This window comes from Quercus lobata, chromosome 6, assembly GCF_001633185.2.
Source record: "Quercus lobata isolate SW786 chromosome 6, ValleyOak3.0 Primary Assembly, whole genome shotgun sequence".
Taxonomy (NCBI): domain Eukaryota; kingdom Viridiplantae; phylum Streptophyta; class Magnoliopsida; order Fagales; family Fagaceae; genus Quercus; species Quercus lobata.
The window spans coordinates 36198962-36271050 of record NC_044909.1 but is presented as its reverse complement, the minus strand read 5'-3'; the positions used below and the strand labels follow the sequence as shown (position 1 = coordinate 36271050).

The window sequence follows — 72089 nt, the reverse complement described above, 5'->3', positions numbered from 1 at the left end:
ACTTCTCTTTACTATAGTAGATTGCTTTTCGGGAAGGTTTACCCCTAGGTTTTTACTGTGAAACTAGTTTGTTTCATTGGTTTTCCTAGGTCATCATATCTTGTTTTATTTATTTTTCCGCTGCATGATTTTGACATGATATTGATGTTTGTTTTTTTTAACAAGGTTTATTCATAATTAATCTAATTAACAACTTGGGTTTAAAACTTGTTAATTATATCAACCGGGGTCTAAATTTCCTAACAAATAACAAGAACAAAAAGATAGATTGATTTAAACTAAATCTTCCCCGGCACAGTCCGAGGAGATTCGTTCTTATATGTTTCTCACAAGTTTGATTACAAAGTTGGTTCCTGATTGCTACAATATTTCTCTCTTGATTTCTCGATCCCTTCTCCATAGACTGTCTCTTCTATTATATAGTTCTCCTTAGGCAATCTTGGCCTTTCACTTGTAAATCATCCAAGCCACCACTTGAGTGCTTGTCCCATTAGACACTCTCTCAATCTCTCTATGCATTGGGGTATCCAATGCAATATTGTTTAGGGGTCTTCTTCACATTAATGCAGCCAGAAAGTTAGCTGCAGAGTATTCAATGCGGTGGTAGCAGCTTTCTCCTTAGATATTTTAGGACTCCTCCTTGTCCTATGTTCCCGTAGTGGTTATCCGTATCACCAAATGTTCCACGGACGTTCCCCTAGACAGCAAACCACCCCTACGGACCTTGGCCTTAGTTAGCCAAGGAGGCATTCATCCTCGGCACAATCCCTTGGGCCGTTATGATCAAAACCGACTTCTTCATTTGCTAACATGGGCTCTCTTGACAATGTTCACCCTCCTCGAACGCCTTCCAGTCCTCGGCTTGGACTTTAGGCCCATTATATACATAAATAATGAGCTCATGGGCCTAATACCCCTACAAAATTATAATTAGGTTCTTTTTGGTAACAATATTTGATGTAATTTTCAGTAATATTACACTATTTAATATTTTTTATTTGAGATGCAAATTTTGATATACCCTTTGTTAGATTTTATCTTCTCTTTTAGGCTACGTGCTTGCAAAATTTCTAGCTGATCAAAGTTCAATAACAATATCATCTATCAATTGTTTAAATTTCTAGCTTTAATTTTTCTTATTTTAAATCAATCATATATATAGTAATCTCAAATTGAATAACCTAAGGTTTTGCGAAGTGGCACATTCCTTAAGAATTTTATCATTTAGGCTTCTACCTCAATAAAGTTTGCATTTATGTCAACATATTAGTTCATTAAATTTACCGATAACATGAATTCATATATTAATTAACTATTGGTGTTCAATTATTATTTATGTAAAAATAAATAAATTATATGGTTATTTTATATATATATAATGAACTATTTTTACTTGGAATAATTATTATCCAAATAATAATAATAATAATAATAATAATAGATTTAGAATATGAAATTTTTTTCTCATATTTAGTAAATTTGTTAGAATTTGAAAAAAAAAAACCATTAAAAGAAAAAATAAAATTTAATAACATGTTGAATCAAGAGTATTAAAAATGGTTATGCATTTTAAATAAATAATTATGAGTTTACTAAAGTAATATGTTCAAATGATTCTAAAAAAAAGTAATATGTTCAAATTTTTAATTATATTCATCTTAACTGTGAATTCACAAAGGTGCTACCATGTAGCACATTTTTTTAGGAAAAAAATAGAAAATTCTTAGCATTTGGCCTTCCACCTTATCAGACATTTACATTTGAGTATATGAATTTATTTTTATAGATTAATTATTTATAGGTGATGGAAAATAATAAAGCTACTACAATTTTTACTATAATATGTTTACAAAATGATTTAGTACACTTAAACAATCTAATAAATGAATATTTGAATTATTTTTTTGTGATTGGTGATACATCAATTTGTAACTCTTATGTTGCATAGACGCATCACTCACAGCTTATCGTTATATATTGTAAGGTTGAATTTATTCAACCATCTAATTGGCTTTATTCCGTGCCAAATTTGCTTGTAATTCAGCATTTAGTAACCCTGTATTTAGGTGAGTTTGATGTAAGGGTAGTGAGTGAGATAGAGTGAAGATTGCTCAAGAGTGTGCAAGAAAACAGAGACTCACGGCTGGGCCTCGCGGGTGACTCGCGGCTTCAAGCCACCAGACGCAGCACACGTGCCAAGCATGCTGGAAGGTGAACAGTCATGCAAGCTGGAGCACTACAGGACAAAACAGGACAGCTGGCCATACGGTTATCTCGCGACTGGATTTCGCGACTTAGTCAAGCCGCGAGGTCAAGCCGCGAGCCACCCCTGTTCTGTAAAACCTGACGTTTCACATTCCACCCCTTTTACCCACGATTGTGAGAGAGCTTCCAGAGAGAATTTTGAGAGAGAAACCCTAAAGAAAAACAAGATTGATTCACCCACAATCTATACATTAGAGTCTCTTCAAATTCCTCAACTCTCTTCCTCTCCATTGTCAAATCCTTGAGAGGCATTATACCAAACCTGATTCTCACCATTATCATTACTGTGAAGGAGCTGTTTGGATTTCTGGGAAGCAGTTAGGAAGGAACCAATCTTCATTGGTTGATGCTACGGTCTAGTAGCGGAATCCGGGAAGCTAGAAAAGAAAAAGGTTCGGCGCAACCTCGTTGGAGCAAGAAGCTTGGAGGGCTTAGGTGCACTAGGTAGATTAGACTTGGAGGGTCTATTGCTGTCCATGTATCCCAACTGTATTTTCTAGTGGATTGTTTACCGTTTGGAGGGCGGCGGAGAGGTTTTACGCCGAGGGCTTCGGTTTCCTCTTCGATAACACATCGTGTGTTGTCTTTGTATTTGCATCTTCCTTCCTCTCTATCTTTGCCTTTTTATTATCTGCTGTGGATTGTGTTTTGTTTTGGCTTAGATAGTTTTTACCAATTCCATATTATAGCGTATGTTAAGTTTCCGCACACTAGTTGTTTGACATATTGCTTGAATTGGTTAAGTTGTAATTTGGGGGTCTAAACGTTCAAAGGTATTTATACACGTTTTTGAACTTTCATACATTAATTATATATGTTTGAGGAATTTATATGGTCCTCTCTCTCTCTCTCTCTCTCGTATAACTTTTTGTTAATATTACATCACTCAATAACTTTTAATTGATTTAATATATTCAAAAAGTTGAAATTGGATTACATATATTTTCATTTTCCTTAACATAAATGTCAAAATTCATAACAATAAAATGTTATTAACTATTTGATTAGTATTTTTTATCATTTAAAAATACAATTAGATACTTCAAATTAAACAGTGATATAAAAAAAAACAATTTACATATTTTTAACTCATTTCATGTCATAATATATATATATATATAAGCAAGAACCAAGTCTATATTATAGCCTGAATTCGTGTTCTTAATTATAATAATCATAATAAGTAATAACTACATTTCCTTTCTTTATAATGATGTGTAATGTAAGGACCTTGTCTGAACTTTTAGCCCAACAGATGTATGGACTTAAGCCCAAAAAGCCCAAAACAATAAATTTGTAGAGAATGGGTTGGAAAACTGGATTTTAGTGAATTAAGTAACTGGCCTATAGAGTTAAATGACATAAAAAGAAAGATAATAGATGTTCACTAAAGAAAAATGTCCCTGGCCAAGTCCGAGGGGACTGATTCTTTAAATATTATTCTCAAAGCTTTGCTACAAGTCTGGTTCTAGATTGCTACAATGTTTCTTCCCTCTTTCTTCTCTCCTTTTTCTTCCGTCCCCTTAGAAGGAGGGTCTCTCCCATTATATAGCCCCCTTTGAGTCATCTTGATCCCACACTTGTTGATCATTTGAGCCCTTACTTGAGTATCTGTCCCATCAGACACCCACTTTGGCTTTCTGTGAGTTGCAGTTGCCAAGGCAGTATTGTTCAGGGGTCTTCTCCACATAAATGCGGTCAGAAAAGTAGCTGTCATGCATTCAATGCGGTGGTAACAATTTTCCCTTAGATGTTTTTTAGGGTTTCCTTCTCTCTTGCTCGTTTCTGGGATACATCCTTGTCATTGACGCATCCTGAGAGGTCGCCTTGATCATTAGGTCTGGCGTTTGACCTATTCTTAGCTGGTCCGAGGAGACACTCCTCCTCGGACAACCTTCCTGTCCATGTTCTGTTCGTAAAGTCTAACTCAAACCAATTTGTACTGCTTGCTTATCTTCGGATTACTTACCTCCTCGAACAGGGCCCAAGGCCCAGTATGTGATTTGGGCTTTTAACCCCACATGTAATATAATTGAAATTAATTCCCTAAATAGTATAATATGTAATGAGTATCATTAGTGAGTTATAGAAATAATTTTTAATAAAATTTTCAAAATAAATGTCTAGGGTATATGTGCATCATATATGACATCGGCTAGTCTATATATATAAATAGTATAATATGTAATGAGTATCATTAGTGAGTTATAGAAATAATTTTTAATAAAATTTTCAAAATAAATGTCTAGGGTATATGTGCATCATATATGACATCAGCTAGTCTATATATATATATATATATATATATATATATATATATTAATAGGCAAAACTTAGAAAAAGTTCAATTAGAATCCAATTTTGTGTTACGTGTCTAAATTTAAATTTATGTGATGACCACTTTATAATTAATTATCCACTTAAGTTTGTGTCATATATCCACTTAAATTTTTTTAATTTTTGTGTCAAATGAATTAATGAGTGCAAAATACTAAGAATCTAATATTAATGAACTATAAAATTACAAATTAAAAAAAAAAAAAAATCACATATACTCAATAAAAATCACCACATTCTATCTTATTAAAAATTAGAAGAAAAAAATTATCATAAGTAGTATTAAATTTGGGTAAGAATTTTAATATGTGATTAATTATGTTTACTTTAAAAAAGTATATAATTTTGCTAATTATTTATATTTTTATGATAAAAATTGTGTTTAATTTAAATGTATATATATGTATGCATGTGTTACATGCTATTTTTTTATTATAATAATTTGACTAATTATTTATATTTTTATAATAAAAATTGTGTTAATTTTAAATGCATTCACGCATTTGCATGGGTTACATACTGGTTATACATAAAATATAAGTTTTTTAATAAAATAATAAATAGCATCCGATTGGTATGAAATTTAACATTAAGAGCACAAAGAACATATATCCTAATTGATAAATTTTTAAAACTTTTATTATTATTACCGTTTACTGTTTAGTTTGGGGGAATTTGCAGAGTAACGGTGTGAGGGGGTTGTATGTAGTAAGTTAGGCAACATTTGAAAGATTTAAGAAAACTAGTATCTCGAGTTTTAGAAACTCGAGATCCAATTAAAAAACGAGTTTTAGAAACTCGCTTTGCACTAGCTGTGAATTGCTAACTGGGCTTGAAGTGCCACATAGATCTCGAGTCTATAAGACTCGAGTTCTAAAAAACAAAAACCGAGTCTTACAAACTCGATTTTTGTCGGACTTGAAGAAACACAAAACCTGAAGAACGCAGCAAGAACAGAGCAAGAACAGAGACGAAGAGACCTGAAGAACGTAGCGATCTGACGACGAAGAACAAGAACCCACGGAAGAACAGGATGAAGAAGAACACAACGGAGTTTCGCCACCACTGCCTCCGTCGCTCCTAGGACGGAAGAACACAATGAAGAAGAACACAACAGAGCTTCACCGCCACTGCCTCTGTCGTTTCTGATTTGGGATTTCTGATTTGTTGTTCAGATTTGTTGACCCTTCGTATTTCTTCTGATTTGTTGGTTATTCCTTTGTGTTCCAGAGTGTTCCTCGTGTTTTTGTGTGTTTCTGTTCTGGTGTTCTTCACGTTTCTGTTTTGAGGTGTGAAATCTCTTTATGGAACTTAAGTCTTTAAAACTCGAGTTCCACACAACAAATCGAGTTTTAAAAACTCGAGTTCTACGTGGACTTTTCCTCCACCTCAGCTACCATCACATGCAAATCGAGACTTAAAAACTCGAGTTTTATATTGGAACTCTAGTTTTAGACACTTGAAATATTAGTTTTCAATATTCTTTTACAACTTGACAACTAACTAAATTTTTTAATATTTATTGTTATTTAGAAAAAAAATTCCTTTAGTTTCTCAAAAAACTCGTTCAAGTGATTATGCCACGTAGGTGGTCCTCTCTCTGTCCTTCGCCTACTATATATAAACTTGATTCTTGTACCCCCGTCTTTGAAAGTTTAAACTCTGAAGTGCACATAGCCTTCTCAGTCCCACTTCATTTCTCTAGGCTCTGAAATTTTCAACACCTGAAGCCACCAAGGCCAAATCATTGTTTCTCACATAATGTTTCTCACTTTTGAAGTTATCCTAAGATCATTGTTTTAGTGTTTCTTTTTCTGTTTGTGAGTTTTATGATCTCAAAACCATGATTATCAATGATGCAATGGTGGTTAATGATGTGTTACAGTCCTGCTTGAGAGCTTCGCTAATTAGTGGCTCAGATGGTGAGGGAGGGAAGATGATATGGAAATAAAAAAATGAATGGAAGATCAATTTCTCAGGCGAAAAACCCACCATATCACAATATTAATTACCCAGCTCACATGAAGAATCTATCCACACAGGTAAACTATACTGTAATTATGCATCATCATTCATCATGGTGATCATTTTTTTCTGTTAATGGGGTTTTTTTTTTTGTCCAGTTACATGTTAGATTTTTTTTTTTTGTCCAGTTTCTTACATGTTGAATTCAATAAATCAAGACTAGCTAATTAGTCTCCTTGTTCACAGCCGGCCCAAAGTTTTTTGTCTTTTTTAGTCTTTCCACTACTTTTTGTTTTTGGTTATCATTAATTAAAATATATTCTCAGGATCTTGAACAACTAGCTGCAGAGCTTAGAGCAGATATAGTATACACAGTATCAAAGATAGGTGGGCATCTTAGTTCAAGCTTAGGAGTGGTGGAGTTATCAGTGGATCTGCATCATGTGTTTAACACCCCCAAAGACAAAATCATATGGGATGTGGGGCATCAGGTAAGCAATTTATTTCCTTAAAAAAGTTGATTTGCTCGAGTCAGAACAATTTTTTAGAAAATAGTGTTTCAATGTGCTGAGCCAAAGGTTCTAAAAAGTAAGTCTTGCAGACATACCCACATAAAATTCTTACAGGAAGGAGGTCAAGGATGCACACCATAAGGAAAACTTCTGGGCTTTCAGGGTTTCCTAAAAGGGACGAGAGCATTTATGATGCTTTTGGTGCAGGGCATAGTTCTACAAGCATATCTGCTGGCCTTGGTGTGTAGGATCTCACGTTTCTTTTTTCTTTTTTCACTCCTTTTCTCTATTATATAAATGTAAATTTGAGATACATAAAAGAAAATTTCTAAGTTCAATGATCATCTTCTTGTAATAAAAAATAAAAATGGCAGTCATGGCAGTTGCGAGGGATCTTTTAGGGAAGAAGAACAATGTCGTTTCAGTGATTGGAGATGGAGCCATGACTGCAGGGCAAGCATATGAGGCCATGAACAATGCAGGATATCTTGATTCTAACCTGATCGTTGTACTGAATGACAACAAGCAAGTCTCTTTACCCACAGCTACTCTTGATGGCCCTGCAACTCCAGTGGAAACCCTCAGCAGCGCTTTAGCGAAGCTCCAAGCAAGCACCAACTTCCGCAAACTTCGTGAAGCAGCAAAAGTAAACCTCTAAGCTTAAACATGTTGCCTTCCTATTCCAATTCCTTACATCTCCCTTAAAATATGTGAAAAGATAATCACTAGTATTTTATATGTTAAAAGAGCATCACAAAGCAAATTGGAGGGCAAGCACATCAAGTAGCTGCGAAGGTAGATGAATATGCAAGGGGTATGATTAGTGCCTCTGGGTCTACTCCCTTCGAGGAAATTGGACTATATTACATTGGTCCTGTGGACGGTCATAATGTTGAAGATTTAGTCACCATTTTTCAAAAAATAAAAGAAATGCCTACACCAGGGCCAGTTTTGATCCACATGGTGACAGAGAAAGGGAAGGGCTATCCACCAGCTGACGCAGCACCTGATAAAATGCATGGTGAGACTGAAATTTTATAATCCATCGCCTTGTTTATTTGAGTTCTTAAGAAGGTTCTTATTCTGTTATGCTTACAGGGGTTGTCAAGTTTGATCCCAAAATAGGCCAGCAATTTAAAACCAAATCCACAACACTTACATATATTTAGTACTTTGCTGAATCTCTAATTAAAGAAGCTGAAGCAGACAACAAGATTGTAGCCATCCATGCAGCAATGGGTGGTGGGACTGGTCTCAATTATTTCCAGAAGAAGTTTCCAAATCGCTGCTTTGATGTGGGGATCGCTGAGCAACATGCTGTGACATTTGCAGCTGGTTTGGCCACAGGGGCCTCAAGCCATTCTGTGCTATCTACTCGTCATTCCTGCAGCGCGGGTATGACCAGGTGAGGTGATAATATAACAGTAGACAAAATTGACAAGGATTGGTTTTCTTTTTAAATTTTTATTGTGTTTTCAGACTTTCATTGCAAAATTTCAAACTAATATTTTACAATGGGAATGAAGGTGGTACATGATGTAGATCTTCAAAAACTACCAGTCCGCTTCACAATGGATTGAGCTGGTTTGGTTGGTGCAGATGGAGCCACCCATTGTGGAGCATTTGATATTACATACATGGCTTGCTTGCCTAACATGGTGGTCATGGCTCCGTCTGATGAAGCTGAACTGATGCACATGGTTGCCACAGTGGCAGTCACAGATGACAGACCCAGCTGCTTTAGGTTTCCAAGAGGCTATGGTATTGGAGCAGTTCTTCCGTTTAATAACAAGGGAACACCTCTTGAGGTTAGCTTAATTAACCATTTAACATATAAAAGAGAGCTTACTTAAAAAACAAATAAATTAACCGTTTTTAATTTTACAAATATTGAATAGATTGGAAAGGGCAGAATACTGTTGGAAGGATGCAGAATTGCTCTTTTGGGATATGGTTCTATGGTTCAACAATGCCTGCAAGCAGCAAATATTCTGAAAAGTAGAGACATATCTGTGACAGTGGCTGATGCAAGATTTTGTAAACCTTTGGACACAGATCTCATCAAGCAATTGGCTAATGAACATGAAATTCTAATTACAGTGCAAGAGGGTTCAATTGGAGGTTTTGGATCTCATGTATTGCACTACCTAAGCTTAACCGGTATTCTAGATGGACCCCTCAAGGTAATTTCCTTCGATGTTAGATACTTCAAACTCCCTATCAAGGTTTTGGGAGTAAGGCTTTGTTGTTACTGTTGTTTTATTTTTATTTTTTTTCTAGTTCTAATTTTTTTAGAGCTTTCTTTGCAGTTGAGAGCAATGGTGCTTCCTGATAGATATATTGACCATGGATCACCACAAGATCAGATTGAGGAAGTTGGGCTCTCCGCAAGGAATATCTCAGCAACAATCTTATCTCTCTTGGGAAGGCCAAAAGAAGCACTTCACTTAAAGTGACGCATGGAATGAAGCTCCTGTCTTGAGAGTTGTAAAAATTTTCAAACCCCCCGCTCTCTCTCCGAGAGAGAGAGAGAGAGAGAGAGAGAGTTAAAAGTTATTGAGATCATTAGAAGGAATGATTTTAGGTCTCTCGGTGGAGGAGCTTGTGAAAATCCAACTCAGTGAAACTCGTTTAGGTCATAATGTACATTTTTTTTTCTGTTTCTGTTTGTTATTTAACAGATGGAACATATGAAGTTACATAAAGATCATTTACAATCACACAATTAACTGTAGTCTAGATTAAACATAATTTTGGGTCCTAAACTGTTTCCAATACGGAGAAACACATCCATGTACACCAATCATTGGCCAGTAGCTTACAATGTTCCTGAGAATCAATTAATAAGTTCCAAAGTGAACTACTTGGTGGATCGGCAAACCATCCAAATTGTAGGCATATCTACAGACTAAATAGTAGAAATGGCTACATGTCAACAGTAGGGCCAGGATTGAGAAAGTGATGAGGACATCATTAATCAATTCATCACTGATCTACATAGATAAACATAAAATTTCTAGAATGAGGAATCCCTTCACGTCACCAACAACCATCTCATCATAAATTAGTGGATGACTTCTGTGCGAGGATGACTTTGTCCATTCAAAGGTCTAATTGTATATTTGTTTTTGGTTCATAAACTTAAAGTATTTAGCTTGTAATGAGGTTACTAATTTGTTTTTCGGTTTACTTTTCAAAGAATATGATTTTAACATTCGGGGCTATCAATGAATTAAACTTCATATGGGCAAAATGTGACTTTTTGAACCATAAGTTGGCAAATTAAATGCAGCCAAAAGCACATATGGGTGAGGTGTATTTATCAATTTCAAAGTTTTCGCTGTAGTTGAGCGCTTTGTGATTGATGCATTGACCATGGTTTACCCCAACATCAGATTGAAGAGGGTCTCTCTAGTGCTATTCAACTAGAGGAGAGCGGGGGGAGGGGAGGGGGCAAGAGATTCCAACATCTTTCACTCTTTAGTGCATGCATAAGCAGCACTTTTCCCACAAGTTTGATCCATCTTCAGAATGTTGTTTCAGCATTCTGAGGGCAGCAGAAACGAGCTACCGTTTTAAGCAGATATTGAAATACAAAGGTGAACCAAGCCCAAATTCCAAAACTCTGAGATCTTCAGTACTTACAATTCTGCAGCATGTTACTGAATATAGGTATCTACGATGAATCCAAATTTCACATATGGCTTCATTTATTTTGTTCTTTAATTATAAATGCATAAATAATTCAGAGAACCTAATTGTAAGAATAAATAAATAAGGATCCAATGAAATGTTGCTTGGTTATAATTGGAATACAGGCATAATGTATGATTCTATGAATTCCTATTTTCTATACTTTAGACAAAGTATAAAACATGAAATTGCTCAAATTCATATGAAATGCAAGAAGGGAGGACATGCTCAGCACTGCCTCCTTTTCTTCTATAAGTTTCTGTTTGTTTCAGTTATGGCCAAAGGAGCATGTTGTACGTAATTATTGATAAGTAATAAGAGCATATCATACTTAAGACTGCCATAAGTTTATCTTGTTTCCGTTAATTTAATGAGCAGCTTCAATCAAGTATGAAAAACCTTTCAAATTTAGGTTCTTACCTGTCTCAGTTCTGAGAAACGGATTCATGTGGATCATCATTAGCCAGCAGCTTTCTACACTCTGTTCATGGATCAATAATATTTGGAGATTTAACGGGAGAATTGACATGTCATGGTGGAGCCTAGAATCAATAATGGGATTCACAAATACTCTCCACAGGAACATGTCCATCTTAAAAATGATATCACCTCTCAGCATCTCTAGCAATTATCTCTTCCGATTACTTTGGAGGAAAATCTAATCCCATTGTGAGCATATTCACAAACTCAATGATTCTTAAGGATTATAATACAAAGTCTTCTCACTGGTCCTCCATAGGGCAAAGGCTATCATAATAAAGTAACACCCTCCTCCTCCTCCTCATCCAAGTCCTGCAATACAAATCTTGTATCAGGAACATAGTCTTGATTTTTTTCTTTTTTTTTTTTTTCTTTTTTCTGTCGCATATCTGTTTAATCTTTGGTGGGATCAATCTTCCACTTTGGAAGTATGAATATCCTTAATAATATCAGCGGAACTCATTACATAATCCTTCCTCAACTTCATTTCCATTGCATTTTTCACCTCAATATAGTGGCTTCAATTACCACTCGAAGCATAAAGATTCGACAGCAGCGCATTATAACTGTCATCCCCCAGAGAGAGTCAGCACTCTATTCACAACTCTTTCTGCCATCTCCACCTCCCCATGAATCTCACACTCAACTAATGTTGCTCTTCACAGTACCACATCCTGATTTCTTACAATGTTCTACTCAAATTTCAGCCACTTCAAGCCTCCCAGAGCATCCCATCAACCTCCAAACACATTCAAAATCTCCAAACCCAAAATTGACTGACAATCCATGAGCTCTCTGGCCTTCACATACAAGACCCAGATCAGAAAAGGCCTCCAAAACCATGATCTCATAAAGCCCAATAGCTTCTTTACTCTTCCTATGGCTAACACAAGAAGAACCATTGAATTCCAAGTAACTATATCTCTATTGGGAAAATCATCAAACATTCTACGAGCATCCTCTACTCTACCGCACTTTAAACGTACTCGTCCATGTGGGTCTGCGATATTCCCCAGTCTCTTAACGACTTTCCCTTGATAGTTGATACATAGTTGAATCAAAGAAGAGTAAAGCCTCAGCAAGGTTAATTTGTGCTGTACAAGGACTCCAAAGGAGTTTTGAACTAGACACGTACAAGGACTCCCCATGCATCTTTATCTAATGAAATTGCAACGTACAAATACTCTGTTTTATAAAAACGCCTACTAGAATCATGTGATTTTTTTAGTTCAAATCTTCTATAAATATATAGCAACAACAACAACAACAACAACTGATTTATAGTTTTTACTAAAATTATGGATGATTTTGGATTATGAAAATGGATTTAAATCTTTCTATTATCTCCAAGCTTTTTTTTTTTTTGAGAAACTATTATCTCCAAACTAAATTATAAAAAATGTAATCCTTTTTTTAATGAAATTTAAGTCTTCCGATTAAAATTTTTTATTTAAAAAAAAAACTAAACAAAACCTATTTTCATGATTTTAGGAAAATATACAATTTTCTAAATAGCATCATCTAATAATTATTATTTTAATAAAAACAATTCGCATCTCATAAATTACTGATTTAGATCAGGTTATATTTGGTATAACTTTTAATTATTGTTACACTACTTAATAACTTTTTATTTGATCAATATTTTAAAATTCCTACGGTTGAATTACACATTTTTTTTTATATTTTTAATACGCATGTCAAATTTCTTATCAATTGAATGTTATTTATTATCCAACCCATTAATTCATATTTTGTATATAATTTTAAAGTTGAAGAAAATTGAATTTTGAAAATTTTATGGATGAGATGGTTATTAATCTCTAATAATTGGGCCCTTTTCAGGTCTAGTTTCTCCAAAAAAAAAAAAAAAATCTCTAATGATCTTGAAAACTTGCAAACATATAGGGCAAAAGGTTATAACATAATCCAATGATGGATTTGTCTAAAAACACATTCAATAAAAAAAATTATTGAGTAATATGACATTGAAAAAAGTGACATTAATTGTAACTTGAACATAGCCCATAAATTATTAAGTTACTATAATTCAAATACTAGGTTAAACCTCTGTAATGTGTAAAGGGGGTAAAGGACAAATAAATGTCATACAAAAGGAATAAAAAGAGAAAAGCTATTCAATGAAAGGCAAGTCGATTAAAAAAAAATTAAAGGTATATGTCTCTAATGGGAATTGCCTAAGAGCATTCGCAACTTGTTTCTACAAAATATCATATTTTACTATCTCAAAACCTATTTTATTTATTATACCATATCATTTTACAACACATCCAACATCTCAACTTTTATTTTCCTATACAACATATTAAAATAATATATCTACACAATAAAATATATTATCCAAAACCATCTTTCTCCTCTCTCTCTCTCTCATTTCTGTCTCTCTGCCTCTCCCCGGCCCCCCCCCCCCTCCCCCTCTCTCTCACCACTATGAACAAACCCAAAACCCAACACAACCACCCTTCAAACCCAACCACCCCACCACCTGCCAATCATCAACAACACCACCACTTGCCACCACCATCATCAACACCACCACCTACCACCATCATATTCAACAATACAACCACCACCTAAACTCACCACCCCACCACTGCTACACCACCTAAATCAACCCAACAAATCACAACAAACCCAAACCAAAATTACCCAAAAAAACTCAGTAAAATCACAACAAATCTATACCAAAATCACCCAAATCAATTAGAAAATTACTCACATAACCCACTGCCACCACCACCAATCCAAACACAACACAACCCATTGCCACCAAGCCAAACACCTACCACACTAGGACCAAAATTACAACCCCTACCACATGGGATCAAAACCCATCCAAGAATCAAACCCATAGAAAAAAAAATTACAATAGATCAAACCCACTATAATCTCCACCACCAATCTCCATTGCAAATCCACTACCACCAAGTCAAACACCTACCACATGGGACCAACGAAGCCACACACAACACCCAAACCCAAAAGAACCACCATCAAATAATCAAGAGAAACCCACCAATCTCCACACCACAACCCTACTTGACCCACAACTCCACACTCACCACCTGACCCACGACCCACATAGCCCACTGATCCAAACCCACGCCACCATGATCTTCGATCTCCGCCAATCCATGCTGATCCAAAATCCAACCTTCACCTCCAATCTCCATCACGTTGTGACCATGCCATGACCACTTTGAATCCAACCCAACTCTGGTGCAAGCTTTGAACAAGAAAGAGAGAGATGTGAGAAAGGGAGTGAGGAGGGAGGAGCTCTATGAGAGAGAGAGGAAATGAGAGACAGAAGTGAGAGAAAACAAAAGGTCAAAAGTAATAATATATATATTACAATTGTGCTATAGTGCCATCATACATTTAGGATGGCACTATAGCATATTTGCAATTGCAAGATTTTACAAGACCGGGTCATGGGCTATTTTTGTGCCTTAATGCTAAAATATACCAACATATGACATATAGAAGACCGAATGTGAATGCTCTAAGCTTAAATCCTAGAAATGCCTTTGTCATGCACCCTTTACCTATACCTTTCATATTTCAATCAACATGACTTCATCACCCTTCCTTTTTGGATGTGGTGAAGAGGCCTAGTCATTGGGCTCTCCTTTGCCCCAAGTTAGCGAACATTGTTGTTTGTTACAAAAGCCTAGCACAAAGTTTTTGGTATACTTTTTGTTTATAAAAGGAGACTTCTTGTGAGGTTCAATGATGCACAGAAAACCCAAAAGATCATGGACATTCTTTCCTTGTTCACCTTGAACAACTTTCAGAAGAGTACTCCTCAATTCTTCTTCAGGAATAGAAGTTGGCTTTTTGAAAGCTAGTATTCCTTAATCTGGGCAACATTGCATAGATGTAGATTTTTTTTTTTTTTTTTTTTTTTTTAAATCAAGCGGGTAACAAAATATTCAAACATAAGTTCTCACAGGAAAAACCAGTGCCACTAAACCATTAGACTGACAACATTAGATGTAAGATTCAATTGACAAGGTGGGGGGAAATGACAAAAAAGTTGGAGAAGGCCCTTACTTCTGGTCTCTATTTTAGATGATTGGTCCATAATAATAATAGAGTTCATAATAGAAAAATAAATAAATAAATAAATAAAAAATCAATAACCTAAACTCAAATTTTAGGGGCCGTTTGGTATATGAGTTTAAAGACATGTTTTCAGTTTTTAAACAACATTACATGCATTTTTACACATTTTTTCACACACACATATTTCCCAAAAATACAAATAACGTTACTAGAACAACCCTTGACCTTTCTTAAACAACCAGAACTGGAGTTCAACTCTTGTATCTTTTATGAATGAAAATATTGGAAAAATTACCATTTTACTCCTTAACGTTTCAAATGTTTTATTTTAATACATAACATTTTGGTATTGTGTCAAAATAGTTAATGCTGTTAAATTATGGAAGAAAAATCCTAACATAGCTAACAGTGATATAAAAAATTATTTTTAATGCCATCTTAGCTGCCATGTGGTTGCCACATGTTCTTTTAAAAAAAAAAAAAAAAAAGAGTTGGGCCAAATTCTGAAACCTCTTCTTTTCTCAACCCAATCAAATTCTAAGCCATCGCTGATTATTCACATATGGTTTGGTATCAACTTATAAACTCAGTTTTTAGTTTTTAACTTTTATGTACAGCTTTTTAAAAACTCATTTAAAAAAAAAATTAAAATACAAGTATATTTTAGCACATTTTCAACAGAAAGTTTTTAACATCTTTTAATTCAAACTCTTCTGAATGTTACAAATTCTTTTCAACAACTGAACATCAGGTTCTAATCCAATTGAGCAAAGTTCAAATATTAAACATAATGCAAAAAGCAGCATAAATACACACACTCAAAGAAAACTTATACCTTCTTGTAAGCCCAAAACTAGAACTCGTTTTGCAACTCCCTATGAAAAAGGTTTAGCAACATCAACCAATAACTTAGAATTTGAAAGTCGGAAAACTATTAGGAGTAGTAAAGTCATCAAATTCAACAGAAGCAATCCAGTAAAGAACAACATTGATTTAGAGGATTATTCCTAAAACATGCTAATTGAACTTTCCTTCATGGTCTGTTTGGATTGAGGGAGAGGGAGGGGGAGTAGAGTAGAGTAGAGTAGAGCAGATTTAGCACAAGATTAACTTATTTTTAGTCAACACTACTCTACTCTCCTTCACTCCCCCTCTTCCCCCCTTCCATCCAAACAGGCCATTAGCGACCAAATCAACGAGGGTTCTCAACTAAACCTATAGTATCCAAAACCCAAAAATCAAGTCAAACTCAAAAATTCAAATCCAAATCAAACCCAAGCATCCAATCAAACCCTCACCCAAAATTTTCCAAAACCCCTCTAAACAAAAGCCCAAATACATCATCATCGAAAACCCAAGAGAGATGAGAGAAGAGAAGTAGCCACTGGAGTGGCAGCTTGTTGTGATGGAACTCAGTGACTGTTCATGGAGGTTGGCCATGGCCATGATTTACCATGACTGGGACTAGAGAGAGCCTGCCTAATTCACCATGGCTTGAAGTTCAAGTGTGTATGAGGAAAGAAGGTGGCTTGCACGTGAGGGTTTTATTTTTTTATTTTTAAGTTTAATCGATGTGGCATTACACGTGGCATCTTAGGTGGCATAAAAATAATTTTTTACTTTAGCCATTAACCACATCATCATTTACTATCCATCACTAAATAGTAGGAATTATTTTGACACAATACCAAAAGATTAAGAACTAAACTAACACGTACATTTGAAACATTAGGAACAAAATTATGTTAGGGACCAAAATGGTAATTTATCCTAAATTATTTCATCTGATAATGAAGTAATCAGTGAGTTAAACTTTACCCATAATCAGCGAGTTAAACCTTACCCATACACTGGTAAATCATGTAAATGAGGCTTATCTCTTACAACATTGTATATAAGCAGTCAAAGGGTAAAATAACTCTAGTAAGCAGACGAATATAGCCCAAAAAGTAAAAAACCGGAAAAATCAAACAAAAATAAACACTTGGTTTAATATAATCATAAAAGTACATATATGCGATGGTGAGTCTGATTACACGTTAGGATGCCCTCATCTAGGTCAGTATTAAACCTTGTTAGTAAACCTTTTGCTAAGAGTGATCAGTTCAATTCACAAGTTAAAAAAGTATATATATATATATATTTAAAAAAAAAACTGGTGTATTTTGTTTTTAGCCTTTAAGTAAAATCTATAAGGAGGTATCTCCTGTACCCGCTCCTTAGAGTAGGCAGAGGAGATAATTACTGGAAATCTACACACAAGTATGTTAAACACACAGGGACTCACTCCTCCTAAATGACAGTTAACGTGAGCAGCAAAGTCTAACCGTCTGCCATTAACTCGATGATCAAATGTGATGAGACTAATGCTATGGTGTTCTCCCTGCACTTTTGATGAAGGCTTGAAGCAAGCTCTGGGCCATAAGGGTTTTATCAGGTGTCCCTGATATAACAACCCTCCCTTTCCTTCGCCAGGACGAGGATCATGCACTTCAACTTTTGCACCTGAAATCTGATTCAGATTACCAAATGATAATTGATACCATGAACAAATTTGATAACTTCAGGAGGGGTAGGGGGAAAAATAGAAACTGTAGAATTGCATGAAGTCAAAGATTTAACAAACTGCAAGGATTAGTACAGTGTGTATAAAATGCTTTTATGTTTGTATGTGGATACATATATGCATGTCTATGCCTGTATGCATGCAGACTCAATTTTTCTTTTCCCCCTTTGTCTTATCGACTTATTCACGGTACCAAAAATGAAGATGAGGCAGTCTATTTGAATCAAGAATTTAGAGCATCTGCAACTTGTCTTCATACCAAAATGCTGTTATGTTTATAACTTAAAAATGTTCTTCCACTGTTTTAAAAACTGTATTATGATATCAATCTTTCCATAAACTCTTTTATGGCCTGTTTGGATGGAAGGGAGAAAGGGGGGAGTGAAGGGGAGTAGAGTAGTGTTGACTAAAAATAAGTTAATTTTGTGCTAAATCTACTCTACTCTACTCCCCCTCCCTCTCCTTCAATCCAAATGGACCATTAAGTTTTCAATAAATTTCCTTAATCTACATTATCTCTTGAAATCACAAAATTTTACCCTACAATCACTACATTGATTAGACGTTAACAGCACCATAAATTGAGAATAAGGTGAGAAGAAGCAGGCGAAAATGGTTTGCTCATAGATTTAACAATCACCACTCTGAAGTGGTTGTTCACAAATCATAATACAGTGTTTATAATAACACTAGAAAAAAGAATAAAAAAACTACACAGGATTAACAACTAAGCATTGGTCTAAATGTAATATTTAAATCACCTGTAAGAGGCAAAATTTTAAGCCAATTATAAAATGCCACATCAAAGTTTAGTGGCAAATTCTAAATTAATGTCATTAAATTAGATGATGACATGTGTCATCCAAATTGGCATCACATTGACATATCAAAATTTGCAACGTGTCATTTGGCCCACAAGATAAAGATAAATTTCCTATTCAAAATTTATAGGTAATTATCTTTATTAAAATAAGTAAATAAATAAAATAAAGATAAATTTTCTATTCAAAATTGGTAGATAATTATCTTTATTAAATAAATTAAATAGAGATAATTATTTATCTTTGTTGAATATTATCTTTATCAAAATATGATATTTATCAAAATAGATAAATAGAGATAATTATGTCTAAGAAGAATTTGGACCAATCAAAAGTCTGCTACATACTTTCAAACATATCAATTCATAGTGGAGCTTATCCTCTTAAATTACTATAAATAGAGGACATCCCCTCTCATTTTCGACAGGAAGATTTCAAGGGGTCCAAGCTCTGGAGAAATTCTGTCTCAAGAATCTTTGAAGAACTTGAAGAACAACAAATCTCTATCAAGCTCAAGGCTAGAGATTCGTTGAGAAGACCGTTCAATCCATCTTCCAACCAAATTCAAGGAGATCTATTGTTCGAGTTCTTTGAAGTTCTATTGGAATTAAGCTAAAAAGCCTCCATAAACCTCAACAAACCCAAATCTTTAAAACTCAACGGATCACGCCTCTAAAGCCCTGAAGAACTTCAACCCTAGAGCCTTCACATTTGAAGACTTGAAGAACAATAAATCTCTAATAAGCTCGAAGCTAGAGATTTATTGTGAAGACCGATCAATCCATCTTCCAATTAAAGTCAAGAAGATTCTTGTTCGAGTTAAGTTCAAAGAAGATAGAATTAGAGGGTATTCTTTTGTAAAAGAATTGAAATAGAAATTGTACTCATCATTCATCAATACAAATTTATATTTGCAAACCATATTTCTTTTCAATTGTTTGATTTTCTACAATTGAGAAAAATTTGTGTTTACATCACCATCCAAATTTAAAACCAGCACAGAGATAGTAAACCTTATTTAACTGTTTAGGATAAGCTACTTGTCCTAAACATTATTAAACTTCCAACTTTGTTTCGCATGCTAATTTAAGATAATTTTCATATAGCTTTTTTCAAAGAAGAGAAGAAAGTTTTCTGGCCACCAATTGACCAAACCATGCTATTCTATTCACAAGATGACAAGGCACAAAACAGTATACAACACAGTCACAGTGATAATTCCTTTTATCAGTGTAGTTAATTACCTGTATTATGCGAACCAAATTGCTCCCATCTTCACCGTAAACAGAGCTAAAGGCACGTTCCGAAATCAAAATCTCCACACTTGTATTTGCCACAGTAGTAAGATTGTGTCCACTGCATGAAGGGGGGAGAAAGCACATGTTTGAGAGGGCAGATATTTGCAGCTAAATAGGTCTTGAAGAATGTTCAATCTTTTTATTTTATATCAAAGGTGATTAATTTAATTGATTGCACCAAATACATCGCTGTTAAAATGAAAAGGATTTGCATATAAGGATGTCAGGTTAAGCATCTGATGGATTTTGGATCAACCCATTGCATTTTACCCAGAGGAAAAGGTATCAAGCTCGGACTTCAAATATTTGGATGGCGATACAGAATACTGAGGACTACGGACTACCGCTGTGGCACCAAAATTCATGGTTTAATCTTAAATGATTAAGTCCTCCATAAATCCTTAAGCACCAAACCCAATTTAAGAATCCTTCAAGAATCTATCAAGAAACCTAATTTAGTGCTAAATTTCTAAAGATCCTGCATCAATATCATAACAGAACTAGTAATAGCCCATGCAAATGCAGGGATTAAAAAAAAATCATATTTAAACCATGGTATTCAGACCCAGACTGTTCAAAGAACCAGAGAAGGGAGAGGTTCAAGGTTTTTAAGGTCGGATCGAGACTCAACCGAGGTCGAACCGTGATGACGACAAAATTAATTTAATATTTATTAAAATACAAATAAATGTATTAAATGTGTAAAAACATGAAAATTTACCCTTAAAAAAAATTATGCAATTAAAAAAACTTTCAAATCTATTTTCGTTATTTTTATAAAGTGAATAGAAAATAATAAATATAAACAGGCTTTAAAAAATTGTATTTATTAATCTTTCAAATAAAAAATGCATTTTAATTTAAAACAAAATCATTTTTAACATAAATTTACAATTTTCATATTCATATTTATTGATGTGAAAGAATAATTCTAGAACAAAAAAAAAATTAGAAAATATTATTAAGTAAATAGTGATAAAATTAAATCCAAAACTATTAATCTTGTCAAATTAAAATAAATAAAATATAAATGTAAAGAAGGACACAAGGAAGTCTACCAGTCTAGTGGGTACCTGGGTCTGACCATCCGGTCCGGTCTGGATTTAACAACCTTGATTTAAACTAATGAAAATTCAATACTATAATTATAATTGACCAATAAAATAGAAAGTAAAAGTGTAAAACTGAAATAACACAAATTACTTTTGGATTACGTAGCGCAAGTACATTGTGTAAGATCAAGTTTTCATTTTTTGTTTTTTCGATAGGTAAGAATAACATTATTGAAAAGAGGCTACTTCATGAAAACAGACACAAAGTAGCGTAAATTAAGATCAAGTTTTTATCAGAGCCAATATTTACAACAGACTATTAAAATAACTGAAAACAAATAATAAAACTCCTTTTAATTTTTTGAAATTGGTAATTGATTTTAAACCATATCAGTGTTTTATATTTTTTTTTAACACTGGTAATAATAATTCACTTAGAATAAACCATATTAATAACTTTTATGTACTTAGATTGCAATAAATGGAAAAGGCATATTCTATGATGCGTGATACTTATGTTGAACCAAACATTACGAGCCTGACATGTAAAAAAGACAACATTTTTTTTATTAAAATAAAAATTATGATAGATTATTAAAAATAATACAAAATAAATAATAAAATTTCTTTTAAATTTTAATTAACGTCAAATTTTAAACTTGTTGAAACTTTGGCAATAGAATCTCACTTTGAGCAAACTATATTAGTATTTTTATAGTGCATTTTGGCTAGGTATAATATGTTGGTCCACTCAGTGCAGATGCATGTGAGATCCAAATTTTATTATTAAAATAAATAATTTTTTTCAATTTTCTACAAACTTTTAGAATCCAAAAGCTTTCGATTAAATAGGACTAAAATAGAGTACATGAAAGGTAAGTTTAATAAATAAATAAAAAATAGATAAAGTGGTTATAAGAATCAAAGAGATACCAAAAACTAAGAGCTTTTGATATCTTGAATCAAAAATTTGCAAAGTGGAGAGATTCATAAAATAAAAGTAGGGTGGATGAAGTAGAGAAACGCATCAGGAATACTGTGTGATCGTAAATATACCTATTAAGTTAAAGGAAAAGATTTATATGACTGCTTTATGACCAATTATGCTCAATGAGTGTAGTTGAAATGAAAATGTTAAGATAGAAAAGTAGAAATATACAAAAAAACATTATTCAAAATGAGGAAATTCACTTAAAGACAGAAGCATCCCTCTATTGATGAAAATGTGAGGGATAAATGGCTTGAGATGGTTTGTTCATGTTCTGAGGAGAGAGATTAATGCATTAGTGAATTGATTCGGATTGACAAAAAAAAATAATAATAATAACAACATTAATAGAAGTAGTAAGAAAGGACAAGTCTATTTAAGAAGTAGCCGAGAGTGTGATTTCAAATAGAATAGAAAGGCGAAAAATAATACATGTGGCCAACCCAGACTAATTTTTTAAGGATCCATTGCCGACCCCAAAAATTTAAAACTAAGATTTTGTTGTTGTTTTTATTTTGGTAAAAAAATTTGAATATACTCACTCATTAAAAAGTGTTAAATATTGTTTTTGTCCCTAAACTTAAAAAAAAAAAAATTAAATAAAATATTTGTTGCTTCAAAACCTTTTAAAGGGTTTTTTTTTTTTTTTTTTTTTAGGTGAAAAATAAGAATTATATAGTTTAGGGATGGAAAAATATATATTTTTTAAAGCTTAAGTACAAAATGTGTAAAGTTTTTAATAGCTTAGGGACAAAAAAAAGCTTTTATATTTTACAGACCAAAAAACAATTTTCATGCAAATTTTAGGGACGAAAACAACATTTTTAGCTAAAAACAGCCTTTTTATTATAAGGAAAAAATCATTTTTTTTTTAAAAAAAAGGGAGAAGGCGAATAGTTGTCACAATCACAGTGAAATAGTCTGTTCTCCTTTATTAGAACAATGAATGTTCAATTCCATTGACCCCCAATTGTTGTAATTATCAAATTTAATCAAAAAACTAAATTGCTAATTATTACATAATCCCACACTCTCATAATGTGTACTAGAGGTCTTATAATTTCACATAGAATTTTCTTTTTCTTTCAAGTTATGTGTTTATAAAAGTTTTAGTGACATCTTATGCAAATTTCTGTTACTTTTAGTTAATAGTGACTTAATGAGAGCACAAATTAGAACAATTTTAAAAGGTTCATATTTTTACTTGATACTTTTTAAAATTTAGGTTTGAATTTAAAACTACTTCAAATTACATAAGAATTATATAATTTACCCGTCTTTAACAAAGAGTAGCCATTTGCCGTAGAGAAGGTAGTCACTTCACACAACTATGGTTTCTAAGAGTCCAACTCTCTTTATATTGCATATAATATGATGTGTATGCAATGATATCTCACCACTCCCTTACTTCAGAAAAAATAAAAAGAAAATATCGATAGTCTGTCACGAAATACTGACCTCCCAAGCTGTAAATCCTCACCAAATGTTCTCAAGCCACTTCCACTATCTGAGATTGCTGTTGTTTGTCCTCTTCCCAAGGTCTGCAATTATATCCACCATCAACATTAAGGACCTTGGAGCGACCTACATATTTTTGAAGAATTTGGAGAAAGAGATGACAACTACAAAACAAAAAAGGTGGGGGAGTTTGACCTTTGGGAATGGCAACCTTGATGGAGAAAGAGCACCTATGTTGTGAGGAACAGGATCATTTCTCAGAGGGTCCACGATCAATCTCATATACGGGTACTTCGCTCTTACTGCCTTGCGCACCTCACCCAGCAAAAGATTATCCCTTAGACTACAAGTGACTTGAAACAGAGCATCCTGTACACTTCTATATTCACCTGTAATCTGCACAAATTACAGGTTTTCTTTTCAGCATTAATTAGGCTAGCAGGTGGCACCATAAGTTTGCTATGAGTTAAATTTAGAAATAAGAACATATAGTCCTCCTTAAATGCTTGACAAGTCGCCTACAAGACATAATGTTCCATTCTTTATGGCAATTAGAGTCAAAGTTTTGTTGCATAACATCTCACATGTACAAAAATCTAGCACCGTGGTGCATGTTTTCTTTTTTTTTTTTAAATCATTATGCATCTAATATACCTCACTGGATAAACATGAAGCTAATCACACCTGTACTACTACATCATTCCCTGAAGCACAATTCCGAATGTGGTCCCCATCCAGTATCCGTATATCAGCACCAGTGAGTCCTCTCATTTCTGAAAGCACCTCACCTTCATTGCCACCCAAACAACCAACCGAGTCCGATGCAACTAGAAGCTTTGCAGAGCTTTGCAGTTACAAGTCTTCCCTGACTCCAGCCTGGTGGATACCTTTCAACGATTCCCTTAATAATTCTAGTGAATACAAGAGCTATAGCCTTTTGTGCAGGAGAGTAGCAGGATTCAATGTTCTACAACAGATTAAGTCACACACATATCAATCATAAATAAGACTGAGAGTATGTGCATACATGTGGTTTGCGTGCTATAAAGATAAAACTACAAACCTCCCACGCAGAGATGGTGACCACACGCTCACGGGACTCAGTTAAAGGAGCTGCAAACATTATAGAAGCGCCAGCTTCGTTCTGCATAGCTCTGACTATAGTTCCTTTTTTGCCAATCACATAACCAGCTGCATTATTAGAACAGAGCATTCTGAATATAACTTCTTGTTTATCGCTCAATTCTTGGGCCGAAACTGCATCAGACGACCAAGTATTTCCATTCGAATAACTGTTTTTACCAGGCAAAGCTGGCAACAATGTACTAAGATTTGGGAAAAACTCATCAGGAGAGGCTCCAGAAGAAGAGCCTCCAATAGGTCTATTTAAAGGGTTGGGGTTTTGTCTTGAAGACTGGTAGAAACATCAATCAGTTCTTTCTTCACAGCCAAAATGCCACCAACAATCTGACCTCACAGTATACACAAATTCTCAGAAGACAGCTCTTTTAAAATTTTCTAAATACAAATATAATCAAATTCAAACCCCCCCCCCCCCCCCCCCCAAGGAAAAAGCAAAAAATCTAGCTGTAGCAAATGATAAATTGAATATTCGTCATAAATAAGTTTTTTTTTTTTTTTAAGAAGACAGAATTTCATTAATATTAACTCAGCTATATTCAGCTAAAACATACATCCTCCATCCACACAGGTAAATCACTGACATGTCTTGAAAAATGGCCTCAATTTTGCCAAAAGAAGCAAAATTGATAGTCATAAATAATTGATCATGGAGATTAATATATATGGCATTATATACAATATTTGATCTAGACAGTAAATCCCACAATCAATTGACGCGATCTGGTAAAACTTATTTACCCTGACAGGATAAGCGGTTTATGAACACGTCTCTCGAGGAGATTAATGTATATGTAGAACATTAAATACGATATTTTAATAAATTAAAATTTAAAAAAAGAAAAAAAAAAGAAAAAAGAAGAAGAAGGTGTGAGCTCACCTGAATCAATTGGTGGTCGTTTGGTAGAATGTGGGTGGGTCCGCAAGATTCTGATAAACTTAGCACCGCTATCACTCTTCACTCTTTTAATGTTCTTCCCACCTTTTCCCATCACGGCGCCAATCTGAGAAGTGTGCGCCAACAACTACTTCTACTTCTAAGCTTTATCTTTCTAAACTAGAGGTGGTGGAGGTGGAGAAAGATGATGTTTTCGGGGATGTTTACCATTTGCTGCAGATATTTGGGTTGAATTATGCGGAGGTGGAGAGGAGATTCAAGGTGTATATCTACCTAGATGGTGATCCCAACACTTTTTACTAGACCCCAAGAAAGCTTAAGGGCAAGTACGCTAGTGAAGGCTATTTCTTTCAGAACATTCGTGATAGTATTTTCCGTACCCCTGATCCCAATCAGGCTTATCTCTTCTTCATTCCAATCTCTTGCCACAAGATGCGAGGCAAGGTATGCCCTTACGATAATGTTGTTTTGTGTGCTTGCCTCTTGTTAAACTTCTTTTATATTTATATGCACCAATGCTGTGTTTGTTTGCTAAGAAAGCACGACAACTGGAACTTTTGTGAATTTCATTAGGATTTTAGAGTCCCAAACCCTGCAAAAGTGGGAGTTTTGTACACCAGTATAACTTATCACCTATGATTTGGATCAATAATAACTTATCACCCATGATTTGTTGTGAAAATGTTATAGACGTAGTACTTCTCTTTGGTTTTTGAGTTAGGAACTCTAAATGGCTAAATAGACCTGTAACTTCAGGAGAACGGGTGCCTAGGGGTCACAGTGTACACGACCGGCCTGCTGTTTACAAAAATTAAAACACAAGATAGGTTTCTACAAATTCGTAAGACCATGTATGGGGCTGAGTGATGCTTGCCTAATGTTGAAAGGTCAAGTAAGTTGGTGAATGAACTCCACTAAATAAAGGGTTTCTTACACTAAATGCTCTTTATAAGTATGTACCATATACAACATATGTAGAGGAGAAAATCTATGGACGCAACAAAATCTTACAACAACCTTTTGAGTTGTGGGGGGTTGGGGTGTAATATTTTATTATGTTTTGACTTATGGTAGGCTGATACCTTAGTTTGCTATGAGATTTTGTTGTGGCTTTAGAAGAAACTCTATGTAGAGATCCATGTGAAATCTGAGGCGTTGCTTGTTTTGCTCTGGTGTCAGTAGTAATGTTTTGAGTTCATTGAAGGAAAAATGACTACAATGATTGCAAATGTGGATTGTTTGGATGTGTCAGAAAGTTTGGTGTGGACACGAGATACAAGCCCCCAATTACACGCACGTATAGGCGGAAGAGCAAAAAGAAGAGTGGCCTTATGGATGGAGCCAATTAGTTATTGGGATTGAGACTAAGCAAGCCTGAGCATTTAATAATTAGGGTTTCTTTATGCATTTTTATTGTTAGCTATTTAAGCACTTTTTCTAATTATTGTAAGATAGCTTTTGAGAATTATTAAAAAAACGTGTGTTTTCTTTTCACTAGTGCCGACTCCAGTTTTGCTTGGTGCTGACTCCAAGCAGCCCTTAGGTGTGGACTCCTAGGGTTTATCTTTTTTTCTATTGTTAGTGTGGTTGTCCTACGTCAGTTTTGGTATCAAAGCAGACTTTCGGTCCATACAACACAACCGTAGACAACCAATTGAAAGCAAAACCATTAAAAGAGCAAGTCAGCCAAATATGATAGTACCTTTCAAGTTTTTGCCCCATGATATCTTGAACAAGCCCAAACCAGCCTCGGCAATCTATATATACCCCACAGCCCCACATGAGTTTTTCACCCCTAAGCCAACAGAGAAGCTAGCGACGCCTCCCAAGCCGATGACCACCATCCATGCCCGCCTTTGATCACAGAACCCCACAACACATAAACCACAAAAAAAAAAAAAAAAAAAAAAAGTTGACTCATCGCAAGCCCACCAGCTGTCGAAACCCACAAATCAGTCACCTACTGCCAACCCATCAACCACTTGCAGCCGACACCATCACCACCGCTGAAGATGTCAACCACTGCTGAGGACGTCGACCACCTCCAAGTCTCGTGCCGCCGCTATCTTCCTTGTCGATGCCGGCGCCCCCATCGTCGCGTCACCATAGTCGCCGGTCCCCAACACCACAAGCCCATCGCCGATCAACTTTTTTATTTAGAGATTCTATTCTCTTTTAGTTTCTGTGGTCTTTCTTTTCTTTTCTTTTTGTCTGTGGTTTGCGTTTCTTTTAGAGTCTATCATCTGAATTTCTTTTAGAGTATGTAATTCTTAAGTCCATCGCACAGTGTATTTTCTTATTTTGCAAAAAAAAAGAAGAAGAAAGAAAGTAAGTATTGTTGCTGTGAGCCCATTGCATGTATTGGGCCTTAAATTGTTCTCCACAGGTCCATTTGTCCAAGTCAAATCCATTCACATGAGAAGCCAAGCTCGTGACTATCTACTGCAATAAGTTGGCCACTGACTAGGGTACAACTCTTACTCTTTTTTGGTGGGTTCAATTTTGTCTCATTGAAAAATATTATCTTTATATTTTTTATGTTCATATCCAACCATACCCCATTGGCCTACCTATTTTGTGCTCAAGTTAGCTATTTTATTATTTGTACTTTCTTTCAGTACCCATTTTAAAATTCCAAAAAAAAAAAAAAACACCAATTTCTTTGAAATATCTGATTCTCATTATTAATTGTGGAGCTTATTGGAATTTGACTTTTATTTGGGCTATCTCTCAATATTATGTACACTGTCACTACTTGACTGCAATTTATTCCTTTGATTCATTAATCTAGTCTCTACACACACTCTTGCTTGACCTTAATTTTACGTTGAGAATTGGTTACTTGAATTTTTGGGAATCTTAACTACATTCATAAATATAGTGTTGCATGCATCTATGTAGTGGTCGCATCATGTCAAACCCTGAACATCAATCCACTTCCAAGCCTAGGTCCTCCTTAGAGCAAACCATAGAAAACCTAGCAAAGAGTGTCCATAATTTCTGGATAAGGTAGAGCAAATTAAAGCATCTCAAAGAGAGACCATTAACCATGAAAGAGATAACATGCTTAGGCAAAACAACCACGGTTACTTTAATAGGGCTTCAAACTTTGAACATGATCACTATAATCACAATGGCCCTAGGGATTATGATGATAGGATGTTCAAGGAAAAGATAGAAGCACCCACCTTTGATGGCTGCCTCGACCCATGGGTTTTCACTAATTGGTTGCATTAAATGGAAAAATTCTTTGACTATTACCATTAGGTTGAGAATAAGATAGTGAGGTATGTCAGGATGAAGTTAATTGGAAGAGCCGACCTTTTCTGGGAGGACCTTGAGGAAACCCTTAGGTGACGACATGAGCCCCCTATTACTGATTAGCTTGAGATGAAGGATGCACTCTCAAGGAATTATCTTCCTCCAACTTATAGGACCTCCCTCCTTGAGGAATGGGATCGCCTAAAGCAAGGCACTACTCCTGTGGCTGAATATATAGAGAAGTTCAAGGAGTTCAAGAGGCGAATTTGAATAGTTAAGGAAGAGGTTATCACACTCAACAGGTTCAAGAAAGGTTTAAATGCTAACCTACTAGGCAAGATTATCACCCGAGGATTCATTACCTTAGTAGAAGCATATGACCTTGCTAGGAATTGTGAGTTAGCATCCTAATATATCTTTTGGTGACATTCTGAACCCTAGAGTGTTTCCACCAACCCTCAACCTTTTGGTAGCAAATCTAGACTTACCTTACCCCTTAAGGTCAACCCCAATAGCACTCCAATAGAAAAAGAGGACAAGGGAAAAGGTGTGGTCAATGAGCCTTTAAGGTTTGGCTCTCGCCTCCAATGCTTCAAATGCAATGGGGTTGGACACATCGCAGCTAGATGTCCCTCTAAGACCCTTGTCATTCAAGAGGATGATGAAAAGGTGGAAGATGTTGAGAAGCTGGTGTATGATCCAAATGTTGAAGAAACCCAAGATGTTGAGGTAGAATGGGAAGATGATCCTAGCTACCTTGCATGCATTAGAGCCATTTCTCCCCAGGTTAATGACTTCAAGGACTTTGGTGTCCCTAGAGTGAATGTGGTAAGGTGTGTTTTAACAGACTAGAGAAACACTGATGATTGGCGAAGGAGTGCCATCTTCCAAACTTACACTAAGTGTGGAGACAAAACTTGCAAGGTTATTATAGATAGAGGGAGTTGCATTAATGCGGTGTCCTCTAACTTTGTTTCCCGCCTAGGCTTGAAATTGACCCCTTACCCTAACCCATATAAAGTTTCTTGGGTGGATACTTCCTCCATAGCCATAAAAGAAAGATGTATTGTTCCACTTCAATTCCTCGCCTATAAGGCTGAAATATGGTATGACGTAATTCCCATGGATGTAGGGCATATTATCTTAGGTAGGCCTTGGCTTTTTGATTTGGATGTCACCCTTCATAGGCGATCCAATTCTTGCTCATTTATGTTTGAAGGTAAGAAGATTGTGCTCAATCCTTTGAAACCCAAGCCAATTGACATGAGCAAGAAGACAGAAGCACCAAAGGCAAAAGGCCTGAACATCATAAGCCTAAAGGCATTTGAAAGGGTAGCAGTTCAAGAATCCATTGTGTTTGTCTTAGTGGCCAGGGAACTTCATGGGGAGACCCGTGAGGAGCAGCTTGAAGAAGTGAAGTCAATGCTCCATGAATTTAAGGATGTTTTCCCTGAGGAACTCCCCGATCATTTATCGCCCATGCATGACATACAACACGCCATAGATTTTTTGCCCGGAGCGACCCTACCTAACTTGCCTCACTATAGGATGAGCCCTGCAAAGCATGCCTAGTTGCAAAGGCAAGTAGAAGAACTACTTAGGAAGGGTTTTGTTCGTGAAAGCATGAGTCCTTGTGCAGTCCTTGTACTCTTAACTCCAAAGAAAGATGGAACTTGGAGGATATGTGTTGATAGTCGTGCCATCAACAAGATCACTATGAAATATCGTTTTCCTATCCCTCGGTTGGATGACATGTTGGATATGATGGCTATTGCAACGATCTTCTCCAAGATAGACTTGAAGAGCGGCTATCATCAAATTAGGGTTCGTACTGGTGATGAGTGGAAAACTGCCTTCAAGACGAAGGATGGTTTATATGAATGGATGGTCATGCCTTTTGGATTTTCCAATACTCCTAGTACCTTTATAAAAGTGATGACTCAAGTGCTCAAGCATTTTATGGGGAAATTCTTGGTTGTGTACTTTGATGACATCCTCATCTATAGTAAGTCTAGGAGCAACACTTAGACCACTTAACTCAAGTTTGTACTGCCCTTAAGAAGGAGAGTTATATGGCAACCTCAAGAAGTGCACTTTCTTCACCAATAGAGTTGTCTTGCTAGGTTTCATAGTATCCTCTGAGGGAGTTTCTGCCGACCCCCAAAAGGTTCAAGCGATTATGGAGTGGCTCGAGACCAAAAATATCCATGAAATTCGAAGCTTTCATAGGCTCGCTTCCTTTTATCGCCAATTCATCAAGGGGTTTAGTACCATTATGTCCCCATCATTGACTGCTTGAAACAAGGGGAGTTTGTTTGGACTAAAGCTGCTGCTAAGGCTTTCAATGAGGTAAAGCAAAAGATGACTGAGGCACCTGTCATGCCTCTCCCTGATTTTACCAAGCCTTTTGAGGTGGAATGTGATGCCTTAGGTGTTGGTATAGGGGGAATACTAAGTCAAGAGTACCACCCAATTGTTTATTTCAGTGAGAAGTTGAATGATGCTAAGCAAAAGTACTTCACATATGACAAAGACTTTTATGCCATTATTCGAGCTCTTTGGCATTTGCGCCATTATCTGTTGTTTCGAGAATTTGTTATCTACTTTGATCACGAAGTTTTGCGCTACCTCCATTCCCAAAAGAAGCTGAATTTTAGGCACAGTAGTTGGGTTAAGTTTCTGCAACGCTACTACTTTGTGGTGAAACATAGGGCGGGAGTTGAGAATAAGGCTTCTGATGCACTAAGTCGAAGGGTGTCTTTGCTATCCATCATGAGTGTTAAGGTTACTGGATTTGAACGACTCAAGGATGAATATGAGTCATGCCCAAATTTTGGGGAGCTCTACACTAGCCTAAGTAATGCCCCACAGGCAATCTTGGATGATTATACCCTTCAAGATGGTTACTTATTCAAAACCAACAAGTTATGTATCCCTCGATCTTTAGTGAGAGATTTCCTAGTTTGGGAGACACATGTGGGAGGCCTTATAGGTCATTTTAGCCGAGATAAAACAATTAAGGAAATGGAACGTCAATTCTATTGGCTTGGTCTTAAGAGGGGTGTTGCCAAGATAGTTGGTCAATGTCATACATGTCAACTAGTCAAACATCGCAAGCAAAACACTATTCTGTACATGCCTCTACCTGTGCCAGATCGCCCGTGGCAAGATGTGAGTATGGACTTTTTGTTAGGTTTGCCCTGCACCTTTAGGAAGCATGATTCCATTCTAGTAGTTGTTGATCGCTTCTCTAAGATGGCTCATTTTCTACCATGTTCTAAGACCTCTGATGCTTCTAAGATCGCAAAGCTCTACTTTGATGAGATTGTCAAACTTTATGGTCTTCCCAAAACCATAGTGTCTAATAGGGATGTTCGCTCCATGAGTTATTTTTGGAAGACCTTGTGGCATTTAGTGGACACCAAATTGAAATTTTCCATGACATTTCATCCTTAAACTAATGGTCAAACTGAGGTGGTTAATTGTAGTCTAGGCAACCTCCTCTAGTAGTGGGTGAAGCCAATCAGAATTGAGATTCAATTCTTCCTATAGCCCAACTTGCATATAATAGCTTTGTCAATAGGTCTATAGTTGCTAGTCCTTTTAAGGTTGTGCATGGATATACACCTAGGAAGCCCTTAGATCTTTTGCCCATGTCCCCACATGTTAGGATTTCTGAATCTGCTGAGGCATTTGCACGATATATTCATGATTTGCGTAATGAGATTCGCAAAAAAATTCAGGTAAGTAATTCTCAATATAAAATTCATGCTGACACTCATCGGCGTCATGCAGAGTTTCAGGTAGGGGATTATGTCATAATTCGGATTTGACCTGAATGGTTTCCCTCTAGGACTGTTAAGAAATTGCAGGATCGTAGTGCCGGACCATTCAAGGTATTGAAACGAATGGGCCCAAATACATATGTCATTGACATTCCTCATGATTATGGTATTAGCTCCTCCTTTAATATTGAGGATCTAGTTTCTTATAAAAGCCCCACAATTATTCTTGATACCCATTTTGATGAGTTGTTGCCTAATCCTATTGATGCCCTTATTCCCACCCCTTTACCCTTAAATTTTCCCTATGCACATAAAGAATCTATTGATGCTATTTTAGATGAGCAGATTGTTTCTACAAGGGATGGAGAAGTTCACCGTTTCTTAGTTCGGTGGCGAGGGTGACCAGATTCTGATTGCACATGGATTACTCGAGATGAGCTACAACGACTGGATCCTGACTTGCTGGAGTACTATTAGAGCTCTTCAGATTTCCACTCGACGGGGTCGAGTTCTTCTCACCCGAGGGGAGTTGGTGTGGACACGAGTTACAAACCCCCAATTACACGCACGTATAGGAAGAAGAGCAAAAAGAAGACAGCCCAACTTATGGCCTTATGGATGGATCCTATTAGTTATTGGGCTTGAGACTAAGCAATCTCGAGTATTTAATAATTAGGGTTTCTTTATGCATTTTTATTGTTAGCTATTTAAGCACTTTTTTATTTATTTATTATTATTGTAAGACAGCTTTTGAGAATTATTAAAAAAACTGGTGCCGACTCTAGTTTTCCTTGTTGCTGACTCCTAGGGTTTATCTTTTTTTCTATTATTAGTGTGGTTGTCCTACATCAAAGTTCTACTTGGCCGACTATCACGCCTCAAATCCCAAAGGGTCCAAAGCATGAGAAAATACATCCCAAGGGTACCTGAAGATTTTTCCTTGCTTTTTCGAAGGATAAGAATATATAACCATACTAAAATCTCCACATTACAAGTCAGAGCTCTATAACACATTTACGAACAATAACTAAAAATCATGTGCCTCCACATAATACATGAATATATTACAAAACACTTATTAAATTACACAAAGTCACAATCTTATCAAGAATAAGGAACTTAACATCGAGTCCAAGCCTACCATGCAAAGGCTAACAGACCTCAAGCAACCCACCTCCAATAGAATTAATTAAGGTCTCGTTGAACATAACAAGATCGAGTCACCAACCATTTACAGCAAAAGTCCCCCAATTTAACATAGCACTCTAATCATCACCAAAGAAGTAAGCTTCATACCCAAGGTATAGCTAATAAATCTGAAAAACTATTAGAGGGTGGGATGAGCTAAAGCCCAGTAAGTAGCATAATTAATGAGGGTGGGGGAAATGCAAGTTTCATCTTCAATAATAATAATAATATGATATGACAAGAATGATTGAATATTGAAACACAAAGTTTCTCATAGTAGATACCTTGAAACCATATACTATAATTTGTGAGCATCAACATTATAATTTCCAAAGCCATAATATCTAACATAAGGCAAATTATCATAAATATACCACACTACCACATAGACCGGTAAAGGGATCCACCCATTCACAACTGGCATGATATTGTCCTCTTTAGTATGCAGACCTTGGCCCCATAGATAACAACCTTACCATTTTCCTTTTATTTCCATTTATCCATCTAAACATTCTAATTTTAGCTATACTCATCTTATGGACATGTTGCTTCTTAATTGCCCAACATTTAGTACCATAGATCATAGTAGGTATTAGTGGATCCATTCATAATAAAGTGACAAAATTTTACATTGGTTGTCAATCTACCACAACCCTCTTTTTTTTTTTTTTTTGGTCTGGGACCGATTGTGAACAAAATATTTGATAGTAAGCATAGACACAGGTGGACCTATGTGGTGGATTATAAGTACATTAAAATTATTAACATAGATTATGACACTCTATATTAAACTTTCAAGAAGATTAAAAATACTACTTCGATTAAAATTCTTTTTTAAAAGAGTTATTAGAAATTTCATTATTTGCTTTAAATTACTTTAATTTTTTGTATTAATAAAAAACAAAGTTGGGACTTAACTCTTACACATCGTGCTTGCGCAATATGGCCAACGTAAATGTACAGGTTGTATGCATTTTTGCCATGTGGTGCACTATAATACTTTAAAACTTTCAAAGTAATTTTGGCAACAATTTGTTCCAAATCAAACTCTATAACTAAAGATTTATAATTTATTTGCATTGTATGGCTCAAGATAAGTGTCACTTATTGAACCGAGTTCTTTCAGTTTATGGAACACCATAGATCTTTAAACTTGTCAACATAGTTTGCTGTAAATTAAACTTTATTACTAAATTTTTAAGAAATTCAGAAGTACTTTGATTAAAACTAAATTACCAAAGTTTCAAGAAATCTAAAAAGAAGTTTCATTATTATTTTTAATAATGTATTATAAAAATAGGTTTTGATAAAAGCTTCATATTACATGAGATGTGTTCAACATGTAAAAAGTATTTTCTGTAATTTTTCAATTTCAATTATATTATCGAAATATTTTTTAGTTTATCGTTTTTTTATAATTATATATTAATCTGTATGTATCGCACAGCGACACTATATATCATTGTGCTAGTATATATTTAAAATTTAAATCCCTAAGTTCTTCATGTGTTGGATCTCTTGCAGTGATATTGTCAAATTATTATGACCTGCCATTCAATGATATTCTGGATTGGCATAAATTTGCTGTCATACTTAAGGAGCATGATGTGTATCAGCTTAAGCAAATTCTAAAGGACATACCTGATGCTGAATTTGTTGCACTTCACAAGAACTTAGTTAAGGTAATGCCTTTCTATCTCAAGTAAAAAAAATTCTAAGTGGTTTATCTGATTTATACTACTTTTCAATTTTCATATAGTCAATCTGCTTCTGCGCTATATATATTGTTTGTGTGTACATACGAATGTGTGCTTTGTCGGCTTCGAGTTCCGTAGGTGAAAAACTCACTATTGTATTAAGTCTTATTTCAATGGTCTTTTCAGTTTATCCAAGAAAAAAGGAAAATAAAGTAAACTACTTGATAAGAATTTCTTTTATGGATTGTCTTTTATCAGGTTCAGAGGCATTTCCGGTGGAACTCTCCACCCATCAGATATGATGCTTTCCATATGGTCATGTATGAGCTTTGGTTGCGCCACAATGTCATCAAATACTGATTCAATTATATTTCCAGTATGCTATATGTACATTTGCTGGCTAGTAATCCAAACTGTTTGTAAATTATCATATGCAGCTTTCTCACATTCCCCTGTAGTCTTAGAAAGAGAGGAATTACACTAGTAGAATGGTGGTGTTTATATAGGTATAGTGTGGAGTCGGTGGATTATTTGTTACTTCACTGTGATTTTGCCAATGTGGACTATTTATTTTCGTTTTTTGGAGTTAATTGGGTGCTCTAGTGCAGAGTATTTGAATTATTGATTGGGGTGGAGGAATTGGTTCTGTAAACGCTTGTCCACTGTGTTCCTTTGTGTTTGATGTGGCAGGAGAGGAATTCTCATCCCTTAGATTACCATTTGAATGATCGACTGTCTTGAGTTTTAGTAACAGTGGTACTAGCATTGAGTTCGCTAATTCAATATCTTTTAATTGTAATACTTTGGATACAATTCTTTATACTGTGCTATATATTGTTCACAAGATAGTTTAAAATCTATGTGCTAAAAAAAAAAAAATCATGATGGAGAGTAAAGTTACTAGTGTTTTAAGGGTAATTTGCTTTGTTCTTTATGTTTGGTTGTTCCCCTTACAGCCCTACCTTTTTTATACATGTCATCTTTTTTTTCCCCTAAACTTTGTTAATTTCTTGTTAGATTTAAGAGAGAATTTTTTTTTTCTTAAAAAAAAAAAAAAAAAAAAAGATTACTCGGAGTCTCGGACTACTTTAGCCTTAGACCAGTCCAATTATCAGGGGGCGTGGGCTGGGTTTTAAGGATGAGACTTTGGTTGATACATGGGCTGGGTCTCTCTCTCTAAGAGAATGAAGAATTTAAATAATTTATTTGAAGCTTAAAAAAGTTTAGTTATATAAAAAAAAAAAAATATATATATATATATATATATATATATTAGAAAAACAGATCACACTATAACATAATTTCAAATAATATGGACCAGTTCATAAAGAATAATATCAATCAAACACAGCAATAATAATAAAATAATATCTTGGTAAAGATAGAAAGATGAAAATTAATTTTATAAAATGTTTAATTTTTAAAGAGAATAAATTATCTACAATAAACTTTTAGAGAACAAATTATACATTACACCACAATCATAAAATAATTATTTATTCATAGGCATCATGTAGGTCAATGGTTTGTCTCAGCTTCTTGTTTCAATAGTACTCATCATCAAATTAGGGGAGCTCTCAGTAGATTTCTCTCTTTTAAATGTCAAGTATGCCAATAATGAGATGTAAAGCATCATTGCTGGAAAAGCTAGTACACCTGTGAGGATTGATCCGGCTTTTGAGGTCTGCTTACTTGTTATCCTTCCTATGATAGTCGTACTTAAGTAGTATAGGTTGATCCCAATTAAGCAACACCCCAAAAGCCATGAAACACGACTTACCTAAGGCGGAAGTACCAAAAGAAATTGTCAAGCACCATATAATTGTTATGCCAAAGAAGCAATGGGTATTAATCATATGTATCCAATTAATGTATGTCCTTATTTCGGCATGAAGAGAAATCAATTTTATCATTTTAAGTGTTGTACTTATATAGGTCATGAGTTTTATAGAAGTCAGACCAACCTTGGTGCAATAGAAAGCACCTTTCACCAAAAGTAATAGGTGATAAGTAGCGAGTTTGAATTTTGAAATCAATCTCTCCAAAAAAATTGGGGGATAAAAAATTGGCTACTAAAAATGGAAGTTTTGTGCACTATCTTCAATATTTTAAGGGTTGAACTTATATTACTAAATGATACAAAAGTACCTTAAAATGTTAGAAATCTTACCGTTGTTGAGTTCTTATGGGGACCCATCTTTGCTTCGCTGCTGGTGAACTTTAGGAGAGGAACCAATGCAAATGGTAGTTCAAATGATAAGACCATCTGCAAAGAAAAATAACAATAGAAATCCAAATTTTGGACTAATTTAAGGATAAGAAAGAGTAGAAGTTAACTAAGAGTTCTGTTTAGTTTGAAATTACAGAAGCAATAATGATAAGGCTTGAAGCTCCCTGAGATCCACCGATAATGCATACCACTAAACTTGGAGTAATTGCTATGCACCTTGTTATTAAGTTTCTCAACCAGGGCTCTATCTTCAAATCTAAGAAACCCTGCAAACAACACAGCTAAATGCTTTAGAAATCTTTCATAATTAAGCTTATCTCTCTGAGGGAAAAGGATTCACACATTGATGAGCACCTGCATAATGTACTGGCCAGCGTAGGTTCCGGTGACAGTTGAACTCTGACCAGAAGCAAGCAAGGATATGGCATAAAGTTTCGAACTCCAATTTCCAAGGGCATTCTATTAAAATACCATATAGCAAGTCAAGGAAAAAAAAACAAATCAGGAAAACAAACGTATAATTTTGTTACCTAATTCTCTTTGGTTGCTGAAATTCCTATCAAACATAATATATTAAACTTGCATGGTTTTGTAAAACTCAATTTTAAAGTTCTAAGTTGCCATTTTCTCTATATGCCTCGCCTCATGTGAATTTTCCTCCTTACAACAAGTGGGGTTGGAACTTGGAAACTTCTTACAGCAATACCACTGAACTACAAGTCTTTTAGCCGACTATGGTTTTGTTGAGAACCAACAACAGTTTGTTGGTCATGATAACATTAATGGTTCTTTTTTGTATAAGTAATTAGCATAAGGAAGAAGTCATATATATATATATATATATAAATGTGTGTAAGACCTTAAGCAAGGAAGCTGCAGACTCCAGAGTGATATTCTTGCATTGAGCTTTGTTTTCTGGAGATATAATTGGATTGGAACACACGCTACCACTAACAGATATGACTGCCACATTGATGAGGAACGCTAGGAACAATGCTAACTCGCTTTCTATCAAAAAGCACTTGCTTGCACTCTAGAGAGTAAGAGAGGTGGTTAGTTTAATCAAACTTTGTCATTCCTGGAAGGAAATAATTGAACGTTTTAATTACTTACCTTGATGCCATCTAAGGTGTAAGGGATTTTTCTCGACATAACCAGTGCTGAGTGGAGAAAAAGATTGTGTCTGCAATTTGATAATATGAGAATAGTGGCAAAGTCAAATGTTTTCGATGGCTTTACCACAACATATTCTGTACAAAGAGCCTATAAATGGGAAAACAAATGAAATTACTAGAGTGGATTTGGTGATAAATTATCTGGTGGTGAATTTGGTCCGAATCTATCTGGATTCCAAGTTTTCCTAGTATGGACTATGTGTTTGGCTAGGGAAGTTAGGCCACGTGGGCCTCAGGTTGGGGTAATAAAATTTTTTTTCTTCAAAGCTCACACTTCTGCAAAGTCTGAGAGAGGTGGTCCAACCGACAACTGATCATCCAGGTTCTGAAGTTGCTTTCAAGCTCATACCTGATCAGTTCTGACCCATTAGGGAAACAGTGTTCAACCCCAATCCATTGGGGGTCACCTTAGTATTAAAGGTTAGCCCCATTATATATGGATGTGATACAAGAAACTAGAAAGATGCCATATTCATTTCAAGGGCTTCAGAAACTTAGTCTCTCTCTTTTGGGGTGGGGGATTATTAAGAACTCTCAAAGCACATGACATGGTGCTTCATTCTCTCAAATTCATAGTGAATCACACCAAGAATCTCACTATAAATATGAGAAAATGGAGCATCAAGCCACTGTATTTCGAAAGTACCTGATAATTACTTATTCAAGGGTGCCAACATCACCAAGTTAATGCTATAACTTTTCAAAAGTTTGTGAAAAAGGTTTTACAAACTTGTCAGCATATGTTGCACAAATTTTACCCATTTTTATAGGAAAATATTAAAGGTATTATTAATTTTATTAGAAAAATTATAACTTGACATAATAATTAAGTAATGTAGTTGATTTGTATTACATAAAATAAAATATAAGAAATAACATAAAAACAAAAAATTCTTAATTCTTTTTGGTGTTTTTGAAAAGTTTGACATATTACCACATACTACTCTTTCCATCCCAAATTGTTAACCTTCACTCTACTTCATTTTTGGGATGTCCCAAATTGAAGTTATCTTTGAAAAAGCCGATAACCTTTGCTTTATTTAAAAAGCCAACACTCTTCTTTCCTTTTTTTTTTTTAAGGGACGAAAGTTTAAATTAAGGATGGTAATTTGGAAAGTTGTACATTTTTATGTAAAAGACAATGCATTTAATAATATTCTTTTAAAAAATTGGATTTTCTAAACAAGCATAAGCAATATGGGGTAGAGGAAGTATATAGTAAAAGTTGGATTCTATAAGTTGTAATTGTGCCAAGTGGCTATCTTCTTTATCCACCAAGTAACAACACTCTTTTTGCACTAAGTGGCTTCCTTTTATTAAAAACTTAGGCATTTAACTCAATTCATGTATAATTTGGGGTAGTTTCAAATTAAACCTAAATTAAAAAAAAAAAAAAAAAAATTATTCAACCAGGAATTGGAACCTAACTAATCATATAGTTGTGATTAAAACCTATCTAATCATAAAATAAAATAAAAATTCCATGTGAAATTATAATCCTTTTATCTATGTGAGAGTTGTAAAAGTATATTATAACAAATGATTTAATTATCATTACCAAAATATTGATTAATAAAATTACAGATAAGCTAATGTCGAAATCTTACCATATTATATACTATATAATTAAAATTGTGTCTTTCATGATATGATTATACCAAATACTTTTCACCAAATAACTTGAAGTAAACTAGTTCTTTTATTTTCATTATATATTTTATTATTCAATTTCACTTATATAATGTATAAGTTTTGATCTGTGTATGTGCATAATACTAATTAATTTTTAAAACTTACCCCACCTTACTTATTACTCTCATATATACAAAACTGATAGCCTGGTTTTGAGGAGCTTAGGCAGTATGACAGTATTTTATAGAAGATATATATGGTCCTGAGTTTCGAAGTAGTATATTCTGTTTTCGTTGCATTTATTCTCCCGCTCACATGAGGGTGAACCCCTTTTCTCCCCAGCTCCATGTTAATCAACATTTCACCTACCGGAAATAGCACTACTCATTATTCAGTAATCCCACCACAAATAGCCGACAGCCTGGATTCGTGGATCTCACGCAAGTGTGACATACATACTAGCATTTTGTAGAAGATATATGGTCCATAGCTGAATCCATATTAAATACATGCACGTACTTACGTATGCTTGATTTGCTTCCCCAAACTATTTAAAGTTAGAAAAGTAGCAATATATATATATATATATATATAGTAGTTTGTGAAATTACGGCATGATGAGAGCGCCTAAAAGAGCAATGGCATCACTGGTGGCCCGTGGCCCATTCAATTTGGGAACAAACATGCCAGTCAAGATCTCCTCTGCACTGGGTTTAGCGTGTATTATCACGGTGAAGAAGCAACAGCCTAGTACCATCACTAGCAAGCCAATTACACCCTCCAGCTTCCTTATCTACCAACCAAAAATATACCCACTTTAGAACTGTAAAATAACAAGAAAGATAGTTAGATAGAACTAGCTTGGAGCAATAGTAGTCACTGATAGCTACTTACACCATATCGTTGCAGTCCAAGGAGTAGAAGAGTATTCAATCCAGCTAGTAGGACCCCAATCCATATGGGTACTTTGAAGAGAATGTGGAGAGCAAATGCTGTCCTACGACTGTAAAAATCATAAGCCAGTGACACATCTATGTATGGATTTTCCTCTACTTTTAAGGATGGTATCTTATGTATTGGTAACATACAATATCTCTCTCACATTATGTGAGTCCCATGGGTTGTATTTTATACTGCATGAATTGCAACATATCAACAGGGGCAGCTTGATGCATTTGAAGGCCTAAGGTGAAAATTAATTATCTTGTTTTATATAAAAAATTACTACTAATTTACATAAACCAGGTATTTTTTTTTTTTAAATAAAAAATTTATAAATGCAAAAAATTTGACAAAATTTTTTGCATTTGTTGATGTGTTAGATTGATAGTGGTAAGTTAAAGAATGATGTTAGTGATGAACCTAGATGAAAACTAGTAAAAATTTGCTAACTTGACTATTGCGAAAAATATTGTGAAATTTTTTATTTATTACTTTTTTTTTTGGAAAAATGCTACATTCACAATATTTTTCATAACAAATCTTAGGTATTAAGTTGCTTCTTGTTTTTTATTCCAACCTACCACTAAAATTATTTTTTTGCTATCAATAATAGTATGTAACAACCTGCTATTTAGAATTTGTTGTAAAAGTATTGTAAAAAATTATATGGACATAGCATTTCTTTCTCTTTTTTATTTGTTTTTCATTTGATTAAAAAATATTATTTTATTTATTGGTTAATATTTCAACCTAATTAATACTATTTGCTAAAATTTAAGGATTTTTTTTTTTACTTGGACCGAATTAATGACTCATACCATTGTGCCGCACTGCAACTTATGTCCTTTTTTTACATGTCACATCTCTCTCTCCCTCACACAAGGTAAACACGTGATGGCGTACAAAATGGAATCTCTCGTAAAGTTATCAAAGTTTAAAACAGAAAAACATATGGAGTGTAAAACGGAATCTAAAGAGTGAGACACAGGATATTGATTTTATTTTAACATGTTTCACTTAAAATTGTCTTACCTTCTGGGATATCCGCAGCTATCACAGCAACCTCCGCAAGTATCCACAGACAGTAATTCACTGAAGTTGGGTACTCTGCCTTGCAGTGCTCAGCAAGATGCTTTCCTGTAATTAAGCGATATTAAGCAGTAACTTTAATAAAGATTGAAATATTGCATGGAATAGTTTGAGATAAAAATGCACGTGCATGATTGAGCACAGCACAGAGGGAGAACCTGTAGCCACTCCTAGATTTGCCGAACGAGACTGGATTATTAAAGCAAAGCTCAGCCCAACAAGTACGATCCATAGCAACTGCTTATACAAAATAGATTGCATTCATATGAGACAAAGAATCCATCCTAATATAATAATAATAATAATGATCCCAAAAATAAATGAAAAATAAGGAATACCTCGAATTTGTGGTCCGCACCAGCTTGTAGATCTGTTTCCACTATTTCAGACAAAGCAAGAACTTAGAGCATAACAAAATGTTTTCTTTTTGCTTCACGAGATTGATTATTTTAACATTTTATTAATCCAATATTTTTAGTATATTTTCTGACATTTCAGCTAATAAAACTGTTAAGAATATAAAATATGAGGAAGACTGAAAAGTCTGTATATTAATGTGTGTGTAACAATGTACAATAGAGAGCCTTATATAGGCTAGATATGTGTGCAGTACAAGTAAAAGAAGTAAAGTACAAGTACAGTAAACTAGGCTAAGCCCAATGGGCTAAGCTAGTACAAGCTATACACTAACATCCCCCCTCAAACTCGAGGTGGCAAGGAAGAAGCCAACTGGAGTTTGGATATAAGATCTCGAAGACGACCAGGCGGGTGAGTCTTGGTAAAGATATCAGCAGGCTGGTCAGCAGAGGAGATGGAGAATAACTTGAGATTTCCTTTCTTGAGATGCTGGCGAGTGATGTGGCAGTCGATCTCAATATGCTTGGTGCGTTCATGGAAGACATCATTATGAGCAATGTAGATAGCACTACGATTGTCACAATAAAGAGGAGTGGCAGTGGGCTGTGGAGCATCCATGTCAGCCAAGAGCCAGCGAAGCCAAACAAGCTCACAAGTGGTGTCGGCAAGGGCACGATACTCAGCCTCAGTACTGGAACGGGAAACCACATCCTGCTTCTTGCTGCGCCACGAGACCAGAGAAGTACCTAACAAGAAACAGAAACCTGTGATAGAGCATCGATCAGTCGGATCACCTGCCCAGTCAGCATCTGAATAAGCATGAAGCTCGAGAGACGATCGAGAGGAGTAATGCAGACCATGATAAAGTGTGCCTTTGACATAGCGGAGAATCCGAAGAACAGCAGCATAGTGGACAGAACGAGGTGCATCCATGAACTTACTAACCATACCCACGGCATGTGAAATATCCGGACGAGTAACAGTGAGATAGATCAAACTGCCAACCAACTGACGATAACGAGTAGCATCGGATAGAGGTTCACCATCCAAGGGTGTAAGCTTTGCATTGTATTCCAAAGGAGTGGAAATAGTCTTATTATCGGTGACACCGGCTTTGGAGAGAAGATCAGAAGCATATTTAGCCTGGGAAAGATAGTAGCCATCAGAGGATGAGGTAACCTCTAGCCCAAGAAAATAGCTGAGAGTGCCCAGATCTTTCATCTCAAAATGCTGACTAAGGAAATGCTGAAGAGAGCGGATACCTGCAGAATCATCTCCAGTAATAATCATGTCATCAACATAAAGAAGAATAAGAGTGATACCAGCAGAGGATCTTCGAACAAAGAGAGCAGTGTCATGAGGACTCGAAGTGAAACCCTGCTGAGCAACAACTGAGCTAAACTTTTCAAACCAAGCTCGAGGAGCCTGCTTGAGGCCATAAAGAGCACGGCGAAGGCGGCAAACTTGATTGCCTGAGTGTGGATAGCCAGGGGGTGGTTGCATGTACACTTCTTCATGAAGGTCTCCATTGAGGAAAGCATTCTTCACATCCATTTGATAAAGAGGCCAACGGCGAACAGCAGCCACAGCAATGAGACATCTAACAGATGCAAGACGAGCAACAGGAGCAAATGTTTCCTCATAGTCAATACCATACTCCTGAGTAAAGCCCTTGGCAACTAGGCGAGCTTTGTATCTTTCAACAGATCCATCGGCCTTGGTCTTGATCTTGTAAACCCACCTACAACCTACTACAGACTGACCAGGAGGCAAATCAACCATATCCCAAGTGTGATTTTTATGAAGGGCATCTAGTTCTTCATTCATAGCTTGCTGCCAAAGAGGGTCAGTATGAGCCTCACGATAGGTGTGAGGTTCATAGAGAGTGGCAAGAGCAAAAGAGCAATGATAATCAGTGAGATAAGGAGGAGGAATGCTTACCCGAGTGGAACGACGAAGTTCAGGACCAATAGGAGACTCAGGAGAGGGTGGTGCCACAGGATCCAAGACAGGCGGGTCATATGCCGGAGACAGAACCAGGGATGAGTCGTCTGGAGAGGCAGTCGATGTTGAAGAATCCTCCACAAGTTCAGGATAGAGAGGGAAGAAAAGATCAGTAAAAATGGGAGACTCTGAGGAAGAAGATGCAGGAAACTGCTGAAGACTCGTGAAAGGACGATGTTCCCAAAACTCAACATGACGGGAGACACGAAGGCGACGAGAAATGGGATCATAGCAGCGAAAACCTTTCTGGGACACACCATAACCAAGGAAACAACAGAGACGAGTACGAGGTTGGAGCTTTGTACGTTCATGAGGAGGAAGAGAGACAAAGCAAGCACAACCAAAAACCCGAAGAGAGGAGTAGTCAGGAGTTTGACCATAGAGAAGCTCGAATGGTGATTTGTTGTGTGTAGTTGGTGAAGGAATACGATTAATGGTGTGCACAGCAGTGAGTGCTGCCTCACCCCAAAAGCGTTCAGGAAGAGAGGCTGAAATAAGAAGGGTGCGGACAACATCAAGAATGTGACGATGTTTTCGTTCTGCACGACCATTTTGTTGAGAGGTGTAAGGGCAAGACCGCTGAGGAAGAGTACCATGTTTGTCTAAAAAGGATAGGAAAGATTTATCATTATATTCTTGAGCATTATCTGATCGAAAGACTTTAACGGTGCGATTGAACTGTGTTTCAATCATTTTATGAAATGTTTGGTAAATAGACACAAGTTCAGACCTATGATGAAGCAGATAAATCCAAGTATATCGAGAAAAATCATCCACAAATATGACAAAATATTTAGATCCCCCCTCAGTGGGAACAGGTGCAGGACCCCAAATATCAGAATGTATAAGATCAAAAGGGGCAGAAGAAAAGGAGTCACTTTTATTAAAGGGCAATTTTGTTTGTTTACCAAAATGACAGGAAGTACAATCAAATTTTTGAAACTGAACTGAACCTAAATGACCTTGAGAAGCCAATAACTGAAGACGAGATAAGGATGGATGACCAAGACGAGCATGCCATAGATCAGGTGAGGAGGTGGCAGTGGTAGCAGCTGCAGAAACAACTTGTGAAGGAATCTTCAAGTCATGAACCTCAAACATGCGACCAACCTTACGGCCTGTCCCAAGTACTTGACCCGTCCGGGGATCCTGCACATCCACACCATGATTAGTAAATAGAAGATCTACGCCTAATTCGCAAAGTTGACCAACAGAAAGTAGATTTAAGGATAACTTTGGAATATGAAAAGTGTCACTAAGGGATAAACAAGAAGAAGAGATTGTTCCTTTATGACTAACAGGCATAGGAGTTCCATCAGCAGTGTAAATGGTGATTGGATGTTCTAAGGGTGCCTTATCAGAAAATTGGGATTCATCTGGAGTCATATGGTTACAACATGCAGTATCAAAAAACCAAGGTTGTTTACCTGAGGTGACAGAAAGAGCAGTGGAAGTGCGGGATAAAACCTGTTGAACAACTGCCTCAATATCAGCCGTAGTAAGTGAGGAAGTCAAAGATGGACCTGTAGGAACCGATGGATCTGAAGGACACACAGCAGCTGCCTGAGGAAGAGAGGCTTTATTTTGATCTTGCATAAATTTCTGTAGCTTACGACAAACAGAAATGTCATGGCCTTTGGCACGGCAAAACTTGCAGTGAGCACCTTTGGAAGACTGAGAGGTGGGTCGCCCAGAGTTTATTCGCGGAGGAGCAGTGAATGCAGCAATGGGAGGCTGTGGTGAGGGTGTAGCCAATACATGATCAGATGATGTCATGTGATAAGTAGGCCGACGATTCTCCTCAGAAATGAGCTCCTTGACTGCAGCATCAAGAGAAGGAGTAGGGGACCGGCTAAGCAGAGAAGCTCTAGTAGGCTCAAAGTCCTCACGTAAACCCATCATGAAGTGCATAAATCTACGGCGATCTCGATATTTGACAAAGAGCTCAATATCCTTAGAACACACCAGTGGAGGATCTGCAGCAGAGAGTTGTTCCCACATAGTAGAAGTCTGAGAATAAAAATCAGAAATAGACTGACCTGTCTCTTGGCGCATTTGATAAAGTTTTGATTCAATGTGAAACTCCAAGCTTGAATCATTAGTGCAGTTATAGCGATCGGCCAAAAATTTCCAAGCAGCCTCAGCAGTTTCAAGACGAGGAAGAAGATTATGAATGGAGGGAATAGAGGTATTGATAAACCAAGACAAGATCTTACTCTGAATACTCTCCCATTCCTCTAGACGTTCTTCATAATCATCTGTCGTAGCAGCAGTCTTGGAAGACTCTTCAGCATCTGTGACTTTGGACTTAGGGTTTGGTACTGGCTTAGGAATTGAACCAGTCACATATCGCCACAGTTTACGACCCTTGAGAAAGACAGTCATATTCTGAGACCATGCATGATAGCTAGTAGGACCATCCAACATGATGGTGATAGGACGTATGATATCTCGTTCACTTTGTTGAGCCATAATAAAGAAAATGACAAAAAAAGTGAAATTTAGAGACCTCAAATGCAGAAACGGAGCCCAAAATCAGAATCTACGCGAAAAACTGAGCAAGACAGGTCCTGTTGAAAAATTTTGACTTGGTCAACGGTCAAAGTCAAAGTCAACGGTCAACGGTCAACGTTCTGGTCAACGGATGACGTCACACTAGGGCTGACGTGGCAGTCCGTGAAGCAAGGCTGGCGCGTGGGCGCGTGAAGGCGCGTGAGGGCGCGTGGAGGCCTGCTACCTGGCGCGTGTGGCGCGTGAGTAAGAGGGACGGCGCGTGGCGGCGCGTGGAGGCGCGTGTGGCGCGTGTTCGTGAGGCAGAAAATTCAGGCGGCGCGTGGGGGCGCGTGTGAGCTGTTTTCTGGCCGTTCTTGGTTGGGTTTTGCTCGGGATTGTCTGTTCTGTCACTCAATGCCTTTGCTTTTGCAGTTGGATGAGCAGAACGACGAGATCCGAGAGTTGCTGGGACTGTGGTCGTGACGGCGGTAACTCGCTTCTGGCAGTGGTTGCTGGATGAAGGCGAGGGCAGCGGAAGGACGCCGGAGATGTCCACAGGAACCAGAAAGTCAGAGGAATGGCTCTGATACCATGTTAAGAATATAAAATATGAGGAAGACTGAAAAGTCTGTATATTAATGTGTGTGTAACAATGTACAATAGAGAGCCTTATATAGGCTAGATATGTGTGCAGTACAAGTAAAAGAAGTAAAGTACAAGTACAGTAAACTGGGCTAAGCCCAATGGGCTAAGCTAGTACAAGCTATACACTAACAAAAACCATGATTTTGGTGGAGATATATTTTCCAGATTTGTCATATAATTTCTATAATCACTTTTATTAGGGTGGTATTTTTGAGAATTCCAATATTTTTCACCAATAAATATCGTTTTTAGTTTTTAAACTAAGACGCCTCACAAAATCACCTACATCTAGAACCACAAGCTAGGGGTGAGAGAGAAAATTTTGCTTACAGTTTCCGGGATCAAGATAGGCGACAGAAACGAGAAAACCAGGTCCGACATAACCCAAGAGTTTCTTCCATCTAGGGGTTTCTTCTATCCGAACTAGAGCCATGTTTTAGACTTGCTGTCTTGTACTGATCTCATTGTTATAAGTTCTCCATCCCATTTATAAAGGCGATTGTTAAGGGAGAGTACATAATGTAGTACGCGTGTTACAATAATTCAGCCCCTACAAGACAAATATCATGGGCAATTATAGAGAGTACTATAAATAAATAAATTGTTTCTCAAATAATAATAATAATTTTAGGAAAAAAAAAAAAAAAAAAGAGAGCAGAAAATCATGCTATTTTTTTTTTGATAAACAACCAGGAAACAGAGCACTACAACGTTAGGTGCTGTGGCCATTGAAAGTGCATGGGAGCACTGGAGGCCATAGCAGCCATATTATATACATTAACAAGCACAAAAGCAGGGATCCAACGGAAGGAAAGACAAAAACCCCTTTGCTTTAAGGACTGCAGATCAGCAAACAAGGTTTTTCCTTCCCAATCCGGTACTTTGCCTGTGTTAAACAACTGAACCAAAAAATTACAATTGCTCAAAACCAAAATCTGGTTGTATTGAAGCCTAAAAGATGTTACAGCTGCTTCTCTAAGACCTTCAAGCAAAGCAACTGGGACTGAGTTAGCGGCACTGCTGCTGCATCCGTAGAACACCACTGTACCCTGCCTGTTCCTAGCCTCATAAGCAAAAGCAGCTCTTTTCTTTCTTCCATGCTTGACACCAGAAATCTTGAGGATGATGCTCCATTGCCCTTGAAACCCTTGCTCCATAATTTTCTGCCTAGATATCCTATGCTCAGTACAGTAATGCTTTTGATAGATCTCATGGTACCTACAAAACAGATTTTGAGAGGTTAAAATGACATTCATTGGATCAGGAGTAACTCCCTCATGAATCACCCGGTTTCTATGATTCCAGATAGCCCAAAGAGTAATGAAAGTCCGCTGCAAAGATTCCAAGTCACTCTCATCCAATCTCTGATGTCTACTAATGGAATTAATGATCCACTGCTGAACAGTTATAGGACCAAGGGAGGAAGTATGCAGGGCTAGAGCTGAACCATACCAACAAGCTCTAGCAAAATGGCAATGAAGGAAAAGATGGCTAGAAGACTCCTCATCACAATCACAAAAGGGGCAGAGGGCAGCAATTGGAATTCCCCTCCCCTTTAAAGTCTGAAATGTTGGCAAGCTATCATGGATTACCTTCCAGACCAAGTTGCAGATTTTCAAGGGAAGTCTAACCTTCCATAAAGTGTTCCACACAGCATCAGGGATAACAAGGGGTCTAAGAGTTGCATTGGCTGACATATTAGCATCTTCCAAAAGAATCTCATAAGCCTTTTTAACTTTAAAATCCCCTGAGTTTGAAAACTTCCACATAAGAGAATCTGTCACAGAATCGGTCTTAGAGATTGGGATGCTTAGAATTTCAGAACTTATAGAGGGGGGGTACAGGTATCTAACAAGATCAGGTTTCCAAGAGTGAGTGGCTTGGTCAATTAAGTCAGCCACAGTACCTGTGATAAGGTTTGGGTTATGCAAAGTAGGAGTTTGGAACCAAGCAGGATGGTCTAATGGAATATTAGTGCCATTACCCACCCACCACTTCCCCTCTTTCATTTTCCTGTTATCCTGTTTCACAATATTTCTCCAAAACCAAGATTGATGCGGCTTGGGTTGACATTCATGTATAGAGCTTCTAGGGAAGTATTTGGCTTTAAAAGTTCTTGCTAAAAGAGATTGAGGATTATGGTGAATTCTCCAGAATTGCTTAGCAAGCATGGCCTGGTTCATCAAACTAAACTTTTTAAGGCCAAGCCCTCCCCTATTTCTAGGTTGACACACTATATCTGATAAGATGTTTTGCAAAAACAATTGTACAAAAACCATAGTTGACTTTATATATTCAATATTCCTTTCATTCCAATCTGAATTAAAAAAAAAAAAAAATGAAATATTACACTGAATGTCAATATTATACTGAATGTCATTTTAATTTAGTTAGGAAAATGAAATATTTTAGTATCGGGTAAAATACCGATATATCATTTTGAAATTATTGCTAATTTATATATTTTTATATATAGATAAATAGATATAGATATTTATTTATTTATATGCTCATTAGTAAAATCTTATATAATTTAAAAAAAAAAAAATTAAAAGTCCATACCTTAGTTGATATGTTAATTCCTAGCTAAAATGACAGATTTTTTTTGATGAATAAAGTGACAGCTTATTAGTAAAACAATACTACTAATTTTAAATATTTATTGTGTGTGCCTAAATTTATTGTTAACATAATTAAAATTGAACCTACTTAAAAAACGATGATAAAACAAGTTGTTTGCATGTTACACAAACGGAAAGGAGAATAATACTCCTATTAATTAATAAGAATACAATACACCAAATTGTTTGCATGATTGAGAGATGGTAATTGTAGTGTACACAAAAATTGAATTAAGCTGAATTCTTCAACCAAGTCATGAAGATTGAATTTATACCTTTAGATGTCTTAATTGAAAACATTAAGAGGTAATGGTGATGATGATAATAATGAATTAAGACATCTAAGGTATAAATTTCATCATTACTCTTATTGTAACTATCAAATTATAAATGGTCATGATAATGATGCTTGAAATAACATCATGATAATGATGATGATGATGATGATGATGATGAATACCACCAATATGGAATGGTCATGTTTGGCAGGGAATGGGTCAATAAATGAGCAATGTAGGGACACTGAATTTTTTCCAATCTTTTCACAATTGCTAAGCTGGTAATAAGTTATGGTTTTTATTTTATTTTATTTATTTATTTATTATCATTAACACATTTTTTATTGGTACCAATCATAATATGTCATCTCAATAGTTGTTGAAAAAATTATGTTCTTAAGATTATTGTCTACAAATTCCTTTTTTTTTTTTTACATGGAGGGGGGGGGGGGGGGTTGAACTACAGGTAATGGGATGCCACAAAGGATATAATTACACTGGACTATCATTTGAACTCATAGAATTCCAGATTGAAAGGCTTCATTCTTGTGTTGTTTGATGGGAAGAAACTTATTACTACTAGTATTAGAGCATTCACAATGAACTCAACAAATCCCACTTTTTCCCCCCAAATTTTTGCTGAAAAAATCTTATTTTTCTTGTTCCAGCAAGTTCAACTGTCTCAATGGATATTTTTTCTTAATTTTACACCCATTTTTTATTTTTTCCTTCTTGATGTAAGTAATGCTTTTTTTACAGGGAATTCTTAAGGAAGATGTTTATATGCAACAACCTTATTACTAATTAAGTTGATCCAATTCATCCTGCCTATGTTTGCAAACTTCCTAAATCCTCTCTATGGCTTGAAACAAACCCTCTAGGCTTGGTTTGAGAGCTTCACCAACCAATTGCTTTAGTTAGGGTTCACTACCACTCTTGTAGATGCTTCTTTATCCATCTATCACACTAGTCACACTACTATCTACCTTCTCATGTATGTTGATAATATTATCATCGCAGGAAATAACACCACCTACATTATCTCTCTCATTTTGATGTCGTGGAAGTCTAAAAAAAAGCATATACATTGCTTTTTTTGATGGAATAGAAATTAAACTGTTAGTTCTGGTAGTAAACCTCAAATTCATGAGGGTTTCCTTGAATTCATGAGGGTCCTTGAATTCATAAGGAGAAATATTCTGAAATCCAACAAAAAATAGAGAGACAAAAATATGAATTTTATTGATTGATTAATTGTTCAAAAAAACATTTACAGACTTGGAGGCCTATTTAAAAGCCACATAAAACTTAACAGACAAAAAATTTTTTAAAAAAAAAATCAAAAATTTTTTAAAAAAAAAATCTTAATTAATACCTGATCATAATAGGAACCAAATTTGTTCTTAAAAAAAAAAAAAAAAGGTACCTAAAAATAAGGAAATAATAACCATAAACCTAAAATAATGAAAATTACATAAAAGTACCAAAATTAATAAATGACAAAAATTAAATTACAAATTATGTCCTAAATCCCTTAGCCACACTTTTGAACCTAAAGATTTGGGACCTTTGAATTACTTCCTTGCAATTCAGAATACTCCTACCAAGACTGGCATCTCACTTTTCCATTCCAAATTGCTTCAAACATTCTTCATCATTTTAATACGCAAAATGCCAATCCTATCAAAACACCATCTTTTCCTTCCATTAGATTCACAACTCATGATGATTACAACCTTCCTAATCCTATTGTGTTTATAAGCATGACTAGAGCTTTGTTTGTATCTCACTTTTACCAGGCCTGATATTTCCTTTGTTGTTCACTAAATTTGTCAATTCATGTATTCCCCAATAAATAATTGTCTTATGGTTTCAAAGCATGTTTTAAGATGCATTAAAGGTAAAATTCACCTGCATAACTTTCATTTCAATTTAGGCCTCTTAACCCCTTCAACATTCACTGATGCTAACAAGGCTGGTGATCTTTCATGATGATGCACAAAAATTGTCAGTGAGCTGATTGTCCTTGATCGCTCCAATTGTTACCTGAAGAACAAGAAACGAAGAACCAAACAGAGAGCACCAATGGGGTGCCGACCAAAGACCCTCCAAAGGTTAAGTCAGTGAATGAGAAATCTCTAAGAACTCTATCGTGAAAGAAGTAGAGATTTTTTGCGTGCTTGGAAGAAGAGGAGGTCTAAGGGTTTTATAGTGGCGAATCAGTGAACCAAGATCCCTTGGATGTAGGGATTCTTCCTTGTAAAGAATATCTGGAATTAAGGTTCCAAGATTTTAGGGTGTCTTTCCATATGGGGAAGATACGGGTGTGTACTAGGGTCTTTGTACGTGATGAGCAAAACATTTCCATATGAGGATATGTGTGTGGGGACTACGTAGAGATTGTGGGGCCCACTAGATCTACCTATCGGTATGGTCCTTCATTTGTCGGTGTCTAAGTGTTGATGTGAGAAACAACCTGATGGGTCTCCTAGGGGTGGTGTTTTTATTCTTTCATATAAATGGATCCGATGGGGAAACACACCACGATGGGTTCGAGGCCTCTACAGTAGCAAGTTTATGGTCGGTACGCTTCGCCTCTTACCGTCAGGATGGTATGGATGGGGATTTTCCGTTCATGTGAGCACCTAGATGAACAAGGAGAAGTTTCAAGCCCGTTGGGATCGCTTTGGTATGGGTGAGTAATGAAAATTCCTGCTGGACGAAAATACCCTTATCAGCTGCTCCCTACTTTGTGACCCGTCGAGCTAGTTAAAGGGTCGCGGAGTACATAGAATATTCCTATCATTTAATGTTCTTTGTCCTGGTAACCTATGTCATAAATGAGGGGCAAAAGGTCTTTGTATTTTGTGGGGTGACACGTGGCGTCTCCAAGTTTGTTTATATAAGTTGTCGTATTGCTTCATTTTTCGTGCTTTTTCGCTTTATAAATATGCCCACGCCCTTTTGAAGTTTAATTTTTTATTTTACTAAGAATTTCACCCAGAGGTCTAGATCTAGTCCTATTCGTCCATCGCTCGCCATTCATCCTTACACTTCACTACTTTGTTGAGCTCATCTTCTATTGTCGTCTTTTCAGGGTAACATATTTTTCTTTTTACTTATTCTTATTTCAATTGTCCCTCTTCAGTCGTTGGTCTAGTATTTAGTTTTACATGTGAGTGACCACCTAGCTTTCATCCGTCGCTTATAGGTGAAAGGATGTTAGGTGATAGTAAAGCGACAAGTAGTCATGTTCTGTTGGATTCGTCTAGATGACGAAGATGTTGGTCCATTTGGTAATGACCCTACGGAAGGAGATTGAACGGACTTTCTGGAGAGGGAGCCGTTAGCTCACCTTTCAAAAGATAAAATGGAGGAAGATTTAGAAGGAGAAGAGGTAGAGGAGGAAGAAGGTGAAGGAGACGGCGAAGAAGAATATAGAGAAGAAGAAGACGGAGAAGAGGAGAACGGAAAGGAAAAAGGTGGGGAAGGAGATGGAGGGGGCTTTAAGTCGTCAGCCGATAATTTTATGCCATTTATTATCCCCAAGATTTGGTTCGTGAACAACTTCCTCCCTAAGATGTCGTTGAAGGTTTTCAATAAACTTCATGATTGTTTCCAGATACCCATCCATATACCTTTAAGGTTTCCGGGTAAAAAAGAGAAATGATACTCTGGACGGACATCAGACGTCGGCTTTTACGAGTCCGTCTTCGTCGCGGGGCTAAGGTTGCCTTTCACCGCACTGCATCATTAGCTTACGAACTACCTAGGCATATCTGTCAACCAGATCTATCTCAATGCTTGAAGGATCTTTATCGCTGCTGAGGTGTTGTGGGGGAAGATGAGTGGGGGCCACTGTCAATTTACCTTGAACGATTTTTTTTACTGCTACAAACCCCTGCAGATAGCAGGTTCAAAGGGTTTTTATAATTTTGTAACATGAAAGGCGACGTTAAAATTGATGATGGATGTGCCTGATTCTAATAGAGATTGGAAGGGTAAATATGTCTTTGTTTAGGGGACGGGTTAGGTGTGTAAACCCGAGGAATGGGTGGATGTAGTTGAGTTCAACAATACTTGGGGAGTTTTAGATACTATTGGTGAGTCGTCTGTAGTATAATTGATAGTCTGTTGTTGAGTTAAATATTATTTTTCTTCTTACTTTGCATATTCCTATTTATTTCGTCGCTAACCCATTCTTGTTTTTCATTCGTTAGCTCAAGCACCGATGGTAATTAGCGAGGAACAGAGGGATTTTTTAGGATTGATTTTATAGATCCCCTTAATAGAAAGGAGTTAGAAGAAGCTAGTGACACTTGACACTCTTCACGCATATTGTGGACCGGTGTCGACGGCTGAAGCTAGAAGGTTGGAAGCTCAATCCCGTTGACGTAAGTATTTTATTTGTCACCTAGTTCTAATTTGTCCTAAGTCTTAATCCATCCGTTCTTAAAGCATTGTTAATTTTGTTGTAGATATGGAGTTAGGGCTAAAGAGGGCTTTCGTGGTGAAGAAGGCTGCAGTCCTAAAATCAAAGGCTAGTAGTTCGTTTGCCTCGGCCGCTAAAATGAGCTTGAAGAGGAAGAACCAAGCCAATAGGGGATGTACGGCGAAGAAAACCGTCAACCAACCTGTCGTTTCAGACCCGACGGGCTCCCAAGGCATACCTAACCCTCACCATCATGGCACGGGTAAGGGTTTGATGTCGACTCGTGGCCCCATCATCAATGAACCAATCCCTCAGGCCCCTCTTCTAGTGAAGGACAAACAACATGCTGTCTAGACGGCTCATTCTATTGTCAAGGACGCGAACCTTGACAAGTGTTTAGAGCATGAAATGGATACCTTGGGGGACTCTAGTCTCTTCGATTTGATAAGGGTGACTTTTTTTGTTAAGTCATAATTCTACTTCGTTGCATAGTGTATGCGTACTGACCGTCTGTTTTTACCAGGCTTCGGTAAGGATGCGGGCACTCTAGATCAGGTGTGCTGCCTAAGAGGCCATTGTTAAACTCTTGAAGGGCCGTCTAGAGGAGGAATCAGACTAGCTGGAGAAGTACAAAGAGGGGGTATGCACTCTCCATGGTGAAGTCAAAATCTTGACAAAGCAGGTGAAGAAGCTCGATGGTGCTACCCATCAAGCTGAGGAGCTAACAGAGGCCAATGCCATCCTGATGGCTGAGGTGACTTCTCTCCGCGAGACCCTGGACAAGACCAAAGCCAATGCTGTCAAGGAGTACAAGGACTCGTAGCCATTCTTCAACCTACTAGGGTCTTAGTATGGCGAGGGCTTCGAGGACTTTAGAAAGCAAGTCGTCACCCTTTTCCCCAATGTGGAATTTTCTTCCGTCTAGATTCAGCTTACTGTCCCCCGACCACTAGAGTGATGAGGTGGTTGATGTTGAGGACGGAGATGAAGATGTGCCTGAACATGTCATGGCCCCTTGAGTGGTTCAAGGTGATTGTCCATCTCAGGCTGAAGAGGCGACGAAAGAAAAAGTTAAGCCTACCCTCACTACCTAAAGAGAAAGATTTTACATTTACTTTCCGTTTTTTTTTTTTTTTTTGCAATTTTTAATTCTATTTTGAGGACAACTGGGTGCCCTGTTTTGGCACATGTTACATTTTCCTTTGGGTTTTTGTTTGAATCAACCATCTGTTTTATCTTAAATACAATTTCATGAATGCCTTTACTGCTATCGTCTACTTTGTGTAAGATCATTCGTCAAGAATATTTATGATTCAAGTACATATGCAAGTATTTTTTACCGTCAACCCTTTGGGTTTCTAGGAACATGTTAATTTTGGGATCGAGGTGTCCGTTAACATCCTTATTAACCTGTCCCCTTATAGGCAAGACTTTTTGTCTTTTTTGGACTTAATGATCCGTCCACCCTCTAGGTAAGACTTAATAAAAAAATTTTGGGATCAAGGCAACCATCGGGATCCTTGATGATCCGCCCACCCCGTAAGCAGGACTTTAGTAAATTTTTTGGGACCAAGGCGCCTGTCGATGTCCTTGATAATTCGTCCACCCTGTAAGTAGGACTTCATAAAGTTTTTGGGACCAAGGCATCCGTCGGTGTCCTTGACAATCCGTCCACCCCATAAGTAGGACTAGTAATTTTTTGAGACCAAGACACTCGTCGGTGTCCTAGATGATCCATCCACCCTATATGTAGGAATTCAAAATTTTTTTTGGGACCAAGGTACTCGTCGGTGTCCTTGATGATCCATCCACCCTATAGGTAGGACTTCATAAATTTTTTTGGGACCAAGGCACCCATTAGTGTTCTTAATGATCCATCCACCTTATAGGTAGGACTTCATAAATTTTTTTGGGACCAAGGCACCCATCGGTGTCCTTGATGATCCATCCACCCTAAAATTAGAACTTCATAATTTTTTTTAGGGACCAAGGCACCCGTCGATGTCTTTGATGATCCATCCACCCTGCAGGTAGGACTTCATAAATTTTTTGGGACCAAGGTACCCGTCGGTGTCCTTGACGATCTATCCACCTCGTAGATAGGACTTCATAACTCAAAAGTGCTCAAATCATTTTGAAAACGATGTTGAAAAATAACATTTACTCACTGTTTTGGCCATGACTTTTGATCCACATAGTGTTTGTCTCATTGGAAAGTAGACATCCTCAGCTTCAATTTGAATATAAATTTTACCTAATTTAAGCTTAAATTAAGTGAGTTATTACTGTTTGAAATTGGGCCAACTGGGTAGTCCAATTTTTTGGGTTTTAAAATTTCATTTTAAGGGCCCAAAACATAATGTTTTGATGTGGGCTGGCCCATGGACCTTTAAGAACGTCCAAAGATCACTAAAAAGTCTAAAACCCTAATATTAACTTATAAATGCTCATCTTATGCCTCCAATCAAAACCCTAGCCAGAGATAGCCATATTTTAGCGTCCATTTTCTCTAAAACCTTAATTCTCTTTTCTAAAACACACACACAACACCTTTGCACGTTTTTTTACAAATTAAAAACCACTCTTTAGTTAGTTCTAAGGTAAAAACTATTTTCTCAATTTGATTTCTCAAAACCCTTTTCAAAACTAATCTTGTTTTTGAGTTGTGATTACCTATAAACTATTGAAATCTTCTTTTACCTTGATATCTTATTGAATCTTTTTGTGTAGGCATTGAGGGGCCGGTTAAATATCAATCAAGTTTGTATTCCATAGCAAGGTGAGTCTCTCTTCATGGCTTTTCCTTGATTTGGTTTTTTATAATTTAAGTTTTTGTTGTTCTTAGTTAATTTATATGTTATTCATGCTTAGAAATATGTTTTGTTTTGTTTGATTTTATTTTGTTTTGTCTCATCATGTTTTGATTGGAAACTTGATATGATTTGATATATTGATGAATATGTTTTGATGTGTCAAGTGTTGCTCTTGTTTGTTGTTAGATCTGATGCATGTTTAGGAATAGATTTTGTTTTGTTTATCTTTGATATCTTTGTTATTAGTTTAGATTGTTTAGCTTTATATTAGAAGCATGTTGCTCTTGTTATATTGTTGCTTGCTTTAAAACTATATTTCTAGGCATGTATGCATACGCATACTCATGTTTACGTATGCATACTCATGCCTAGAAATGGAGATTTAGGGTTATTGCAATTTTGATTATTTTGCTTAGTTCTAAATCCTCTGTTTATGTCTCGTTGAATCTAATTTTCACATGTTTAGGCCTATGGTTAGTAGAATAACATGTTTCACATGTTTTGATTGTTGAATTGATAATTAGGGTTTATATCTTTGTTGAATCACATGAACATGCATATGAACATGAACATATATTGATGCATAGGTGCTGTGGTGCTATGAGGTAAGTGAGATAAGTTATGCATAATTACATGAACATGCATTTGATTGGGATGATGAGCATGAGATGGTTTATGAACATGATGAATATGCTTGGCTAATACCATGATGCTATGCTTGGATGTTTGGGATAAGCTTGATGTTAATGCCTTATTGATGCTACCGTATTGTGATATGCTTACTGCCTTGTGTTAGGGAAATATTTATGTAATTGGCTAATCCTTTGACACAACACACTTCACTTGTAAGTGGGTAGATCTAGGATGGGTTTAGTACTTCAAAAAACAAGTGTTCATGTTTAGTATTGAAGTCATGCAAATTTGTCCAAGAACAAGTGAAAAAGTGTTGTTCATTAAAACTCAACAGTAGTCTCGATAGAAAGACTTCTATCGAGATTTAATGTTGAAGCTCGACAGAAGCTCAACACAATTGAGTCTAGACCATGCAACTCTTTGTCTTAGAAGCAGTTATATGGCTAATCACTCATTCCCATAAACGAGGCCAACTGATGATGCACAAAAATCATCAGTGAGCTGATTGTTCTCGATCTCTCTAATGGGTACTTGAATAACAAGAAACCAAGAACCAAATAGAAAACACCAATGGGGTGCCGACCAAAGACAATCTGAAGGTTAAGTCAGTGAATGAGAAATCTCTAAGAACTCTATAATGAGAAAACTAGAGATTTTTTGCGTACTTGAGAGAAGAGAAGGTCTGAGACTTATATAGTGGGGAATTAGTGAACCAAGATCCCTTGGATGTAGGGATTCTTCCTTGCAGAGAAGATCTGGAATTAAGGTTCCAAGATTTTAGGGTGTCTTTCCATATGAGGAAGATACGGGTGTGTAGTAGGGTCTTTATACGTAATGCGCAAGACATTTCTATATGAGGATACGTGCACGGAGACTATGTAGAGGATTGTGGGGCCCACTAGATCTACCCATCGATATGGTCCTTCGTTCGTCAGTGTCCAAGCGTTGATGTGAGAAACAACCTGACGAGTCTCCTAGGGGTGGTGTCTTTATTCATTCATATAAACAGATCCAACGGGGAAACACACCACGACGGGTTCAAGGCCTCTACAGCAATGAGTTTATGGTCAATACGCTTCGCCTCTTACCATCAAGATGGTATGGATAGGGATCGTCCGTTCCTGTGAGCACCTAGACGGATGAGGAAAAGTTTCAAGCTCGTCGGGGTCGCTTTGGTGCGAGTGAGCAATGAAAATTCCCACTGGACAAAAATACCCTTATCACTTTATATTTCAAGTCTACCATAAGCAACCTTGTCTTTCATGGACCTAATCCCCTATAATGGTCAGCTAAGAAACAGTCTATCGTTTCTCACTCATCCATAGAGGTAGACTATTGTGCCTTAGCCACCACTATTGAAGTTAACTTTCATTTTGTGGGAGGGACAGTTCTTTTTCATGACATTCAAGTCAAATTTAGCTCTAGTAAAGACAATCTCTCATAATGTTTTAATGAAACCTTTGGCTACTCTTTATTTCTCCTTTATTCAATCCAAACAACTTTTGGATTTGATTTCCCACATTCGTTTAAGAGGGCATGTTAAACCAAATCCAGTTTTTATTTCTTTATTTTCTATGAGATAGAAATCATATTCTAGTTTAATTTAAGTGTATATGTATAAAGCTTCATTCTAAAGATTTGAGCCACATCCTTTGGCCCCCCATCTCACAAAAACTTGTACTTATGATGTGACTATCATGTTAATGGTTTACAGTGATAAGTCAACTCCAATCTAGCAAGACAAGAAATTATATAGTCCTCATGGTGGACCACGTCACTTTTTCACTATTCCACTAAAAGACTCTCACCTAAATTATAAACTAACTCAGTAATTTTAAACAAGTGGAAATGTTTTAGTAGAATGGTGAACAAGTGACATGGTCTATCATGAGGATCATATAATTTCTCTAGCAAGACAGAGAGAATGCCAAAACCAAAAAGGCAACCATTTCACAGCTAGTAACAGTTACTCAAGCAACAAATGATGTTACATCACTTTTAACGTACACAACACCGTTTTACAATACTCTTAAAGCTAATCAATGTTCACAATCACAAGGCACTATTTTATGACTGGCACTATATTAATTAAGTATTGTCACACGACGCCATTTCACTTAGGAAAATGCTAACGAATGCCTTTAGGGTATTTGTGAATAATCCATTTAAAGAAAGTTTTTATGGGAAAAGAGATGGGGAAAAAAAAAAAGCAATTAATGTTTTGACAGCTTTTTTCATTTTCCATAAAAGTGGTGTCAAAACTTTCTTAAAATGGATTGTTTACCAATGCCTTAAAGGCACTCGTTAGCATGACCCTTTCACTTATAGGCGATTGGTTGTTGAACAATTAGTTAGATAGCCGTTGGGATGCAACAAAATTGTAAGTGAATATAGTTATCATCCTATTAGAGAGAAAGTGATTACTTTAATCTTGTATAAATACTCAATTACGGTGTAATTGTTCATTAAGTGAGATAATTTTTAGTTTCATTATATTTCTTTGTACTTTCATCCTCTCTCACTCTATGGTTTATCTTCTTCTTACAGTTTCTTTTCTTTCTTTCTTTATTTTCACAACACTTTTACAACAAATCTTAAATGACAGTTTGTTACTTGCTATTATTGGTGGGTAAATATTTTTTATTTTATTTTTTTTGTGTGATGAGTTTAGATTAAAACTTGTAATAACCTATCACCTAAAATTTGTTATGAAAATATTATGAATATAGAGCTACTCATTTTATAATATAAAAACCTTGTAAAGAAAGATCTCACTTTTTAGAGTTCTCACTTTTTACATATGTTGTCTAGACCTAGGAAGTACGGGTGCAGATTTGAGTTCGAATGCGGGTGCGAACGTACGAAAATTTTTGAAAAAATAAGACACAAATGCGGCGGGATATGTATATTATTTAATTATTAAATATATTTTAATTTATATTTTCTATATATTGTTAAGCATTTTTTATATTATATAAAATATATATTAATGTATTATTACTATTATACTATAAATGAATATATAAATATATATATATATATATATTAAACTCAAATAAAGTGAAATTGTGAGTAAAAAAATATTTCTTTATGGTTTTTTGTGGGGGGGGGGGGGGGGGTGTAAATACAACTACCATTTTGGGTAATTGTAAAGAAGTTCCTTTTAGTAGCTTTATGTCATTTCACAGCTCATACAAGTAGGGACGGAGCCACTGTTAGACTAAAGTGGGCAATGGCCCTCTCAATTATTTAAAAAAAAAAATACTATTATATATATGTGTATTAATTTTAGTATTATTGTTTTATAAAATTTATATTTTTCTCCCCTTAAACAATATTATTGATTCTTTTAAAATTTATATTATACTCACAAACTTTTTTACAATATTTTTACAAACTATTTTGGTAGCAAATTCTTATTAGTTCGCACGTGAACCCACCACTTATATCATTTTTTTACTTACTAATAACCACTTATTACATTAATAATTTATAATAAAAAAATTGTAACTCTAACATTTTCCTCATTTTAGTGACCATAAATATATTTATAGATCTAAAATCTAAAACAAAATATACAAGCCTAAAAAAAAATTAGCTCAACAACAAAAATTATTAATAGTAAAACTAAAAAAAAAAAAAAAGCCCAATCACCAATTTTATCCAAAATAAGCAACCCTTCCCTTTAAAAAATTCTAAACAAAATTAATTTTGTTCTTACCCACACAAAGAAAAAACCCTTAGTGGTTAAGTAATAGCAAAGCCAGAGGTTAAAACCGCGACACAGTCAACAGTAAAGTCATTCTTCCTAACTCAAAGTTCTAACTTTGTGATGTAGAACAGATAGCACATGCATTCCTGGAGCAGCAGGGGTGTACGCAAGATCAAATGGGGGTGCCAGTAGGGGCCATCGGGGTAACAGTGTCGGAATTGCATGAAATTTAGCAGGTTGAAGGGAAACGGCGCTCTAATCCAGATTTAACAACCCAGTCCTTACTAGGGCTGAGTTCCTTGATTTTCGTGATGAAAATCAACAATTTTGTGATTCAACCCAGCAGACTTTGGACCAGATTCAAGAAGTGCTTGCCACCTTGCTTAACCGAAACCGTAATCGCGATGGCAAAGAGTGATGTGATAACTGAGCGCATGGCCCTCCTCATCGTGGCCCAAACCAGAATAGGCAGCAAGACTACCATGAAGAAGACAGTAAAGACGAGGAGTATGTAGAGAGAGTCCTTGTAAATCATCATGTTCCCGCGAGGGATAATGGCCAAGATTATCAGGAGCAGAGTGACTATCGGATGAAAGTAGAGTTACCATCCTTTAATGGTAATGTCTCCATTGAAGAGTATCTAGATTGGGTCAGTGAGGTGGAAAAGTTTTTCGATTATATGGGTACAGCAGATGACAAACAGGTGTGTTTGGTGGCCTACAAATTGAAGGGAGGAGCATTTACCTGGTGGGATCGTGTTCAGTTAAACCGTACCCGCGAACAGAAGCTTCCAATACGATCATGGAGGAGAATGAAAAGATTAATGGCAAATTGGTTCTTACCACCAGACTACTAGCAGGAGTTATTCAGACAGTACCAGGATTGCAGGTAGGGAACTCGGACAGTTAATGAGTACATGGAGGAGTTTGACAGGTTGGCGAATCGCAATGATTTGGAGGAAACTGAAGATCAACAGATATCCAGATTTGTACACGGGTTGCGAGTTTCCATCCAAGATTAGGTATCCCTACAAACCCTATACACTTTGAATGAGGCTGTAACCTTATCCAAGAAAATAGAATATCAGCATCTCAGGGCAGGTTCGAAGTTTTCCAACCGCAATTCGGAGTCCTCTGGTTCAACTGCCAATAAAGGTAAACAGCCCATGTTTACACCACGATCACAACTCGTGGTTAGGGAGAATAGTGGTGTCAACCAATCCACAGTGGCAGTAGCAGGTTCCGCAGCCCAACCGATAGCGAATGCCAACCCTTATGCTAGGCCAACTGGGAATAAGTGTTACAGGTGCGGAGAACCAGGACACTGATCTAGTACTTGCCCTAAGCGAGCCGCAGTGAATCTGGTGGTGGCAGAAGAGGGCGAGGTAGAATGTGAACAGGAGGGTGAAGAGGTGTATAATGATGCTGATCCGTATGCCTATGATCCCAATGAGGTCCAAGAGGATGAGGAAGGCATGCCATTAGGGCAGTCTTTGGTGATTCAGAGGTTGTTGCTCACACCAAGGGTGGAATATGGTGATCAATGAAATGAGATCTTCCGAGAATGATGCATCATCAGTAAGAGGGTCTGTGATTTGATCATTGACAATGACAATGTAGAGAACATTGCATCAAAGAGTTTGGTTACCAAGCTGGGACTGAAAACAGAAAAGCATCCCTCTCCGTACAAGATAGGTTGGATCAAGAAAGGTACGAAAACTCTTGTTACTCAACGATTCCGTATTACTTTTTCTATGGGTAAATTTTATGTAGATGAAGTAGTTTGTGATGTTGTTGAAATGGATGCATGTCATTTAATACTGGGTAGACCTTAGCAGTATGATGTAGATGCTACTCATAGGTGTAAGGATATTGTGTATGTGTTTTTTAAGAATGGCAGAAAAATTGTCCTTGGTCCTATTAAGGAAGGCTGTATATCCAAAACTTCTAAAGTGGAGGGGAAGCCAGCACTCCTCATAGTGAACAATGAAAATGAGTTTGATAGGGAGTGTAAGGAGTTGAAACGGGTATATGCTATAGTGGTGACGGATGGCGAGCCAAAGAAGGTTGCTGTAATACCAGAGGCAATCCGACCATTAATTAAGGAGTTTGAAGTGCTTTTTCCAGAAGAGCTGCCCGCAGGTTTACCACCAATGCGCGACATCCAGCATTGCATTGATTTAGCTCCTAGGGCTAGTCTACCAAATCTGCCACATTACAGAATGAATCCTCAAGAGGGTCAGATTCTACAAGGGTAGGTGGATGAGTTTCTTAGCAAGGGGTAGATCAGGGAGAGTATGAGTCCATGTGCAGTACTAGCCTTGTTAACACCATAGAAGGATGGAAGCTGGCGTATGTGTGTGGATAGTCGAGCCATCAACAAGATCACAGTTAGGTATCGATTTCTATTCCTCGACTAGATGACATGTTTGATATGCTGAGTGGGTCCAAGTGTTACACCAAGCTGGATCTCAAGAGTGGGTATCACTAGATTCGGATCCGACCTGGAAATGAGTGGAAGACAACTTTTAAGACAAAGGAGGGGTTGTATGAGTGGATGGTAATGCCTTTCAGATTGTCCAATATTCCCAGCACTTTCATGATACTTATGAATCAGGTATTGAAACCATTTATTGGAAAGTTTGTGGTAGTTTATTTTGATGATATCCTGATTTACAGTAAGACAGAAGCAGTCCACTATAATCATGTGCGAGAAGTATTGGCGGTGTTGCAGGCCAATGAGTTGTATATCAACTTGAAGAAGTGCAGCTTCTTGACTGATAAGTTGCTGTTCTTAGGGTATGTGGTCAATGCGGATTGGATTCATGTCGATGAGGACAAGGTCCGTGCAATTAGAGAATGGCCAACCTCGAAGACAGTGAGTGATGTGCAAAGCTTCCATGGGCTAGCAACCTTCTATCGGAGGTTTGTTTGAGATTTCAGTAGCATAGTAGCCCCTATTACTGAGTGTCTGAAGAAGGGGAAGTTCTTATGGGGAAAGAAAGCAGAACAAAGCTTTGCCTTGATCAAGGAAAAGTTGAGCACAGCCCCGGTTTTGGCATTGTCCAACTTCGATAAGGTGTTTCAGGTGGAGTGTGATGTATCTGTGGTCAGGATAGGCACTGTCCTTTCACAAGACAACAGACCAGTAGCATTCTTCAGTAAGAAAGTTTGTGAAGCTCTAAGTAAATAGTCGGCCTATGAGCTGGAGTTCTTTGCTGTAGTACAGACTCTTAAGCATTATGAGCACTATCTGATTCAGAGGGAGTTTGTATTATACACGGATCATCAGGCATTGAAGCACATCAATAGTCAAGAAATTTAGGCGAATTCCTTCATTAAGGCCTCGAAAACAATGTTTTTGCTATTTATAGTAATATTTTTTTTCCTTAATAACTTTTAGTTTAAAAGTCAGAATAAAGTCTCGTTTGTTTGGGGACAACCCTTAAAGTCAGTAGTTTATGATTTTGCATTTAACTCAATTTTGCCATTTTTGGTAAAATTCGGTATTTTGTGACCTAATCGAGTAATTAGTGCGAATTAGGGTTTTTAGATGTTTTTCTCAGTATTTATATGTTTTGTAGCCGTCAGTGGCAAATTAGACTACTATCAATAAATATAGATGTTTTGTAAAATTTTCTTCTAGGGGATTCCAGTTTTATTCTCCTTGTGAATTCAGGAAAACCCCTCGTGGATTCAAGGTTTACTACCAGGAACTAACAGTTTAGTTTCTGTTCCATCAAGAGAGCATCGTGTGTACTTTCTCTAGGCTTCCATGACATCACTTTGTCCCTGCCTACACGTTTGAAAGATCTTGTTCTCACGTACTCTCTTTAGTCTTTTCTTTCTTCATTATTCATTTACTCTTATTCAAAGTTCAAACTTTCAGCTCCTTCCTCTCGTCAAACCGTGAGTCTCACAGTGCTCTCTTCTTCTCGTATTCCCATCATCATCATCTTTTTTATTTTCTTTTATCTTTTTTTTTTTAATTTTTTTTCACCTCCTTTGTGCTAGAGCGATACAGAGATTCCAGCTGAAAAAAAATTGTTGGGGATGCGTGTGTAGCCGTGTTGAATGCCACACGCCACGTCCCCAAGAGTCCGACACAGGTGTAACGATCTTGATCGCCACACCCGTGCTTCCTAAAGGGTGGCCACTTTTTATATACCCAATCAATGAAATGAAGATAAAAAACAGACAATGCATAATCTGAAACTGGGAATACTTTTAACTTTTAAATTTATTTGTTTATACAAAATTTTTTAAAGTTTTATTTTTTTATTACAATTCTATTTTTTCCTCTATAAATAAAAATACAAATTAATTAACAAAAAATTAACTAATGCACGCAGTATCATCATGCCATCGTGGAAAATTATTAGCAAAACTCTCACCAAAAGTCTCTCAAGTCTCAACAAAAAAAACAAAAAACAAAAAACTGTGACACTCACGTTATCAACCTAGCAATTCACCCCATTCCCCTCACAACTTTTTCTATTTTTTTACTTTTACTCTTTTTTCTTTTTCTTTTTTTAATATTAAATAGTTGAATTTTAAAATTATTTTTTCATTCTTATATCTCAATCATCCATACTAATTGCATCAGGTGCAACACATTCATTAACCTAGCTAGAATTATGAACGAAAGACCAGCTTACTCGATGACAATGAGTTAAGGGACTACAGTGACATGTTATCATTTGACACAGCATGTGGTCCATGGTACAGAACAGGATGCAACCCACCACCACAAATTTACACACAACACAACGTGTCCTGTCTTAGAACATTTACGGTACGGGCTTTCATCTTGATACCACAGGTCCACAGGCCACAGGAACAGAACGAACATAAATCCCTACTTCCAGATTTTTTTTTTTTTTTTTGATAGGAGCCTACTCCCAGATTAATGGAAGCTGTTGAGATCATAAAAAATATCCCAATACTTGCTTCTTGAAATGGTTGCGTACGAGACCCTTCTTGCTCACGCACGATGACACTGCTCCTTGATTTGATAAGACCCTAGCTAGCTGCATTTGCTCCACGTAAGGACGGGTGTGTGGTGGCCCGAAACACCATAATATCCGTAATAATTGATGCACCCACCAGTCCCACGTATGCAGCTTTTATCTGGAGTACATTGTTTTGGAAGCAAGTAGAGAGGGTAAATGGCCTTGGCCATGATCCTTCTTTGCAACAATAATAACATCTTATTTAATGTTTGTAGAGGTTGTTGGTGTGACGGTATGTTTCAAATATATTTATTATTATTTATTTTCTAGAAATTGGATAATTTTGGGTCTAGATGGTTTCCCTTCTGGTAAGCCTGTTCATGTCGTTGTTCCCATAGGTGCCACCTTTCTTAGACAGAGGGCTGCTCACTTGAGAGTTGCTCCTTCGCGTCCTAGAGGTGCGTCATCTAGTACTGTTCCCCCTCTTCCCTCTTCTATAGGTGTTGATGCTGCTGAGTTGTCTGGTGCTGCTACTGCTGATGCTGATGTTCCTCCACCGACTACTTCGGATGATTCAGACATTTGACATACGTTGGATCATGTCTTGACCATTCAAGTGGCTCATGGATAGATTTTGGTAGACGTGCTCGATGAGATCTATGCTTTGCGTCCGGAGTTAGCACAGTTTCGACGCTCTTCCACACCACCTCCCTTTTGATGATGGTTTTTGTTTGCCCTTTGGCATTCCGTCACAAAAAGAGGGAGTACATTGTCGAGTTTTTGTTTTCAGGGGGAGAGTATTTTGTTGGTTGGAGCTTGTGGAGTTTAGATTGTATCTAGGTGCTTCACATTGTATGTTATCTTTTTAGCTCTTGCCATATTTTTGATGGGATATTCATGTTAGGGGGAGTGTTATTTTTTTTGGTACCTTATATGTTTCTTGTTTTAAACTGTTTATTGATTTATATTTATAAGTTATTCATTGATATATGTCTTTATTGTGTGTTATTTGAAATCAAGAATTTAATTTGTTTACTTGTATTTTTTCCACACATGCGGTTATGCATTTTGTTTAGTGTTTCAGGAAATATACAGGTTGATTCAATTAAGCTCCTGTCTACACTTGCAACTGATGGATAGTAGTTAGGATTGAATTTGTTTTATGAGCATTATTTGTGTAAAGGGCTTTTATTTTGTAAACTTTGAGCTTCTAGTTGTGTTTTGTCATAGATTGCCAAAGGGGGAGTTTGTTAGGTTCTAAAGACTTAGGTTTTTATGTATTTAGAACCCTAATGTGTATTGTTGGCAAACCATGATCAAAACAATGTGTTTAGAAGTGTTTTAGTCTTGCTCAAAGTTGTACGTGTTATGTAAAGTTGGAATCGGGCTAATGCAAAAAGTATTATGCATTTTGGCCTGGCTCGATCGATCGAAACTTAAGCTCGATCGATCAAATCTCGGGCAGAATGTTTTTTTCTGCAGATTTCCAACTCAGCCTAGTTGTTTAAAACGTTTTAGGGTTTTCTAATTTGTCCTAAGTATAAAAGGCAAACCTTAGCCACGTTTTAGTGTTGCTCATATTGCTGTTTGTGTAAATCTCTTGTGAGATCTAGAGGAGCTTTCCTTTACACAAACTTAGGGTTTTCAAGGAGAAGATATTGTCTACACCTTGATGATCAACTCGGTTGCTACCATTGAAGTTTAAGAAAACACAAGCGGGTGTGCTTGTATCTGGTGGTAAATCCAAGAAAGAAGGAGTCCGTGGATTCGGCACGTGGTCGTGTCAGTAAGTTCTACTGGTGGGTAGCAATAAGAAGTCGAGCGTGGGGGCTTGTAAGTCTTATTGTATGAATTTCGATTCTTTCAAGATAGTGGATTCAAGTTTACCTTGAGGATAGTTAGGTCAAATCCTCCCGAGGTTTTTTACCGGTTTGGTTTCCTGGGTGATCATATCTTGTGTTATTTATCTTTCCGCTACTTTTGCATGATATGATCTTTGTAATTGTGATAACTTAGATTTGTTAAATTGGACTAAGTAACAACTTGGCTAATTACCTAGGTTGAATCAATTGTGTTTTAAGGGGTCTAAAAATCATCACAATGTTTATAATAACACTAGAAAAAAGAATATAAAACTACACAGGATTAACAACTAAGCATTGGTCTAAATGTAATATTTAAATCACCATCCAAATTTAAAACCAGCACATAGATAGTAAACCTTATTTAACTGTTTAGGATAAGCTACTTGTCCTAAACATTATTAAACTTCCAACTTTGTTTCACATGCTGATTTAAGATAATTTTCATATAGCTTTTTTCGAAGAAGAGAAGAAAGTTTTCTGGCCACCAATTGACCAAACCATGCTATTCTATTCACAAGATGACAAGGCATAAAACAGTATACAACACAGTCACAGTGATAATTCCTTTTATCTGTGTAGTTAATTACCTGTATTATGCGATCCAAATTGCTCCCATCTTCACCGTAAACAGAGCTAAAGGCATGTTCCGAAATCAAAATCTCCACACTTGTATTTGCCACAGTAGTAAGATTGTGTCCACTGCATGAAGGGGGGAGAAAGCACATGTTTGAGAGGGCAGATATTTGCAGCTAAATAGGTCTTGAAGAAGGTTCAATCTTTTAATTTTATATCAAAGGTGATTAATTTAATTGATGGCACCAAATACATCGCTGTTAAAATGAAAAGGATTTGCATATAAGGATGTCAGGTTAAGCATCTGATGGATTTTGGATCAACCCATTGCATTTTACCCAGAGGAAAAGGTGTCAAGCTCGGACTTCAAATATTTGGATGACGATACAGAATACTGAGGACTACGGACTACCGCTATGGCGCCAAAATTCATGGTTTAATCTTAAATGATTAAGTCCTCCATAAATCCTTAAGCACCAAGCCCAAGAATCCTTCAAGAATCTATCAAGAAACCTAATTTAGTGCTAAATTTCTAAAGATCCTGCATCTATATCATAACAGAACTAGTAATAGCCCATGCAAATGCAGGGATTAAACAAAAATCATATTTAAACTAATGAAAATTCAATACTATAATTATAATTGAACAATAAAATAGAAAGTAAAAATGTAAAACTGAAATAACATAAATTACTTTTAGATTACGTAGCGCAAGTAAATTGTGTAAGATCAAGTTTTCATCTTTTGTTTTTTCGATAACAAAGAATAACTTTATTGAAAAGAGGGTACTTTATGAAAACAAACACAAAGTAGCATAAATTAAGATCAAGTTTTTAGGAGAACCAATAATTACAACAGATTATTAAAATAACTGAAAACAAATAATAATACTCCTTTTAATTTTTTGAAATTGGTAATTGATTTTAAACCATATTAGTGTTTTATATATTTTTTTTAACACTGGTAATACTAATTCACTTAGAATAAACCATATTAATAATTTTTATGTACTTAGATTGCAATAAATGGAAAAGGCATATTGTATGATGCGTGATACTTATGTTGAACCAAACATTACAAGCCTGACATGTAAAAAAGACAACATTTTTTTTATTAAAATAAAAATTATGATAGATTATTAAAAATAATACAAAATAAATAATAAAATTTCTTTTAAATTTTAATTAACGTAAAATTTTAAACTTGTTGAAACTTTGGCAATAGAATCTCACTTTAAGCAAACTATATTAGTATTTTATAGTGCATTTTGGCTAGGTATAATATGTTGGTCCACTCAGTGCAGATGCATGTGAGATCCAAATTTTATTATTAAAATAAATAATTTTTTTCAATTTTCTACAAACTTTTAGAATCCAAAAGCTTTCAATTAAATAGGACTAAAACAGAGTACATGAAATGTAAGTTTAATAAATAAATAAAAAATAGATAAAGTGGTTATAAGAATCAAAGAGATACCAAAAAGCAAGAGCTTTTGATATCTTGAATCAAAAATTTGCAAAGTGGAGAGATTCATAAAATAAAAGCAAGGTGGATGAAGTGGAGAAACGCATCAAGAATACTGTGTGATCGTAAATATACCTATTAAGTTAAAGGAAAAGATTTATAAGACTGCTTTATGACCAATTATGCTCAATGAGTGTAGTTGAAATGAAAATGTTAAGATAGAAAAGTGGAAATATACAAAAAGACATGATTCAAAATGAGGAAATTCACTTAAAGACAGAAGCATCCCCCTATTGATGAAAATGTGAGGGGTAAATGGCTTGAGATGGTTTGTTCATGTTCTAAGGAGAGAGATTAATGCATTAGTGAATTGATTTGGATTGACCAAAAAAAAAAAAAAAGGAATATAAAAAATAACATTAATAGAAGTAGTAAGAAAGGACAAGTCTATTTAAGAAGTAGCCGAGAGTGTAACTTCAAATAGAATAGAAAGGCGAAAAATAATACATGTGGCCAACCCAGACTAATTTTTTAAGGATCCATTGCCGACCCCAAAAATTTGAAACTAAAATTTTGTTGTTGTTTTTATTTTGGTAAAAAAATTTGAATATACTCACTCATTAAAAAGTGTTAAATATTGTTTTTGTCCCTAAAGTTTGTATGAATTTCATTTTTTTGTCCCTAAACTTA

General features: G+C 36.2%; 3 protein-coding genes, 1 long non-coding RNA gene and 1 pseudogene across 7 annotated transcripts; 1 reads left to right on the top strand and 4 right to left on the bottom strand.

Moving 5' to 3' along the window:
- Positions 1-6442: 6442 nt before the first annotated feature.
- Positions 6443-9709, top strand: LOC115994305 (annotated as a pseudogene).
- A 4507-nt stretch (positions 9710-14216) lies between these two features.
- On the bottom strand, positions 14217-24350 carry LOC115950830 (KH domain-containing protein HEN4-like). Of its 4 annotated transcripts, none has more exons than XM_031068086.1 (6): positions 24206-24350; positions 23717-23917; positions 23522-23604; positions 19970-20081; positions 17666-17850; positions 14217-14489 (listed from the first exon to the last, which is right to left on the bottom strand). In XM_031068086.1, exons 1-6 carry the CDS (start codon positions 24290-24292, stop codon positions 14309-14311), a joined length of 849 nt encoding a protein of 282 aa, XP_030923946.1. In that variant the 5' UTR covers positions 24293-24350; the 3' UTR covers positions 14217-14308. The 4 variants fall into 4 exon arrangements, with proteins under 4 accessions (XP_030923946.1, XP_030923948.1, XP_030923947.1 ...); XM_031068088.1 differs by having other exon boundaries at positions 14360-14499; XM_031068087.1 differs by having other exon boundaries at positions 14366-14499; positions 17626-17850.
- A 22-nt stretch (positions 24351-24372) lies between these two features.
- LOC115950831 lies at positions 24373-26215 on the bottom strand. The gene is made up of 3 exons (XR_004083128.1): positions 25542-26215; positions 24585-24988; positions 24373-24488 (listed from the first exon to the last, which is right to left on the bottom strand). It is a non-coding gene; the product is annotated as an uncharacterized LOC115950831 (long non-coding RNA).
- Positions 26216-36076: 9861 nt separating this feature from the next.
- Positions 36077-48559, bottom strand: LOC115950204 (metal transporter Nramp1-like). The gene is made up of 13 exons (XM_031067443.1): positions 48388-48559; positions 42897-42937; positions 42717-42795; positions 42502-42606; positions 41422-41576; positions 41139-41320; positions 38834-38903; positions 38580-38753; positions 38075-38179; positions 37855-37986; positions 37661-37756; positions 37081-37270; positions 36077-36309 (listed from the first exon to the last, which is right to left on the bottom strand). The coding sequence occupies exons 1-13, from the start codon at positions 48488-48490 to the stop codon at positions 36077-36079; spliced, it is 1665 nt and encodes a 554-aa protein (XP_030923303.1). The 5' UTR covers positions 48491-48559.
- LOC115950829 lies at positions 45929-47406 on the bottom strand. Its single transcript, XM_031068085.1, has 2 exons — positions 46347-47406; positions 45929-46068 (listed from the first exon to the last, which is right to left on the bottom strand). Exons 1-2 carry the CDS (start codon positions 47389-47391, stop codon positions 46031-46033), a joined length of 1083 nt encoding a protein of 360 aa, XP_030923945.1. The 5' UTR covers positions 47392-47406; the 3' UTR covers positions 45929-46030.
- Positions 48560-72089: the final 23530 nt, after the last annotated feature.

Coding starts and splice junctions, on each gene's coding strand:
- LOC115950829 (XM_031068085.1), bottom strand. CDS start 47,391: ATGGCTCAACAAAGTGAACGAGATATCATACGTCCTATCACCATCATG. Junction 46,069..46,346: donor TGCTCTTTCTGTCACCTCAG/GTAAACAACCTT, acceptor GTGGATGTGCAG/GATCCCCGGACGGGTCAAGT.
- LOC115950204 (XM_031067443.1), bottom strand. CDS start 48,490: ATGGCTCTAGTTCGGATAGAAGAAACCCCTAGATGGAAGAAACTCTTG. Junction 41,321..41,421: donor TTGGACTGCAACGATATGGT/GTAAGTAGCTAT, acceptor TTTGGTTGGTAG/ATAAGGAAGCTGGAGGGTGT. Junction 37,271..37,660: donor CCCATAAGAACTCAACAACG/GTAAGATTTCTA, acceptor CTTCCGCCTTAG/GTAAGTCGTGTTTCATGGCT.
- LOC115950830 (XM_031068086.1), bottom strand. CDS start 24,292: ATGAGAGGACTCACTGGTGCTGATATACGGATACTGGATGGGGACCAC. Junction 23,918..24,205: donor GGAATGATGTAGTAGTACAG/GTGTGATTAGCT, acceptor TAATTTGTGCAG/ATTACAGGTGAATATAGAAG. Junction 20,082..23,521: donor GAGGATTTACAGCTTGGGAG/GTCAGTATTTCG, acceptor CCCTTCATGCAG/TGGACACAATCTTACTACTG.